The following is a 72,089-nucleotide window of genomic DNA, read 5'->3' on the forward strand; positions in this document are numbered from 1 at the left end:
TGTCTTTTCGGCGCAGACCGCAGCACCAGTTTTTCTGCATGAGTCCTCAGGACAAAACCAAGGTTTTACAGATTCAGGAGGCTATAGAGTCCTTGCTGAAAGCAGGGGTCATTGTTCCCGTTCCTCAATCACGAGGGACGGGGTACTATTCTACTGTTTCTGGTGCATTAACCCAATGGTTCTCATCGCCCTATCCTGAATTTGAAGTCTCTGAACAAATACCTCAGAGTTCCCAAGTTCAGGATGGAAACGTTACGTTCCATCATTCTGGCGATGGAACCTGGGGATTACATTGTGTCCCTGGATATCCAGGACGCCTACCTCCATGTTCCGATAGCACCTTCGCATCAGCGGTATCTGAGGTTCGCTATCCTTCAGCATCATTATCAGTTCCGAGCGCTACCCTTTGGCCTCTCCATGGCACCGAGGGTATTCACAAAGGTTATGGCAGTCGCATCTTCGGAACCAGAATGTACGGCTGCTGCCGTATCTGGACGACCTCCTGTTGCTGTCGAGCTCCCCGGAGGTACTGCTTCAACATCTCCACCTGACGATCGCTTGCCTGCAAGCGCACGGGTGGTTGATAAATTGGAGAAAGTCCTCCTTGATTCCATCACAGCGGATGGTTCATTTGGGAGCCCTGCTGGATTCTCGTCAGCAAAGGATCTTCCTGACTCCAGAGAAGGTCTCCCTACTGCTGCGGATACACAGTTGCCTGAGCAGTTTCTGCCTGTCGGTCCATTCGGCTATGAGAGTTCTGTGGTCCATGGTGTCGACATTCGACATGGTGGAATTTGCCCAGTTCCATTCCCGGCCCCTGCAGGGGCTGATTCTATCGGAATAGAACGGGTTACCTCACCAGATCCGCTCTCAGGTGCTGGTGTTGTCCCCGGAGGTTCAGCAGTCTTTGGCTTGGTGGCTTCAGACAGCTCATCTGGTCGAGGGGTGCCCCTTTTGGATCCCGGACTGGGTCCTGCTCACGACGGATGCCAGTCTCCGGGGTTGGGGGGCAGTGACCAGCTCATTGTCACTTCAGGGTCGTTGGTCGGCGGAAGAAGCACTTCTCCCCATCAACATCCTGGAACTGCAGGCAGTATACAGGGCCCTGCAGTAGTCCGGCCCCACTGTTCACGGAAGGGCGGTTCAGGTGCAGTCCGACAACGCCACCATGGTGGCATATATCAACCACCAAGGAGGAACTCGCAGTCGGGCAGTGTTGTCGGAGGTGTCTCGCATTCTTGCTTGGGTGGAGTGCCACATTCCAGCGATCTCGGCGGTCTTCATCCCCGGAGTCCTCAATTGGGAGGCGGACTTCCTCAGCCGTCACGACGTGCATCCCGGGGAATGGTCGCTTCACCCAGAGGTGTTTCAGCTACTCGTGGACAGATGGGGGCTGCCGGAGCTGGACTTGATGGCGCGGGGGTTAGCGGGGCTTTCCGGGGGACTTGCCTAGTCTTGCGGGGGACTTGCCTAGTCTTGCCGGGTGTCAGGAGCGGCACCCGATTTTCGGGAGGCTCCCGACAGTCCCAGGAGTGGAGGCAAGTATACCCCAAGGTCAACCCTGTGAACCCTATGGACTTTGTAGAAACAGAGATAACAAAGGTAAGTTCTTACCATCTCTCTTGTTTTTGTACTATATGGTGGCTGTATCATATCATTGTTCTGGGCAGCATATACACAGTATTGTAGGCATAATTATTGTGTCATACTGAATATTTATATATATATAATCTCCTATTACTATATACTGAGTGTATGAGACCTGCTCTCACAGTGCATTGAGGAGAGACCCTCACACATTACTGTGCATCATTTTGACTGCAACTCCACTCCTCTGGTTATTTCATACTGTACGGTTTGCCAATTATTTACATTTTGTTCCTGTGAATGGGTGGGTTGGGGCCCCCTACATTGCTTTGCCCAGAACCAACACTGCTGTTAAGACAGCCCTCGTCCTAAGTCACAAGTGGCTAGTTTAGGATTGCGTATGTAATGCATACACAATAAAAGGAAAATCTCTTTTCCAGTTTCGGTTTTCATTTGTGACACATCTAGGCAAGGGGTACTCTTGGAGGATTTTCTTGCAGTGACAGAAAGAAAAATTATTCATATTCTAGAAGTGTTGTTGTACCTCACAGAATCCCTAAGGGGCACCTTTGCTGTGCTTTCATTTTGTTAGAAGGAAACTAAACCAAGGTTTAAAAGCCAGATTGCAGAGCAACCTACAGTAAGAAGACAGAGGACGGAGCGTCTGGGACAGACAGTGTGCATAATACCACAGGGACATATTAACAGACAGCAGTTTGACATTAAGGAGACAACCGGGCAGGTGAGTTTTGCAATATATTTCCCATCTCCACAGAATCTAATTCATTGTCTTTTATATTGGTTTTAATTTTTTTCAGAGAACCTGTTTTGACTGTAGACCCTGATCTGCATTAACCTAGCTGGTCATGTTTAGTTGATTATCTCCTGTTAAAGTAGAAATTCTATTTTTTATTCCTTGTTTCTGAAATGTTTTCAGTTTTTTTAAACAGTTTTGCGCATTACCTACTATGGCCCGTATTAGACGCCGCATTCGCCTGTTTGAGATACGAATTCGAGGCATACGCGTTCCCATGATTCGCCGTATTCAATTGCAGAACAGGCGAAAACACAAATATGCGAATGCTTAACAGGCGGAAAGTACTGAATAGATTGGAGGAAGAGATTGGGGGGGGTATCCAAAGGGTTCTGAATGAATTCCCCACATTTGCACCCCAAAATAGAGATTTTGCACTTTTTTCTGCCTGCCACTTATTGGAGAAAGTTTTCCGTCTGTATCAGTGCATTGAGTTTCCGCTTAGGCAAATTGTCCCAGAATGGAATTTGGAGATAAGACGCAAAAAGGAGAAAAGCGGCAATATGCAAAACTTTTTCTCCGACTTTTTGCATCTAATGTAATACGGCCCTATGATTTAAATTTTGATATTTTCTTACCTTCATAAACCCTGCTATTGCTCTCGTACTTTACTTGCCTATTATCCTGAAATGGCCAGGAGACTCCAATATTTTGGGGAGTTATCCCAGATTCCTGAGAGTTTTGACCAGCCACATGGATCTTTTTACTTTCCCAGAGAAGTAAGTGGCACAGGGACTCAAAGAAGGATCATCATGGCCCCAATGTACTATGCCCCGAACTATGGCATTGTACAGCGGAGCAGCGATTAACCACGCCGCCGCCACATCCCCCACACCTCCCTGCTAGGCTATCCACTCTGGCATCTCCCAGGTGGGCCAAGTAAAAATTCGGCAAGTAAGTCTCTGAGCATGGTAATAACCAATGATTACAGAATTAATTCTACCATGATCATTTGTTTACAGATCTGGGATCTGGAGCAGGTTCTACATTTGTGACATTCACTTATGAATGTATTTAGTTAGTAAAGAAAAAAAACATGTAAATATGAGTGACACTGCAACTAATGAACATGTCTTTAATCTGACGTCTTCTGTTAAAATTAGATCAATATATAAATACGTGTTTGTGTGTGTGTGTGTATATGTGTATATATATATAATATATATATATATATATATATATATATATATATATATATATATATATTAGAAAAAAGTGAGGGAACGACGCCTTCAGTGTAACCAGTCTAATTTAAAGTCATCAACTGTACAGCACATGTTCCAAAAAAAAGTCTTTGAAGTAAATTCCTGCGGTGTCTTCATATAGCACCCCCGCGATGTGTGTGTCAGAAATAAATTAGAGAAAGAGCAAACATAGTGTAACCTGATATATATATATAATTTTTTTTTTTATGTGTTACTGTGTTCAAATGCAAAAGAAATATGTGATCACATAGAAACAGAATCGTGTTTAAAACACTCCACTCGTGTTAAAAACAAAAATCCAGCACCAAAGATATAAAAGCCTTGTACCAGCTATGAATATTCACAGGTCAAATACGAGTAGAATCTCTCCACAATAGGTTCCCTTTCATGCCATAGGAACTCCAAGTATATGCGGAAATATAAAAGGTAGAGCCTCCGATCGTGTACTACGTTTAAATACACATACACTTTAGTAGAGGATACAATAAAGACTTGTACAATGTAAAAGTAAAAAATACAGCTTATCTGTCCAATAGTATGGAGGTGATCACAGGAGGTCCAGCTCAACGCGTTTCGTCCCTCTGTAGTTTCTGGGGACTTCTTCAGGAGTACAATTAGGAGTGGGGGCGATCCAGCACAAGCACACATATTTATACCAATACCTATTGACTTGATAACGAGCTACAGGTACCGATCGGCGTCCTGTGCTGAAACATGCGTATGCGAGAGAATTCCAAGGTATCGCATGCTGACAGCCGCAGAGCGTGATTCCCCGAAAGATAACAATTTCACATCGAGAAATAGATACGCAGCCCTTGCTCGCCTGGGCTCGGAATCAGATAGTGATTTTTTTTATCTCCAAGTACACCGCACCTGCAGGACTTCAGGTGAACATCCGGAAACACGTGTCCCCGGCGCCGCCTCCGTTACCCTGGTAACCCTGCAGCGTCCTGCATCAAAGAGAACACCCACATAAGTGACATGCCCATACTCCCATAACAAGTGCAACAATATCCAGGAGACTTCAGATATAAAACATAGACATAGCACCCCATCCACAGTATTATACAAAGCAACGGAGGCGGAGCCGGGGACGCTTGTTTTCCGGATGTTCATCGGCAATCCTGCGGGTGCCGCTGACGGAGCCAGTGGAGGTCCGGGCGTCTGCTCACAATGGAGGTATTTAAGGTAAGGTTGTATGTTGTTTGTTATTCCTGATGACGAGTTGAAATAAACTCGGAAAGTTGAAGCAGTCTGAGTTGTTTGAAAGAAATAGTGTCCGACGAGTGGCGCTGCATATGGATGGATGTGTTTACTGACTTGGCAGGCACCACACATTATATGGATAAAAGTATTCGGACAGTAATGACATTGTATTCAAATACATATACTTAATATGGAGTTGGTCCCCCTTTTGCAGCTATAACAGCTTCCACTCTTCTTGGAAGGCTTTACACAAGATTTTGGAGTGTTTCTGTGGGAATTTGTGCCCATTTATTCTGTAGAGCAGTTATGAGGTCAGACACTGATGTTGGACGAGAAGATCTAGATTGCAATCTCTGTTCCAGTTCATCCCAAAGGTGATGAGGTTAAGGTCAGGGCTCTGCATGACAGTCAAGTTCTTCCACACCAAACTCATCAAACCATGTCTTTATAGTCCTTGCTTTGTGCACAGGGGCACAATCATGTTGGAATAGAAAAGGGCCTTCCCCAAACTGTTGCCACAAAGTTGGAAGCATAGCATTCTCCAAATTGTATTGGTATGCTGAAGCATTAAGATTACCCTTCATTTGAGATAAGAGGCCTAGCCCAAAGCCTGAAAAACAGCCCCATACCATTATCCCTCCTCCACCAAACTTCACAGTTAGCACAATGCAGTCAGGCAGGTAACGTTCTCCCGGCATCCGCTAAACCCAGACTCGCCCTTCTGACTGTCAAACAGAGCAGCGTGATTCATCACTCCACAGAACACGTTTCCACTACTCCACAGTCCAGTGTCAGTGTGCTTTACACCACTCCATTCGATGCTTGGCATTGGACTTGGTGCTTTGAGGCTTGCATGCAGCCGCTTCGCCATGGAAACCCATTCCATTAAGCTCACTCAGTTTTTGTGCTTCCATTAATGCCAGTGGAAATTGGAACTCCTCAGCTATGGAATCAGCAGAGTGTTGATTACTTTTTTTACACACCATGCATCCTAGCAGTCGTTGACCCCGCTCTGTGAATTTTACATAGTTTAGCCGCTGGCATTTCAATCCCATTCCAGGCAATTTAGGTGAGAGACAACCCCTCTCACCAATATATATATATATATATATATATATATATATATATAATAAAAAAAATAAAATGTACATATATAGCCCTGACTCACATAGGCATCGAGTTTCTATAACCTCTGAAGGTGTCTGTAGTATCTGGTGCCAGAAAATTACCTGCCAATCCTTTAATTAAATTCTGTAAATTGTGAGATAGAGCAGCCACGGACTAAATGAGTTGTTACCAACACATCACAAATGCTCAATTGGATAATTGAATTGAGATCTGGTGGATTTGGAGTCCAGTGTAGCACTATATAAATTGTTGTTTTGCACAACTTTAACTGGTTGCAACATCAACAGTTTCCTGATAATATCATTCATAAAATCATGTGACAGATGACATTATTAAGAAAGTCACTGCTGACATCACATAGTCATAAAATATTTCAAACATTACATTATATAATGGTATGCAGATAGGATATCGGCATTCACCATGTCAACATAAGAAGCTCGACTTTAATGATGTGGACAGGAAAAACAGTATGTTGACATAACATAAGTATCGACATGGACAATGTCAACATTATGAACATGTTGACAGTACGACCATAACTAAATAATGAATGTCTAAAAATTGAATAGTGCATGTCTAATGCTGGTTATAAACACTACAATTATCGGGGCGATCCTCCCAAATTCCGCAGATCGCCCCGATAACTGTAGCGTATGTGCGAGCGACCGATGGTTAAATATCGCTTGTTCGGTCATGCCGGATTGTCCAGCATGCCCTGCCGATGCGATATTTAAGAGTTAAAATGATGACCGCTTCGTGCAGTGTATGCCCAGCGGCGGCCAACAGACAAACATTTCTTGTGTTCCTTCCCTTGGAAGGAACAGGGAAATGTCTCCTCCCCCGGGGGCGGAGCGCGGATGTCGGGGCTATACACTGAGATTTATTACAGTGTATGCCGCGGATATTTGCAGTCTGACAGGCATTTTATCTGGACCTGTATGCCCAGCTTAACAAATATACTGAACCCCACATAACATCACATATGACATCACCTCTTTGATCTGGAATCACATTGATAGAAGTGACAACCTGAATTTTATTTTGTATGTTTAAGGATACTGTTCTTATAATGGCATATAAAGAGGGTTATGCACTAACATTGACAAGAAGCTAAGATCTGTCTAGTCAGACAGCTAAAACATGTTCTATCAATCTGATATACTGTATTTCAATTGCCTTATTTTGCATATAGGCCTTTGAGCATGTTCGTAAATAAACCACCACTTGCCAAAAGAAAATACTGATATGCATTTGAGTTGCACTACCAGCCATAGTCGGACTGGATCAACAGAGACACCCAGCTCTCTGCACCCAATCCTGCACATACAATCTGTTGTCACAATCATTAGGGTTACCACTAGGTTTAGGGGTGCCATTAGTGTTATGGTGAGGGACAGAATTACAGTATAGAGTAGGTCCACACAACATGCTGAATGTCGACAAGGTCAATGTCAACATGTTCATAAAGTCAACATTGACCGTGTTTATATTATGACCATTTCAACATTGTGAATGCCGAACACCCTCCCAGTGCGCACTGGGCTCTGATTGGTAGCTTCAACCTGCCAGATGCATCAGAAGTGGAGGAAAGGAAAGTATATAATATTGGAATTTTTCCCATGACTTTGGTTGAAGCTTTCACCCAATCATAGCTTAGCGGAGAATCTATATTAAAGGGTTGCTTATATCATTTTTGGTCAGCTTTGTTTTCTTTTACTCTCATAATACAATAGCTTACAGCAGAGGTACCCAAATGCGGTCCTCAAGGCTCCCCAACAGTTCAGGTGTTAGGGATATCCATGGTTGAGAACAGGTGACTTAATTAGTACCTCAGTCATTTTGTTTTAACCACCTGTGCTCAACCATGGATATCTTTAAAACCTGACCTGTTGGGGAGCCTTGAGGACCACGTTTGGGAACCTCTGGCTTACGGGCATGGCCTGGTGACAGGGGATGGATATAACATCCTAAATGCATATTTGTTGTTGTAGCTAGTGTGCAGAAGTTTCAGTGAATATGTAAAGAGGTGACATAAACAAAACCCAGTTTATCTATAATCTGTACATAGGAATAACAAAAATATAATATATAGTCCTCCTGTGCTAGACACAGTTGAGCAAATAATATGTTTTGAGGATAATATGCTGATTGCTCACTTTACAGATGGAGTTGCGGAAATACCAGTGGGAAGTCATTGGCCCAGCTTTGGAGGGCAAGAACATCATAATCTGGCTTCCAACAGGAACCGGTAAAACCAGGGCAGCTGTTTATGTGGCAATGAGGCATCTAGACATGGCGCGTAATGCCAAAGTTGCTGTGCTTGTAAACAAGGTTTGTATTATCCTACTGACTGGGACAGATGGTAGTCCTCTTTAGCATGTTATAGGTGACAATATACAGTAATTCTGCATTCTTTCAGAAGCTTAGGCTCTAGTTATGTGATTTGATACAAAGAAAGAGTTTTCCAATGTTAATACTGTCAACACTTAAATTTGTAAAGATTCATGTAATCGGCGTCACTGTTTAGAAGAATTGCAAAATTTTTGTATACATATTGTAAATTATATATGACAGTTGTTCTCAACTCTAGTCCTCAAGTACCCCCAATAGGTCATGTATTCTGGAGCTTTATCTTTGGAAGCAGGTGGGATAATTAATGACTCTGCAAAATAGACCAACTGACTACAGAAATCCACAAAACAAGGGCAGTTGGGATACCTGAGGACAGGAGTAGGGAATCACTGATATATGGGATAATATACTCCTTGCAATTTCTCAGTCTGAACATAGTGCCCTGTGTCATCACTACTGTGTCTTTAGAGGCAGTCGCTGTTAGTGACAACAATATCTGCCCAACCACCTCCCCTGTGATCTGGAGATGTCAGCCAGCAGGTATCAATTACATTTGAAAAGCTGTTATTGTGGATGAGTGTTGACCAGTGGCAGATCCAGAGGTGGGGCTGCAGTTCGGACGGTCCAGACTTCAAACAGGAGAGCCACCCCAACTGCCAGTGCATCGCGGCCAGTGATGTTTGGCAGCAGTTGCAGAGACAGTTGGTGTGGCTCCCCTATTTGAAGTTTGGACCGCACTGCATCCCCACCTCTGGAGCTGCCACTGGTGTCGACTTTTTATTTCTAATATAGAACTTGATAGTGTTGGGAGGGCTGCTTCTGATAAATAGCTGTCTCTTTCAGGGATAACACATGTTTATTACTTATTAATTAACCCTTGGTGCTATAAAAGAATGTTAAAAGTCTTAACTTTTTTAAGCGTAATACAAAAGAAGGTAATCAAATTATCTGGTAATATGAATACAAAAAAAGAAGTGGACCTCTCCTTTACACTTTGTAAAATAAAATATTTTGACATAAAATCCTGGGCAGTCCTATTCCTCTCACCAAATTATGGACAAAGCCATAGCCACATCAGACACTTGCTTCCATTGTGTAACTTGCACTAGACAGTGAAAAGTTGATTGTTCATTTTGTAGTTGCAATGTTACTGAGCCATACAGTCTGAAGAAATCACACCTCATTGAAGAGACTATGGGGTCTATTCAGCAAGAGTGAGACGATGATGCCAGGCCCGGTGATGGGGGGGGTCAAAGGGGACACCTGTACCGGGCCCGACGTTGTGAGGACACCAAAATTTTGAGGGGCAGTAAGCATGGGTGTGGCAGTGTGGCGTCTAATAATGGATTAGAAATTAAATGGATTGCGCTGCCCACCTGCCTGCCCGCTCGTACCCCTCTCCAGTAACCCCCCTGGTCACCTGTACCACTGTCCGGATCCACGGCCCTTACTGTGTATGAATAACGTCCTGAATGACGCTGCGCTCGCTCCCTTCCGTTCTTCCCTCCCTTTTCAAAGTGAAAAGCAGCTGATGGAGCAGGAGGAACAGTCACAGCAAGAACCATCCTGGATAGGACAGGTTAATGTTAGTGGTGCTACTACCAGGCCGCTGTTGGTAAAGTGACAGTGGGGAAGCCAGCCCAGCTTTCATTCTGTTAATATAAAATGATAAAAATGTATTTAAAAAAACTCAGATAATTAATATTCAGTATGCATTGTAATAAACTACTGCTGAGCACAGAGGGGCATAATAGCACTATCTTTATACAATAATATGGCTAGCATATCTTTCAATTAAAATTATCATGCATCACATATCAAACTGTCACATATCAAGTCATCAAAATGTTCAGAGACCACTCTAATTCTAGTTCTATCATGCCACTGACCCCCAAATTGTATGGCTCACTGTATCTGCACAATTGTGGTATTGCAGTGTCTCATATTTGGCAATACATTTATTGGCACATGTAGGGGTGGGATGTGTGTGTCTGGGGTCAAAGGGTGGGGGGGCCTAGACATGTCATTGTACCGGGCCCCAAGATTTCTGTTGCCGGCCCTGGATGTTGCCCTGAATATTAACGGGCAACATCTTCACAAATTTTTATCAATTATTACATTTTATTGCTGCTATTCATCATTACTTTAAACAAGGACAGAGTTTGTGTTAACGCACCCACAGGGACAGCATGTTAACACGTTGTCCCTGCTAATATAGATTTATATTATATTAGTCTGTATAATTTATATTTATGTGCTTTTATTTATTAAATTTATATATAAATGTATATAGACTAATATAAAGTCTATGTACACATTTTAAGCAATTTAGACAGTTTTGATATGCTGGAACTGGACTTAATGTACACTCGGCGGTCACCACACTGGAGGGAAGGCAAGGTTTCATGTTCCTGTAGGGACTTGCAGGAAAATTTCCCTCTGTCCCAGTTTTTGGGATATTTAAGGACTTGCTTCATATAATGCCATTCTGAGGTGGCGTTAAATTACTTGAAAAATCTTTACTTTATATAACGCTTTTTGCTTTGCTGAATAGCAAAAAGCCTTAAAGCACTGTAGAGAGCAATGGCTCCCTACAGTGCGATACTCTGCGATATGGGAATTAATGGAGAAGATTAATTGTGTTATCTTCTCCATTAACCCATTGCTGAATAGTGGACATACTTAAAAAATGCAGAAACAATAGTTTTCGCATTTTTGTAAGTAAAAAGATCATTGCTGAATAGACCCTTTAAGGCCCCTATTTACTAAAATCTGCATTTAAAATGCGGTTGCAGTGTGAGATTTTCGACTAAATTGGCATTGCAAATTTATGAAAGATCACATGTATGTACTATCATCCGCATGCAGGGACGGAGCTTGCGATAAACGTCCCTGCGAATCCCGTCCGCACGTGTCTCTCTGTATTATACAGGGAGAATGTGTCTGCAGATGCGCCGCCACCGGATACCGCAAACCCCCCAGCCTCCCGACCACACTTTTCCTCTACTTTTTAGGCCTGGCATTATACCATCAGGAAATGTTGTTTATTTTAATTACTGTGGGTTACATCACTACTCTGCATTAGATCTATTTGTGTCCAGAGAGCAACATTGTGCTGTAAGCCAGGGCAACAGAAATAAACAAATCTAGCAGATGACATAGTACTAAAGCCCTGAGAGAGAACAGAAAGGAGAAGCTTTGCATCAAGTAAAAGTTACAGGAGATCATATATGAGCAAGATTATTAAAATGATTAGAAGATCAGTGTCCTTGCCCTTAAGTTGTACTTGTCTACATGCTTCATTTTCAAATACATCTGTGACATGAAAGCCACGCCACACTTCCCTCTCTACACTCTCTGAGTCAAATACAGAGTAGCCCCATGAAACACCTTATGCAGCCAAAGGTATCCCAAAGAGAATCAGCATATCTTACTAAATACACCTAAGAATACAGCTTGCTGCATACATCCGTTGGGGATACCACTTTAGAATAACATTGGTTACGTCTGCATTCCAACTAATCACGTGGGAAATCATGTTTAAATAATAGGAAAATAGAAAAGACTCATGATTTCCAAATACGCAATAGGTTAAGTGAGAATAGCTATAACCATTCAGTAGGTTATGCTTTGATGGTTCACCAAGCTCACTTTCTCTCCAATGTTCCAGGTGCATCTGGTCCAGCAGCATTACAGCAAAGAGTTTCATCCTTTCCTTAAAGACAAATATAAAATCCTCACCATGGCTGGGGACACTGAGAAGCCGTTCTTTGCTAACTTAGTAAAGCAAAATGATGTTATAATCTGCACTGCTCAGATCCTGCATAATGCAATCAACAGTGAAAGTGAGGAGAAGCACGTGGAGCTGACAGGTGAGAGTTTATTGCTGTAGCACTAGGGCCCAGATTTATGTGACCTTCTTGTTATCACTTGTTACTACTCTTCAATGGTCCTACAAACTGTCATGTGTTTTAAAAATGACAGGAGCTGATTGATTGGAGCAACATTTAAGATTAGTAAGGAGTGATAACAAGAATATCAAATTTGATTAATCCGGGCCTAGGACCCTGCCGGGGACAGTGAATAGGCAGGTAATGCAGCCACAACACATTTGTACATCAATACACACAACAGTTTTCCATTTTAACTCTGTACATAAGAGAAACAAGTGTACATGGACACTTTTTGGCTCATCCCATATGTAATAATTATTCTCTCATACAGATTTCACCTTACTAATCATAGACGAGTGTCACCACACTCACAAAGATGGCGTTTATAATAAGCTGATGCAGATATACCTTGATAAAAAGCACAAACAAGATCGAAATCTTCCACAAATTCTCGGACTCACAGCTTCTCCCGGGACTGGAAGAGCTTCCACGTTTGAGAGTGCGGTAGACCACATTTTACAGGTGGGATGAAATATAAAATCAGCCAAAGACTCTGTGTCATTAAGCCACATTATTTCTAATTTGTATAGCACTTCTATATTTTCCAGATCTGTGCAAATCTTGATACTTGGAAAATAATGTCACCTCAGACCCAAATTGAAGACCTTCAAGCCAATGCTAAGCAGCCCAAAAAGAAATATGACCTTGTGCCAGAAAGACCTGAGGTAATTATGTTTTACCACACAAGATAACATTAGTATAAACTAAAGCTGCGCCAACACCTAGGGAAAAGATTTTACTAATAAGCCCCTCTCCCCATTGTTCTGGCAGGTTTACTCAGGGCTCTGACTGTTCTATAATACAGAACCTGCATATCTATTTTGTTTACCAATTTAAAATGGTGGTGGAATGGCTGTGTAAGCAGAAAGACCAATCGCAAGCTTTTGAATTAGAGATGGGCAGAGCGAATCACACAACTGAGTTGAGCCATTTGGCTCAACTCAGTGAGGTGTCTCGAGACACGGTTCTTTAGAGCTGTAGGAAGCAGAGGTTCCAGCGACTCTGAGTGAGTCGCTATCACCTCCGCCCCCTGCAGCCCAGCACTGCAGCTCAGGGTTCTGCACTGACTCTCCTCCTGAGTCAGTGCACTACCCCAAGCCCTGGCTGTAGCAGCGAGACTCAGAGTGAGTCGCTGACAGCTCCGCCCCCTACACTGCTGATCCATCCGACCTAATCACGCTTCTGCACACTGACTCAGTGCAGAAGTATGATCAGGTCGGATCAGCAGTGTAGGGGGCGGAGCTGCCACTGACTCAGGCTCCCACTGGCAGAGAGGCTAGGGAGGTGGGTGTCTCAGTGACTCGAATCATTCACTCATCTGAATGATTCGAGTCAGTGTGTTGAGCCACTCACCCACTAGCCATCTCAATTGTGAATGGGCCTCCCATTCACATCAACACTTTCTACTTGGCCCAGGGCTGTAGGAGGAAAAGAGCCCCAGTAATTATCTGTAATAATCTCTTCAGTAAGGGGTCCATTCATGTAGCAGTGAAAAGCCCTTTGGCTATGATAACAGGACTTTTCACTGATTTGTCCTATTCAGACAAGGGGTTACCATGGAGAAATCTCAGATTTCTCCAGCGCTCCCCTGATTAGTGTAGATATCGCAAATCTCCCCATACAGTAGTGAGGGGAGAGAGATTCATAGAAGCACAGCGAGCTCAGCTTTCTGTTTCACTTCTCAGGATGGGAGAAGAGCTGTTTCCCTGCCTTTTCCCTATTGTCCTTTTCTGGCAGCTAGCTAATCAGGGATGCCTGGGCTACTCTGCTGGAGAGAAGCAGTGACGTCTATCTTCCTGCCTCAGACTGCCGACTTCTTCTCCACCCTCCTATGCTGACCCACTCTGCGCCCACTACCGATACACACTGCTGACTCCCCCCCCCCCCCCCCTGCTAAGCTGGTCTGCCTCCACTATTGATGCACACTGCCAACTTCTGCACCCTTCCCCCCCACCTGCTGACCTGCCCTGCCTCCACTACTGACGCACACTGCCGACTCCTGCACCCTTCCCCCCCCTACCATGATCCGCCCTGCCTTCACTCCTGATGCAGTGTCAAGCAAGTTGAAAACTGCCAGAGATTTTAATAAAGAAACAAAAGCAGAATATTGTGCTCATGTATCTTAGCCCCCTTTTCGGGTTACGTGTTAATTTGACTCTGGAATAGGCACTCATTGGGATTGAGCACGACTCTGATAAGCCCTCCTGGATCTGGACCCTCAGCCTCCCATAATCCACTTTCTCTACACTATACGCCCACAACGTGTAGTGTGGAGCCATGGGGCCCAGAGCAACACCCACCCCTCCAGTACTGATGTGCAAAAGGGTAAGGGGAGTGGTCATCTATAGAGCCAAGACTAGTAAAATTAATCCAACTAGGGCAGTGTAGGACTGGGGCATACATGGCCAATTTGGGGAATGCTATAGTAGGGGTTTATAAAATTGTGTGTGTGTCTGCACCCCAATAAAGGGGCATAGCCATCTTATGAAAGACAAGAAAATGTACAAGGCAGGCAGCATTTAGGTAACTACAGTGCACAGTCTAGGATTCACTCTCAGGGACTGGCAATCAAACTTTATTGGTAGAAGTGAAAGAATGAGGGTGACTGGGAGTAATAGGGAAACTTGTTCTGCCAGAGGTACAGGGAAAAGTGGGTTTATTTATTTCTAAGAATGATGGGGGCTGGGAGTTAATAAAGAGCAAAAGGGAAACTTGTTTTGCCGGAGGTACAGGGAAAAGTGGGTTTGGTTATTTATTTATCATCAGTTATTAATATAGCGCACACATATTCTGCAGCACTTTACAGATATTTGTCCATTCACATCAGTCCCTGCCCCAGTGGAGCTTACACTCTATATTCCCTACCACATGAACACAAACAAACACACTAGGGTTAATTTTTGTTGGCAGCCAATTAACCTACCAGTATATATTGGAGGAAACCAGAGCACCCGGAGGACACCCACGTAAGCACAGGGAGAATATACAAACTCCACACAGTTAGAGCTGTAGTGGAAATTGAATCCATGACCTCAGTGCTGTGAGGCAGTAATGCTAACCACTACACCGTCTGTGTAATGTTTGAGGGCAAATGGTAGAAGAAGGTAGGGAATGGATAAGAGGGCTATAGGAAGGAGATATACACAAAGGAGGGAAAAAAAGGACAGATGTACACAATGCAGAGTCAGAGACACACAAGTACAAAGCAGGAGAAACGGGTACTAAGTGAGACAGATTGGCCCACAGGAACACATAAAATTAGAAATCGACACACAAAAAAACAGAGATAAGGATGTGATAGGGACATACAGTCTGTGATGGAGGGCAGGAGGGGAAGGAATGTAGACACTTTACTTATAAATGATGGAAGCAAGGGGAGGAGCAGAGGTGTTCATTGACCTAACACTCAGTGGAAGAGAAGCAGAGGTAAGCTCAGGAAAGTATACCATACTTAACAACTCTCCTGAAACATCCAAGAGCCTCCCAAATATTCAGGGAGTCTCTCAGGTCACAGAAGAGTAGGTGGTCCTCACACATCTCGCTCACTTCCTACTGGAAGCCAAAATGCCAAGAATCGAGAGTCCATTCGGGAGGGAGCAGGTAAGTATGGGGTGCACATGTACAATATGCACAGGAAGAGGCTGTGCCCCCTATGTAATCATCAATCTATATGGGATTAGGCAGCATGTAACCAGTTGTGCCTACAATTGGGGGCACACTATTACGAACAGTGGAAAAAAACCATATAGGTGGTCATACTGTTATTGATGTTTGACTATATTTCAGTATATGTTTGTGATATAGCAAATTATATCACAACTATGCAAGAGGAAGTATTTAAAAAAAAAAGTCTTAATAAAGGAAATTATTATGTAATGTCTGTAGATCACTACCTGTTATCTACGTATGTATATTCCTGTCACAAACACTGCAATGTTTTCTTTTGACTGAAATATTTTCAACATGTGTAATGCTACAAGTGTATTCACTTGTGTATGTAATTTAGGCATCCATATTGTTCACTGAACCGGTATTGAAGAGAATGTCACTTCTGGACTCGTTCTTTAGGGACAGTCCTTAGTTTCTAGGGAACAAACATTCTTTCTACCCATTACTAATACTCCACCTCACCAAATTGCTGCCTACATCATGTACAGACAATGGTTAGAGACCTCTACACCTCTCGTGTCAGCATACATTTTGTGTTAGGGGTGAAATACAATTACAATGCAATTTCACACATTTTGTAGAATGCTGCAGTCTATGGGCCTCAATTATGAGCAGCATGTAATATGCTCACAATTCTAGATGCCTACAGCGATTGGTAGTATTATGCATATACAGGTATACACCAGTTTTCTGAGTCGTACGTATCTATGTGATCGCACTGCCCCCAGCCCTCCAGCCATGAGAGCAGCAGTCATCAATCCCAACAGTACTTACACCTATCCCATCTAGATGTAGAATGTACGGCATTCTCAGAATAGTTTGCAAGTCTAGCCACACGCCCACGACACACATGAAGGACGTGTGTCTTAATGGCAAGCACCCTGTTGCTGCCTAGTTGCCTCCCATGAGCCAGCATCTCTCCTAAGGCCGGGTACACATCAGAACGATATGTATTTCGGCCAAACGGGCATGACTGACTGGATGAGATGTTAGCCGGCCGTACAAATTTAACAATATAGCGCACGATCATGGCCGCATTCGGCTGTATGCTGTCGGCCGCCAGGTTGTTCCATCTGCCTGCAGCACAGCAAATGGAACGACCCCGATGTCGGCAGGCGGGAGTGCACATCAGACAATGTGTATATGTTATATATTCGCGGGATCGGACGACATATCGTCTGATGTGTACCCAGCCTTAAGCTAGGTACACACTAGATGACTTGCAAAAGATGCAAAGTCATCAACGATTTCCCTTGAATTCCCAGGCAAACGATCTAGTGCATACACACTGTGCGATGCATCAAATGACCAAACAATTTAGGTGCATACACACGTAACAATTTTGTAACCAATGATTTTCTGTCAGATTTTCCCTTGAAAAAGTGAACAATTTTTTGAAGATTAATGAACGATTTTTACAACGATGAACGAAAAATGTTCCTTCCCTTAATGAAACTCTTTATGTTGGACAGTCTGAAATGGATGATGAACGATAACTACAAACTGGAGCGCGCTTGAACGATTATAGTTCATCGTTATAACTCAGAAATTGAATGATTTTTTGACCGATTGAACGATAATGACGTCGTTAACGATAAATCGTTCCAAAAATCGTTACGTGTGTATGCACCTTATATCTTGCATAGTTTGGTAGTTAGATCGTTAACTATATAATGTAACCATATCGCCTGGTCGTTCAGTAGTGCACACACACTGCACGATCTGTGGGGAATTGTTAACGAGATTGACAGATTTTCCTGCATTTACAAAAGATCTGAAGATGCGACTAACGACACCTTTGGATTGCGCATAGTGCGTACACACTTGACGATTTGAACGATTTGCCGTTCCGATGCTTCGAAATCGTCCAAAGCGTTCAAAATATCGTCTAGTGTGTAAGAGCCATTATATCGAAAGATGTTTATGCGCAGCTTGCTAAAAATCACTAGATGCGGCCATTGTCAGACTTGTTGGTGCTTTATATTTACTAATTAATAATAATTAGAAACTATATTCCCCTGATCTAGGATCCTTTTGGGAATAAGTTGATGGAGCTCATGAAAGTCATACACGAGTATCTTGGTGAAACTGGTCCAGCTTTTGGCACGCAAATGTATGAACAGAGAGTGGTAGAAATGGAGAAAGAAGGTGAATTTAATTTTATTTTTTTTGACTCTTTGCCAAAATGACACAAGTTTTTCTATCTACTGTTTTGTTATATTTTGTTTTGCTTTTAACAACATTTGGGGTCATACACTATCAGTATTGTGCTACAAATACAATAATGAGCCTTTTCTGCTGCCAAGTATAACAGACTGATCCCTGTTGCCAAGTGTAAAATTCAGAGCCATATCTATTCACAGAGTATACCAAGCTGTTTATGCTGGCAAAGATAAAGGACCTCATTCAGAGTCGGTCGAAGCGGCCGCACGGTCGTACGCCACCGATGTTCGCTATACTGCGCATGCGTAAAGTTCGCAACGCGCATGCGCAAACTAGCCGCTACGATCAGAAATTTCTCTCTCCTTGACCACAGCCAGGTCGGTAGTTTGAGTGACAGATTGAGGCGTTTGTGGGTGGTAACAGGGGAAGGTGCTTGAAAACGGGGGAGTGGAGATCCGAACGCAGGCGTGCCTAATTATGCGAACGGCGTTTTATGGGAGTGCATACGGTTTATGGGAGTGCATAATTAACAAAGTAGCGTCATGGCACATGGGAGGTTTTTACACTGACATGATCGTAGAGCTTATGAGAGGGTATGGTCAACCTTAAGCTCTACGACCAGTTCCGATGGTTCTCGATGGTCTCGATTAATCCTTATATGCCCGGAGATGATGTGTAATGCGTACGAGAAGGGGGCGGTTTTTTCTTGTCTTCCGGCCGCTTCCTCCCCTTGGTCGGCCATCTACCGATCCGAACTTAGGGACGCAACTTGCGAGGGAATCATTTGCATATCCGGCCCCTTTTCCCGTATGACTGTGCGGCCGCTTCGACCGCCTCTGAATGAGGTCCAATATGCTTTGCCACATAGCAGAGGTTCCCAAACTCCACCATTACGGTCCAGGTTTTAAGGATATCTATGCTTGAGCATATGTGACTTAATTAGCACCTCAGTCAATTTGATTTAAATGTCTGGGCTCAAGCATGGATATCCTTAAAATCTGGAATGCAATGGCAGAGTTTGGGAACCTCTGCTATATATAATTAACATCTGATACCAAGTCTACTATGCAGGGCCATAAGATTTAATATGAAGAGCCATATCTGCTACCATCAGGCCCGCCAAGAGCTGCGGCGGGCCCGAGTAACAGGGGGCATGGCCTAATCGCGGGAGGCGTGGCGACCCCCCCTTCCCGAAAACAAAAACATTTGCGGCGCTGCGGAGGGGGGTGCGCTCTGAGCCCCCTTAGCCCAGCTCAAAGCCAGGAGGGCGCGATCAGGGTGATCGCTCCCCCCCCCACTGGCATAGGAGACTGCTGTGGCTAACCCTCCAGCAAGTGCCTAACCCTAATCCTAAAAAAATAAATCTAAAATTGTGTCGACCATTTTGGTGTCGATCTTTTTCATGTCGAACTTTTGACCCTGTCGACCTTTTGTACCTGTCAAACTTTTTATATGTCTAACTTTAGTGTGTCTGACTTTTGTCTGTGTTGAACTTTTATCCTTGTCTAACTATTAACTGTCTAACATCTGGTGTCTATCTAGACATTATCTAACTAATTACTGTCTGCCTATAGTCCGGAACCTGTCAGAGGACATACAGCATCTAGCACATTAAGTATAGATTTATCAATAAACAACAGTAAGGAGAGTGCTTTAACTGCTGGGAATGTTCTCCTCTCCACCATAGGGGAGACAAAGGTTCATGCGGAAACTCTGAAGCACCTACAGGTTATGGAAAAACAACTTGATGTGTTTAATATAATCCTTAGTCCAGCTAGAATTGTCTGTGTGATCACAAACCCCACTAGATTTGTATTAACAGTCTCTATGCCAAGACCCAGGATTGAGGACACAAGGTTTGTCACTGTCAGATCCAGCAGGCAGGGGCAATAATAACAACTGATTCCAGTACTACATGTTCGGGAGCTCTTCTCGTAATAAAAATAACACAAGCGACTTGGTGTCAACAGAAAAGAAACTCCACATGTGCCAGAGATGATAGCTGTGTGGAAAGCAGTTCAACAGTTTACTGATGTTAGAGAAAGCAAAATGGATGCCTTAGGCAGAAAAGAACCTACAGTCACTTTCAGAATTCCATGTCGCTGGCAAAGAGAACATAGTGGCAGATTACCTAAGTCACAGGCAAGTTGCTCCAGGAAAGTGGTCTCTACGGCAAGAATTCTTCCAGATGCTGACAGAAAGAATTAGTCTTCCTCAGATGGACATTATGGCAACAAATCAGAATGAAAAGGAGTCAGATTCTTCTCTCAACACAAATTTCCAGTGACAGAAAGGGTAGATGCTTTGACAATACCATGTAACTTTCAACTAGCCTATATCTTCTCTCCATTTTCTCTCATTACATGATAAGAAGGATAAGGAAAGGAAGGGGGGGGGGATAGATATCATATAACTTCTTCCATCTTGGCCATGATTCCTGATGTTCCCAGTGGCTTGGGTGATGCTTCAGGGAGGAACCATGGCCTCTAGTCGGTCACCCAGATGTGTTACTTCAGTGTCCAGTCTTTCATCCAAATGAGTAGCAACTAAGGGGTCAATCCAGTTAGGAGTGAAGGGGGTGCATTGCTGTTTGAACAGCATAGAAATATCGGCAACGGCTCAACAATTCACTCCCACTCGCGGCCCAATCTCAGCCTGGACTTGCACATTGTCGATCACAGCCTCGATGGGGCTGCAAACAGATGTGTGCGAGTCCGGAGGTGATGTAAGTGCAGCATACAGCCACACTTACTAATTGGATTGACTCCTAAATCTGATGACCTGGAGATTAAGTGGAAATTGCCCAGGGATAAAGGAATATCAGAGTTAGCAATAAATACACTATTAATAGCGAGAAATAGAAACTATTCCATAGTATATCCCTGAGTTTGGAAAGCATTTATTGCATGGTGACAAGTTTGCAATCACATTTCCCATACTTGTAATGGGAAATGTGATCTGTTTCAAATTTACCAAAGTTCAATTGTAAAAAAAAAAAAAAATACTGGTGGAAGCCCTGTGATAATAATGCCACCTGGAGATGACGTTATCGTTACACCAACTCCTGCTCTGGTCTGACAGGCAGAGCCAGGAGCCAGTGCCTGTGATCATCTTTGTATGTCTATAATCTATTAAAAAAAAAACACTTACCTGCACAGAGGACCAGTGAACCATTGAGTTCCTCTGTGCCTCTGGTCAGCTGATCGCCGGGATACTGCTCTATGACCCCGGCACCTGACTTGTGCTGTATACCGGCATCTCAGTTTACAGCACAAATCAGATGCCAGTCTGTCGGTCAGCTGACCAGAGGCACAATGGAGCTTACCAGATCACTGTGCAGGTAAGTGACAATTTAGTGGAAGAAGGGGGGGGGCACACTGTGTGTTATTCCAAATTTTGTTTTATAACATTGAATAGGAATGTGGCTAGGCATGGCGGAGTGTCAGACCACATGAGAGAAGGAGGAGGGGGCAGATGGGGTAAAAGAGGGAGGAAGCGAGAAGAAGGAGAAGTGAAGATGGAAAATCCAGATGGGATGTCAGAGACTTAAATGAATAGGGGGTGGACATCGAAATATAAATACCAAGGGTCCCGTGTTTTAGAGAAAGCTAGGGATGTTATTTATTAATGATAGACATAAACTCCATTTTATAATAACACCAAAAATAATTGTGTGCACTGATGGAGCGAGAGTTTTCCTCCAATCAGCTCCGATTTATCTTTTTTTTTAATTAAAGAGAAGGCATGTCCTTGTGTATGCCATTAGCTCATCTAAGTGTACAATAGTAAACAAGTATTTCATTTGATGCTAATAAACCTACTTATTTTAAATATGAAATTCAATAAATATGATACATTAAATAACGGCTCCCTCAATATTGCATCACTTTCTTGAGAAACGTTATAACTGAGCACAATGAGGGTCAGCCTATAGGCCATATCATTATTCTTTGGGTTGTGCATAACTTGATGTGCAGTGGCACTGAGACATGCTGTGCAGTGCTGCTTTTTATTTTGGAAATCATCCATTGCTTATAGACTCTCTGTTGATCTTGTATTTTAGGGGCAGTGGAGTCTAACAGAAAGAAGCGGACGTGTGCATTGCACCTACGCAAGTACAATGATGCCCTCTTTATCCATGATACAGTAAGAATGAAGGATGCCTATGATTTCCTGGATGACTTCTATATAGAGGAAAAATTTATCAGAAATTCGAATGACCCCACAGATATCTTCCTCTGCCGGTTATTCAATGGTATGGAACATTAGTAGAGTATACAATGTTATAACTTACAAGTAACATGAACATATATTAATATATCATTTAAATATATCCTTATATTTTTTGCAGGTACAGTTTATTACATTTTAAATTGACAGACACATAGAAAATACAATACACCCTGACATGGCAAAAAGTATCCAATAGAAATAAATATAAGCAAAATATAGCAATAGTCATATAGATACCTATAAAATATATCCTTATGTTTTACAGTGTAGGGTAAATTATTCCCATTATGTTATACATCTCTGCTATCACCACAGACTATATACTACATAAATCTTAGTGACATTAAATGCATGCATGTATAACTAGGGCAGAACAGTGTACTCACTTTAAATAAGAATACAAACCTTAGAAGTGTGTGTGCGGTAACAGCATGTATGTGTGAATGATGCATTCAGGGGCGCCTAGATTGGGGGGGAGCGGGTACTAATTACCTTGCTGGAGGGGCCCGGGTCCAACGACCCCCATCTTACCTGTCAGCAGCCCAGCACACGCTGCTGTGTGCTGGGCTGCAGTGGGAGACTGCTGGTTGCTGCTGAGCCGTAGCAGAAGTCTCCTCTGCCTGTGGGGGAGAGTGATTACACTGATCGTGCCCCTCCCACGGATTTGTGCCGGGCAGAGGGGCACACAGCAACCCTTCCCAAGTGCGCAGGGGTTTCCCTAAGGGGGCATGGCCATGCATCCAGCAATTAGGCCATGCCCCTTCCCATGGGCCGACTCTCTAAGGCTCTGGAAGCCAGTGACGTGCGGTGAGGTAAATGGCTGGGGAGGCACTGGCTAGTATCAGAGTGAGATTTACAGATACATATATGAACCCGAGGTCCATGTGGGCATTATACAAAGGTGCAGCAGTATATAGTGCTGGAAATGGGTTGGGTATGAAATCCCGGCGGCTGAATAACCGCCGGGTGAAATGCCAGCGCCGGAAGCCCGAAATACCAGAATCCCAACGGGGCAGGTAAGTGTATTAACCCTACCCTTCTCCCCCCCTTCCTTAACCCTAACTCTTCCTTAGGGGTACAGTGCCTCACCTGCCATATACTTTTTACTTCAGAGTTTTGACTATAAATAATATAAGAATAATACAAAGAAGATATTTCTAATTTTTTCTTTCCTTTTTTTTAAAATCATTTTTATAGTCCAAACTTTGGAGTATACCTAAGTACCGGAAAGGCTCTAACCTGCCTCACCTGACCGCACATCACTGCTGGATGCACTATGTATGGCTAGGTGTGTGTGTGAGAAAGACAATCCTTTGTATGGGAAACTCAAAGGACAGGTCTACTTTGTAGAATGTTAATTTAGAAAATATGTACCACAGCCATAATACAGTACAGTACTTGAATAGTGGAAATGCCTCTGTGCTGTGTGGACCCCTAGCAAAATGTGCAGAGCTCGCCCCAGCAGAAAGTAATGTGTTACTCCTCCCCCATACCACCCTTTCAGACCATTGATGTTTTAACATATTGGGGGAGATGTATCATCTGGCGATATGGGGGTTTAGTGGTATCAGCTCACGCTATGTGCACTGATACTGCGTCTCCCACAAGTATTAATGTGGGGTTGGGTGGTAAATGATAGGGGCGCTATGCTCCCCTGTCATTATCGGTATGTTGATATTAAAAAGAACCTCTATATACCCCTGCCTGTACCTTCTAAAATCCTTCCTATAAACCTCTAAGGAAGACGCTAATTTGCGTACGCAGTCATAACATAAATAAAGACTTAGACGTGGAATCTGTGGTTCCAAAGCACAAGTGATATTCAGGTAAAAGTTCAGACAGTTACACGCAATTGATCAAGACACAATTTAGGCGCAAAAGGAAATTATACAGACCCCAAGTACAGTATACATACGCAGGCGCTTCCGGACCCGTAGATAGGCATCAGCAAGAGACCCCTAGTCATACAGCATTCAGCATGAAGACTGAGAACCAGCGTTCGTGCACTCATATTTATACCCCCCCCCAGAATAAACAGGACAACAGGGAAGTCTGTTGCTGATATCATTGGTTCCCAGGGGAGAAGCATCTGTTACAGCACATTTAACAGGGTGGTTCAAACAGACTCTCCCTGCCTCTAACAGCTGGGGATCTTCCTCTTCACGCCCCCTGCAACATCCTAAACAGCTGTTCCTAAAATATACATTTTGTTGCTTGTAGGCTCTGCGATCCATAACTCGAGAATGCATGATGTGATCTCCTCACCGATAACACCGGAATACTGTAAAAAGAATACGCATCAGTACAACTCCAAACACGACTTGTTTAGCATGTATAATACCTTAGTTATCAAATATCTTTATTTCTCAGCATTTAACTAACTGAACCAACTTAAATCATACACTTTAGAGCTTATTGAACCTTATGTGTGAATATGTAATGTGTGGGTATTCGGGGTTTGATATAAGGACGCTAGTTATTAATGGGTGAGATTTAAGTGCATAATTTCTCATACACGAAGTGAACATCCAGCAGTGTGGATTGCTGAGGGTTGTAGTTCCACATGCCCTCTGTCAGCAGGCCCCCACCTGTCCTGTTTTCAAAGGAAAAAACCTCTTTTGTTCTCCCAGACTCTTGTGTGAACTGTGAATCAAGCTGTGAAGTTGGGGCCATCCTGTCTGTGTGTGTGGGGCTAAGACCTGTTTAGGATTCAGACAAATCCAATTGTGTAGATCAATGCCTGGATTATATTACAATTGCCACAACTATACTTTATCTGCATCCAGGGATTCCCAATTTGTATGTAAAAATACCCATTGTCTATTCTATTTACTTTTACTCAGAAAGCTTGTTTTTCCAGTTGCCCTTGGTAGATTAACAAAAACATTGCCATCTGTTCTTAGCTCCTGAGTTGTAACTTGAATTGACGCTGGTCACAAAATGGCGTCTTGCAGATTCTTGTTTCTAAAATGGAGTCTAGCTGCCATTTGCAAGATGGCGTCGCGCACGCTTCAATTTGTCTCAGCCAATTATTCACCTTCGACAGGTGCTGCTACCTACAAGTTAGCACACCGATGAGCTGTGATCATTTGTTACAGGTTCACCCATTCAAGGTTCTTTTAAAGGTTTTTAGTACATTAGATACAATCAGAGACATGCACTATTATACTGTACATCTGGTTTAATGTCAAAATGTTTTTAACAAAGGAAGAAATAAATTAGATTAATTTTGTTTATTTTATTATAATTGTTAATTCTGATAATTATTTTTTTTATTTTATATAATTTAATTAATAATTATTAAAATTGTGGGTAACAGTGATTCTTAACTTTTCAATAAAGTTATGATTCACATTCTTCAGCCTCTGTTCCCAGATGAAGCCTATTTGGGCATGTACAGCTGAGACCTGGCGAAGCAGCTGTAGTGAGAGTACTGACACAGCAATCCAATATGCCAATGGTGTAGTCTAAAAGGCGTTGGCCACTAAATCTTTAATAACATTTCCTCTCATGACATGCATAAGTTAGTGGCAAGTATTACATATTTTATTAGTATTTGCCATCCATGGACAGTGTGTTAATAATTAATAATATATACCAACTCTGTGATTTATGCAGCGGTTCAAAATATGTAATAAACAGTACACTGATTTTCACTGTATTCTAGGAAATTATTTTCTATAAAAGCAAACATATTTATCTTGTGTATGCATTGCGGGAATCCTGTTAATAACTTCCATGGTACACAGCAATTAGTCTAGAACTTTGGTTACAAAGCATTACTGCTTAGTGTCAGATTGGTCCACTAGTATAGTTGGGAAATCATCAGTGTGCCTGATGCTGTTGGGCCCCCAGCAGCCTATGGCAACAGTGGGGAGCCATAATTCCAGATGGATGCAACACCATTATGGCCTCTCTTCCCCTTGTGAAACACTGACCAACTCCCTCCAGCGCTTGTTGCTAGCTTCAGCCAATCAACATAATCTATCTTGGTTCCACCTCCAGGAAAGCTGCAGATGTATGCAGTAAATATGTCACTACCTCCAAACCAATCCCTGACCCATGCAATGACACACTATGTACAGCTGTATTGTGAATCTACCTGCAGCTTCCCTACAGCTGCCGAATACTCACCAAGGCACTGACCAGCTAACCTGCCTGCCCCAACTAGACACAAGCAGCCTGCAGATGACCAGCTGTCCCATGAATGTGGAGACTTGCAGTTCCACCACAGCTGCCGAGCCACATGTTCTACACTACCTGGTCAGCCTTACTTATGAGACTTCTAGTGACACACACTGTTCCTGATCAGCTGGTGTAATATTATCAATAGAATTCTCTGTTGGTTTACTGGATTTTAGAGTAATTTTTTTTTATTTATATTTCCTCTTGGATACATTCTATATTTTGCTATACACAAACTCTGGGGTACATATAAACAGTGGGGAATTCCTGCATGGTCACTGTCCTGTTACTAACCCACTCTGGCGACTGGCCACAGCCACTGCACCCCCCCCCCCTCTTCATGTTCCTGTCCAACAATGTTACTGCTTCATTTTTAAAATCTTTTTATATTCTTGTTTCTACAGATAACAGTGAAATACTATTAGAAATTTGTGGAAAAAAGAGGTATGAAAACCCCAAGTTGCAGAGGCTGGAGGAAATTTTGAAGGATAATTTCCAGTGCTCCTCCATATTTCGTGGGATCATCTTCACTCGTACGAGACAAAGCACCCATTCCCTGCACAAGTGGATAACTGACAATGCTGCTCTCAAAGATTTGAATATAAAGACTGCAGCACTGACTGGAGCTGGATACAGCAATCAGAGCAAACACATGACACAGGTATTAGAAGAACTAGGAGAAAACATCCACACCAGTCGATGTAACACAATGGTTCATTGTGTTACATCCACACCAGTCGATGTAACACAATGGTTCTCAAACTCGGTCCTCGGACCCCACACAGGTCACATTTCCCAGGTCAGGTGCACAGGTGTATTCATTACTCATTGACACATTTTAAAAGATCCATAGGTGGAGCTAATGATTTCACTGGAAACCTGGAAAACGTGCACTGTTTGGGGTCCTGAGGACCGAGTTTGAGAACCTGTGATGTAGCATATAAAAATGACTTGGAAATAATCTGCTCTCATTGATGTAATGGGAAGTGCTGCCTAGGTACACAGGGCCTGATTCAGAGCCGGACGCTATTTGCGCTCGCTTGTTCAGAAAAAGGGGCCGGATATTTAAATAGAGCGCTCGCTCTTTGCAGTCTGTTGACGCCTCTATGTCTGAGCGAGCGAACGAAATATGCGCTCGCTATTTTGTAAAGACGCCCCCCTGGCCGTTTGCATCATACATCATCTCCGCTATTTATTAGATTAATCGAGTACATCAAAAGGCATCTGAACTGCTCGCAGTGCTTGTGGTTGGATTTTCCTACCGCAATCATGCGAACAGTTCAGGCTAAGGGACAACCAAGTGACGTGGTCGATGACGCTGCTTTGTTAATTATGCACTCCCATTAAACGCCCATTTTTACCGTTTGGCACGCCTGCGTTCGGATCTCCACTCCCCGTTTTCAAGCACCTTCCCCTGTTACCACCCACAAATGCCTCATCCTGTCACTCAAATTAGCAGGCACTCGCTATTTTGCGAACACACGATTTCCGACCGCACTGACTGGTTGGCGCATGAGCATTCCGACTCATACGCATGCGCAGATGTGCGAACATTGCTCGGAGCGAATGAGCGGCCGCTTACGAGCGGCTCTGAATCAGGCCCACAGTTTGATCAATAGGAAACAGATAAGAGAAAAGCAGGTAACTTATTTAGAGTGCAATAGATTGTGAAATATAATGTATAATGCCAATGCACAATAGTTCTAAACGATTATCATTCTGGGTATGTACATGAATGATAACCGTCCAACGCTGGAAAAATATTTTCCGACATGTTTGATCTTTCAGATCATCATTGTCCAATTTCCTTCACTGTACTGAAGATCATGACAAAACATTGTTCAGTGGAGGCCCCCTGTACCCAGTGGTCAGATTGTTACCTACATCGCACAGTCAATGGCCAACATTAGTCTCTAATCAATTTTGGAATTAATCATAGACACAATAATGAGGGTCAGTGACTATAGTCCATGGATCCTGACAGGACTATAAGGAACTGGTTGTCTGATATGTGCCATTACCAGAGTGTCTCTGCCAAAACACTATACTAAGTAAGTACTGTCTTTACAGGACATCAATCACCCCTTATAAGGGCAGAGTAGAACTATTTACCTACAAAGCATTCTTGAATATAGAGCTTGATTCATACTTGCAAGCGCCCCAATGTTTTCATTCTGCGCATGGGTCCATGGTCTATAGGTGACATAGTATATTTTCCATGTAAAGTGAACCTATTCATAAGTAATATAAATTTGACTTGCCATTTTGTATGCATTTTCAGAAAAATTTATCAACATTGACCATGGCAGACGATGAAATGTTTTGCATTTATTAAACTAAAAGAGCTTCTATACTGCTTCCCAACAAACAAAAACCTTTTGAGCAGCTCATTTCTAAGACCTGGTATCAGCGCTTCTGTAATGCACATAACACTCTTATGTAAAATAACTTTTTACTTTTCAGTTTATTGAACTTTACAGTTTTTCTTCTAAATCACCTTTCTTTGGGGTCCCCAGAATGAGCAACAGGAAGTTATTGAAAAGTTTCGCCAAGGCTCCCTGAATCTGCTCATCTCAACCAGTGTCGCTGAGGAGGGCCTGGATATCCCAGAGTGCAATGTTGTTGTACGGTATAGCCTGATGACCAATGAGATATCTATGGTACAGGTGTGTTATTGTTATAGGGATTAACTTCTTTATTGGATTTAATTTCCAACCAATGATTCTAAAGTTGTTTTGACATGAACACAGATAATTGTAAATGTAATGATATGCAATGTTATTATATGGCAATAATTGGAACTGGAATCATGAGTTACCTTGTATAGTTGAATACCAAAGTCATTTACAGCTATTTATTTAGTTTCATCTACATTATTATATGATTCACATGTAACTCCCATTATGCATCTGCAACATATTCTTATGACATAGCTGATAATCAAATGGGACAAAGGCGCAGCTGAGACAAGTAGACAAGTAGCATATTTACAAAAAAAAGTACATCGCCGCTATTTACCATTACATTATTAGTGCCATTTTCCACAAAAAAAAGTTATTTATATATATATATATATATATATATATATAAGCATAGTACAATCAATTCATAGAAATAAAAAACGACGGCCCCTGCTGTCACCATTCTGAGATGGCATTAACAATAAGGGAGTTCCGTCAGTACATGTACCACCATGATACTTCTTAAACAGACGAGAAAGCTATCACTGGAGGAAGCTGGCAAAGGCTATTGCCAGAGATACCCATTCATTTATTAACAGTTATGTATATAGCGTGCACATATTACGCAGTACTTTACTGAGATTATTTAGTCATTCACATCAGTCTCTGCCCCAATGCAGCTTAAATCTATATTCCCTACAGCATAGACACACATAAACCTTAGGTCAGAAGCCAATTAAACTACCAGTATGTTTTTGGATTGTGGGAGGAACTCAGAGTACCTGGAGGAAAACCATGCAAAGATGGGGAGAACATACAAACTCCCCACAAGTAGGGCGCTGAATGAAGCAGCAATGGTAAACACTCTGTCCTCGTGCTATCCTCTGGTGTTTTAGTTAGAGATAAAAACTCCATTTATTTCATTTTGTTTATTCAGCTCAGTCAGTGCTAATGTTCTAGGGCAAGTTAGGAAAAGAAAGCAGACATCATTGTTTGCTATTAGCTTATAGCACATTTGTGCATATAGCACCACATATCGTCAAGCACAAAGGGGTCTATTTACTAAGCTGTGTTAGGAGATAAAGTGAACGGAGATGAGGTACCAGCCAATCGGCTCCTAACTGCCATTTTTGAAACACAACCCATGTGACATGGCAGTTAGGAGCTGATTGGCAGGGACCTTATCACCGTTCACTTTATCTCCTAACACAGCTTAGTAAATAGAGCCCTTCCCCGTCTAAGTTAATACTGGTGTGGCTTTATTTGCAGGCCAGAGGCAGAGCTCGGAAGGAGGATAGCTGTTATTCTTTCCTTGCCAAATCTGGAGGGAGAGAGAGCAGAAGAGAGATGACCAATGAGTCTTTAGAAGACCTGATGAAACGAGCCATAGACTCTGTGCAAAATATGTCAGAAAGGGAATATGAAGCAAAGGTGGGTACAGCTCATTTAGACTTCTACCTCCTGTTCCATGATATAGATTTACAGCAAGGGCTTCTTTGATACCCAAGAACATAAGAATACAATATGTAGTTATTCTGGCTTTCTGACACAGATTAAAGACCTGCAGATGGAGTCTCTCATTCAGCAAGCAATAAAGCAGAAACAGCAGGAAGACAAGAAGAAATTCCTACCCACAGATGTCCGCTTTGACTGTCGGAACTGTTCTGCTGCAGTTGCCTATGGGAGTGATTTTTGTGTGGCGGCAGAAGTTCATCATGTAAATATTAACGCTAACTTTAAGTAAGTATATACTTTGCTTCATTTCTAGTAGCAACTTAGAAGAATAATAAGGAACTCTTAATAAAATTCTTAGTCCTCTGATAGATTTGAGGGTTCCAGTAGATGTCCTGTATTATATACTTTATTGTGGGGTACAATCCATGATACCCTTAGATTAAAGGGGTTATAGCTATAGCTATAATTTATATGGTTGATTTTCATTTTGGTTTATATTATAACATGATTTCCCTATTTTATTTTATAATATTTGTTGCTCAGGAATACTGAATGTGGAATGTTTTTTTTTTTTGTTGTTTATTTTGTATGTTTTATTTTGTATATGTTTAAAATTGAAAAATGTTTTAATAAAGAATACTTTATCCAAAAAAAAAAAAGATTAAAGCGGTTATGCCTAACTGGATAAGTGGAGAGGGGTGCTACATAGATAGTCACTCAATGTATAAATTCAAATAACAGAGGAAGAAAAGGATGAATTCTTGTGTATTGTGCACTATGGCCCAGACAGTACCACTGAAAGTATATATTTGTTGTTTGGAGTAGTTCAACAATGATACATGTAGTGATACTTCAGTTTGATACTTAACTTTTATTTATTCATTTAAAAATGTGTTATATATCCATAGTTGTTTTTTATTAGGAATTAGTGAAATAAAAGTTTAAAGTCAAATGAAACAGTGAGCAAAGATTTATATAGAGAAAATGTGATTAAAGACCATGTCATTTTACAAGTACCTATACTTATCTATTCTGTTTACTTAAACTGGTGATTTGATCCTGACTTCAGTTGTCTTTCCCATGTAATAACGGAGTTGTATTCCCTGTGTGGGTTTATAGGAAGAAGTATACAGATTTAAACAAGTGCAACCTGAGTTATATACAGTATTGTTTATACAGTCATCTCAGTCTAGTGAAATATTGGTTTAAGACATCCAAAACTTATAGTAGATATAGAAAAGACAATTAGCCAAAGTGTTAATATAGGTGTGTTGTCCTGCTTTGTCTGTATTGCTGTCACTGTGTGGCTGGTCGACTGTGATTGGTGTCATATGTTCCTAAACAGGTAATGTATTCCTGTCGATACACATAAAAAATATAGTATTGTACTTAAAGTAAATGCATATGGGATTTAATTAATGGCCTACATCAAGTCCTTGGGAGAAACACTAACTTTGCTAATATCAATAATGGTTAGTGCCTTGAAGTAAATCAATAGTAGTAATAAAATGATGAAGTCCGCAGATTGATCTAGCAATGGTGTCAGTAACTTATGTGGTACCCTGGGTGCTTGAGTGGGTACCGATAAGTTAGGTGTAGATGGTACCTTACAGCTGAGACAATGGCTCCAGCGGATCTTCTTTCTTTTCTGGCAACAACTCCACAAGCTAGTTATTCCAAGGCTGTAGCAGAGAGGCTAGCCCCATATACACAGGAACATGACTTAACGTGACAATCTTAATAAATAATATGATTTAGCAAATTTATTAAAGGGGAGTAGAAGGACACGGATACGAGAAATGGTGTGCAGAAAATAATGATCATCAGACAATTGACATGCAATTTGACACAAATGAAACAATATGGGTATATGACAACGGAATCGGTATGATTTACCGCCGAACCCATGCCCAGCGGTTGGAATCCCGACAGCGGCATCCCGGCAGAGGAGGAAATCCTTATCGTCCAAGGTAAGTATTCTCTAACCTAATTCTACCCCTTAACCCTAACCCTCCCTTAGGGGTGCCTAACCTTCCCCCCAGTGCCTAACCCTAATCCCCCCTTCCCCGCCGCCTAAACCTAAGTCCCCCGGGGCGGTGCCTAACCCCAAGTCCCCCCCCGGGGGTGCCTAATGCTAAGCCCCCTTCTCTAGCCTAAACCTAACTTCCCAGGGGGGTTCCTAACCCTAAGTCCCCCCCCCCCCCCGGGAACCCTAGACCTAACCCCCACCGCGCGGCTATCCACGCTCGGCGTCCCTTCAATCTGGATGCCGGGCGCCAGTCTCCCAGCGTTGGTAAAATGACAGGCGTCTAGATGATGCCTGTCATTTAACCCTCGCTGGGATTAAGCAGTCGGGAAGCCGGCTGTCGTGATTAGATCCGACGGCTTCCCGACTGCATACCATGACATTGGTTAGCAATACTGCAATGGTAATCAATAGGTGGTAGTTCTATTGGCAATTAAATAGATTATTTATTCTAACTGCTGCAGCACCTCTTTAGATATGATTATAGAAAATACAATTTCTCAATTACTTCGACACATTCTATTCTAAACACACAATAACTTTCTCAACAGCACATATTATGAAATAGCAGTATTAATAGTACATATAATATATATAAGGTATCTTCACTCAGAAAACTAACAAAGCACTAGACTGATCTTTTATTTACTTAAGGTGAACATAAAGGACCTCAGTAAGTATCCGTGGCTGTTTGCACTCTGTCTATGGCCAGAACACATTAATTTGAATACCTAGATGGTATTACATTTGGTTTTACTGCCACCATCTGTGTTAATTAATTGAGCCAGGTCCCCTATCACTTCTATAGCAATTGCGCAGGCTCGACGACTAAACTACTACTCAGCTGGTTTGCCACCTGCTTCTAGCAATTAATACAGTTATAGCATACACTCTATCCCTAATTGCGCAAGCTCGGCAACCAGACTACAACGTAGTCAGCTGATCAACCCCCTGCATTCTAGCAATTAATAATACTTTATAGTGTTTCCCTAGTGGTTTAATAGACTCCTCAAAGACTGGGTTCTGGAGCAATGAATTAGCCCAATAAATAATTTATTTACAAAGAGGCATACAATGCTTAGTTATAAAAAAAAAATTACTACGAAAATGGTTACAAAGTTACATACATGTAATGCAATTTGAAATAAAAAGGAAGTAATTTTACAGATTAAACATAGCACTAATCTGCCTGGGAAGAATGAAAGGAGAATGCAGTACCTGCAGGTTACAAACATCAAAGACATTTATCTTCCAGTTCATATCCAAATAATTGTGCCTAAGTTTTCCCTTTTCCTTATTTTAAATTACAATGAGTGTAAATATGATGTGTTGTGATGTGGGATTGGAGAGATACTTCATATCTCTGAAACTACCTATCTGAGGGATCTCTAAATCACAACTGAAAGATACATTTTATGTTATAAATCCGATAACATATATTTTGATCTACCTATATCTAATCTCCCCTGAAGGGCCAGATGGCCTACACTGGTGGTGGGATTACCTCCCTCTGGGTTAAAGTGACAGTCTGACAAGCACACTTCATTTATCTGCAAACACAGACACAGGTTGTGTTTGATGAAGCTTCTGTCAGGTAATTTGGTGCTTCCTGCTGTCAGGGACACCAATTGTGCATGTACATATAGATTGGCTCTACCCCAGACAACCCGCTCAGGATTTCCTGAATTTGTCAAAAAGCTAAGAGCCTGGCTCTTATACTTACAAACAAGGCTGGACTAAGGATGGGAGACTACACCTGAGGACCCCCGCCATATATCAGATCTTTATTATAGATCTGATCCGCAGTGCTTCAGCCTGCACTACAGGGGTAACCAATTACAGCGTCATGGTCACCTGCGCAGCAGTGCTGGGCTCCAGACGGCTGTCCAATGATATGCTACATTGCAGCCTGAGGCTCTCAGTGACGAGCTGCGTGCAGGCTTCAGGGAAGAAGAGGGCATGAGGAAGGGAAGGGAGGGCACAGACACATATGGAAGTTGGAGGATGAAGATGTGAGCAAGGAATGTGCAGCCAGTGCAGTGCTTTTCTGTGTCAGTGTCTGTTTGGTTTGTGGGCCTGATTCAGCAAGGATCACTGATGCAATCATGCACGCAGGTCTGCTGTGAAAGTATGCTAATAATTGCAATCGCAGAGCACTCGCACGGACAACATGCAGACGCCTACTTTCCCTCTCGCACATCCGTAATACCTTGCAATCCATCCAAAACATCAGTAATATCGTAGTACATCGGAGCCTCTCGCACAATTATGGCAGGTCAGACATTACTTATAAATTGATAATTTTCCTGTACCCAGTGAGATATACAGTCAGGTGCATAAATATTGGGACATTGACAGAATTTTCATATTTTGGCCTCTATTCACCATCACAATGGCTTTGAAATGAAACAAACAAGATGTGCTTTAACTGCAGACTTTCAGATTAAATTTGAGGGTAATTACATCCAAATCAGGTGAACGGTGTAGGAATTACAACGGTTTCTATATGTGCCTCACACTTTTTTATGGACAGATGAGACAAAGATCAACTTGTACAAGAGTGATGGGACGAGAAGAGTATGGAGAAGGAAAGGAACTGCTCATGATCCAAAACATACCACCTCATCAGTGAAGCATGGTGGTGGTAGTGTCATGGCGTGGGCATGTATGGTTGCCAATGGAACTGGTTCCCTTGTATTTATTGATGATGTGACTGCTGACAAAAGCAGCAGAATGAATTCTGAAGTGTTTCGGGCAATATTATATGCTCATATTGAGTCAAATGCTTCAGAACTCATTGGACTGCGTATCACAGTGCAGATGGACAATGACCTGAAGCATACTGCAAAAGCAACCAAAGAGTTTTTTAAGGCTAAAAAGTGGAATGTTATGCAATGGCCAAGTCAATCCCCTGACCTGAATCCGATTGAGCATGCATTTCACTTGATGAAGACAAAACTGAAGGGAAAATGCCCCAAGAACAAGCAGGAACTGAAGACATTTGCAGTAGAGGCCTGGCAGAGCATCACCAGGGATGAAACCCAGCATCTGGTGATGTCTATGCATTCCAGACTTCAGGCTGTAATTGCCTGCAAAGGATTTGCAACAGAGTATTAAAAAGTGAAAGTTAGATTTAGGATTGTTTAGTTTGTCCCAATACTTTTGGCCCCTTAAAAAGTGGGAGGCACATATAGAAACCATTGTAATTCCTACACCGTTTTAGGCAGGTGTTGAGAAAGTGCTGTAAAGTAAAACTGCTTTAAAAAATTAGAGGTGTTAATAGTTTATTTTTTTCAATTAACAAAATGCAAAGTGAATGAACAGAAGATGAACCTAAATCAAATCAATATTTGATGTGACCACCCTTTGCCTTCAAAACAGCATCAATTCTTCTAGGTATTTGCACACAGTTTTTGAACGAACTTGGCAGGGAGGTTGTTCCAAACATCTTGGAGAACTAACCACAGATCTTCTGTGGATGTAGGCTTGCTCAAATCCTTCTGTCTCTTCATGTAATCCCAGACAGACTTGATGATGTTGAGATCAGGGCTCTGTGGAGACCATATCATAACTTCCAGGACTCCTTGTTCTTCTTTATGCTGAAGATAGTTCTTAATGATATTGGCTGTATGTTTGGGGCCGTTATCCTGCTGCAGAATTTGGAGCCAATCAGACTCCTCCCTGATGGTATTGCATGATGGATAAGTACCTTCCTGTATTTCTCAGCATTGAGGACATCATTAATCCTGACCAAATCCCCAACTCCACTTCCTGAAATGCAGCCCTAAACTTGCAAGGAACCTCCACCATGTTTAATCAGGCTGGTTGCCTCCTGTCCGCTTGGGAGACCAGGAAATCTTTGTCCTACGATGCAGACCCTGGCCTCGGCACTCCTAGGAAACGGAGGTGACATGCCACCGTTTTTGGAAATGCAGGCAGGTGCTACCCCCTCTCTGCCCCCCACATGGGAACTGGTCCTGCACATGCACAGGTGCTCAACCATTGAAAATGTACGTAAACTATCAGCTTTACGTACATTTCTGAATCAGGCCCTTTGTTTTGTATTATCATCCAGCTATGCTATTTCCTAACGTTGATCATCCTATGCCTCTAGAGTATAGCCTGTAATTCAGTTCATACTACTATTGTTCATTCTTTTTCACACAATTATTACTTTTGTTTGTTTGTTCTTTAACAGAGTCTATTACGAAGTCTATACAGGGCCTATTGCACTTCCTAAGAAGATGGAGGACTGGGTCCCTGGAGGATCCATCCAATGCCGTTTCTGCAAGGTGAGAAATCAGCCAGTAGCAAACCTCACACTGAAATGATCTATCCCAAACTTCTAAAATCAATATAATTGTGTGCAACATTTACTATTGAGCAACCCTCTAATTTCAGGTAGCACAAAGCAAGTCAGTAGATATGTGTAGCGTATGGTTGCAGGGGATTGGAGTGTAGTCAGTGTAGATGTGCTATAATTGTGTGTAAATGTGTGTATATATATATATATATATATATATATATATATATATATATACATACACACACATTATGTAGGAAGAGGCATCATAGCATGTGCTATGGGCCTCAGAGCTTGTTGGACCTTTGCATCCGATGAGCCAGAGGCCGAATGCAGATTAGGGGAGACCTGTCTGTTTTGTAATTACTGGGCCCCACAGCATCTGATGGCAGCTTTGACCACCTGAAGGCTTATGGACTGGGAAATGTGCTGCCTGTCAGCTGGGACAATTCTTGTGATACACTTATGCAGTGACGGGAATGCCTCCACCTCTTCTCCCCACTGTTTCCCATTAGCCGGCCAATCACTGTGCAGTTTGTATCGCACAGCCCCAGCCGATGCTGGATGTCATTTACTTCTGGTTCCGTTCTTAAGTGTCATGGGAATATTGCACGGTGCACAGATATAGATGCTATTATTGTGCTGTCTGACATCCTGTGACTTCAATTCTGTGCAAATCCAGACCTTATTGCACCAATAAAATTATGTTCTCCATAGTCTGTATAAGTGGCGGCTCCAAAGGTGGGGCTGCAGCGCAGTCCAAAATTCAAATAGGGGAGCCACAGCAACTGCCAGTGAGTTCTGGCCGGGCATGTTTTTGCATCGTTTGGAAGGACAGTGGTTGTGGCTCCCCTATTTGAATTTTGGACTGTGCTGCAGCCCCACCTCTGGAGCCGCCACTGGTCTGTATGGAGAACATCACAATAACAGATGGCGATGGTTCCCTGGTTAATATCAGTGTTTGGCTCAAGTCATGGTGAAAGTAGGGACTCTGGCCCTGATTCAGAGCCGGACGCCGTGACAGAGCGCTCACTCTGAAGCCGGCTCCGTCGTGCGCAGCGCACTGGGCTAACTTCGACCCGCTTGCGAGCGCTCCGTGCTCGTGAGCGGGTCTGAATCAGGCCCTCTGACTTAACAGATCTTTTCTGAGTGTTAGACACCACAGTGGTGCTGGAGAAATAATTTGAAAATCTGTATACTATGCCCTTCTGGGGCAATCTGGGGCTATTAGAATGGTTGGAACTCGCTCCCTCTTAACCTTATTTAGAACCCGAGGGAGCATGCAATTGGTGGAAACAAATAGGCTAGATTGTATTGCCAAGAAACTGTTGTGGCATCTACCAGAAGCGCCTTCGGGTCCAGAGTTCTTGAGCAATAGTGATCCACCTTGTGGTTCAGTTGAAGGGCAATCATGTCGACCTCTGGCTGACTCCACCTGTGTACTATTTGCCGAAAAACCTCTGGTTAGAGGGACCATGATGAATGTCTTGATAACTTGGGAAGTCAACCTCCCTTTTTTCCACATCTGGGATGTACTGCATTCCGACCAGCACATTATCCTGACTGAAACCTTCAGAGCAAGAGGACTCCTTGTTTCCGCCTGGTGAATGATGTACACAACAGCCACTGCATTTTCTGATTGGATATGTATAGCTCTGACCTTTAAAAAGGTTTGAGCTTTCCTGGGTGCAACAAGAGCTGCCCAAAGCACGAGCACATTCATCAGAAGGGTTAATCAGAGTCCAAAGGCCACTGCGATGGTTGTGATGGCAATCCAAGGCTGCAATCTCTGTTTCAGCATGGGGATCGCAGATGCGGCAAGGAGGTTTCGATTTCCTACAGACACGACACCTTCTGCATTTGCATTTGAGATGGATGGAATTGCACAGCCACTTGTGTATGGCTCTACAATTCAGTCCATCTCTGAATCAGGCCCCCTAGGTCCACTGATCTTGGAAACGTAGAAGATAGGCCCCACTACAGAATCTGTGTGAAATGTGGTACAGTCATGTGGTTTTTTGTGTATTTTGGAGGACTTTGGTCCTGGCCATTTGCTCGACCAAGGCTGTCATCCCCTCTAGGTAATGCCTCGAGCTGTGGTCACTATTAGAAAACCTCTTCCCTGCCTTACAGATGAAAGAACTGCAACCATTGACTTGGGGGCCATGACTGGAAGAAAGGAACTTTTTGCTTGTGTAGTTTGAGAATATCCTGTCTAGCTCTAGTCCAAAAGGAACTGACCCTAGAAAGGGTAATGCCTGAAAATGCTCTTTTGCATTCCATTTCAAGTCTTTCATCTAGATCAGGGGTTCCCAACCACGGTCCTCAAGGCACACTAACAGTCCAGGTTTTTAGGATAGCCATACTGGAGCACAGGTGACTTAATTAGTGCCTCAGTTATTTTGATTTAACCATTTGTGCTCAAGCCTGGATATCACCAAAACCAGGACTGTTAGTGTGCCTTGAGGACCGAGGTTGGGAATCACTGATCTAGATAATGCACCCTGTAAACATTATTCAGGAATGGTTTGAGGAACATTACAAAAGTTAGAGTTATTGACTTGAGCTTCAAATTCCCCAGATGTCAATCCGTTCAGGCATCTATGGGATGTTGTTAAAAAACAAGTTCGAGCCATGGAGACACCACCTCACAACTTACAGGACTTAAAAGATCTGCTGCTAACGTCTTGGATACTACAATAAACCTTCAAATGTCTTGTGGAGTCCATGCCTTGATAAGTCAAATTAGGCCGGTGGTTTAAACCACTTAACTGGCGTGGTAACACATCACTGCAGCCAGCTGTGCTTCCGCTGACAAGGTCACACAACATGCGACAGCGCCGCCGCACTGTGTCCCCCAGTTTTTAAAGAAGAGATCTGTTCTGTACACATGGACCCTCTGTAGAGATCCGGCAGTCTGTGCGAGTGGCATTCTGAAGCACATACAAGGAGGGGAACTTGGTTCTCTTCAAAGCACTATTTGGCTGATCTCTGCACTAGCTGCAGCAGTGCAGCACAGGGAGATCAGCCTGCTCTGACACATGCTCTGCATGCGTGGAGGGGGGGGGGGGGGAGTAGTAATATTCCAGTGGTGGGTGGTAATACTGCCGGGGAAGTGGTCTACATGCACTGGAGGTGTGGGTAGGCGGTAATGTCCCAATGAACTCATTTGGGGGAGAGGAGGTAAAACGGGTGGGTAAAATAGTGAAAAAATATACACTGGTCACAGGGGAGGAGGGGGAGTGTTAAAAAAATAAACCAGGGACGTATTACACCAAGAAGAGGGAAGTTAAACAACAGGGTCTCTTTTACCACTAAGGGTGTGGGGGTAATGTTAATGGGATCTATTGCTACTAGTAGGGTCTATTGTCAATGGGAGGTGGTAGGAAATATTTCAATGGGGGCCTTTGGACATGGGATGGTGTGAAACAACTCTTAGGGCAGGCATATATTTTTAAATAAAATATTTGAATTATTTTTAAAAATAAATTAAACTTTTTATTAACTAAAAATAAAACTGACATTTTCTGACCGATTTTCTGGAAAGAAAAATCATCAGGTAAGTGGTTGTTATTATGGCTTGTGTATGATACAAGATGATCACTGTTGATTTTTTGACACCATACAGAAACCTAGAAGTCTCATCACCATATTTGCCTTTTAGACCATCTGCCCTTTACAATAACTTGATGTCTCTCTTCTAGCTGCATTGGGGCTTCATAATGATATACAAAGGAGTGACTCTTCCCATCATCAGCATCAAGAACTTTGTGTTACAAACTCCTGAGTTCCGAAAACCCTACAAACAATGGAAAAGCGTTCCGTTCTTCTTGAGCCAATTTAATTATGTTGAATATTGTGATCAGCTTTCAGATGTGGAGGATGACTGATTTGTAGCTGGTTTTCAGTTTACCAACTATAGACTGTAATTTCAAAAACAATTAATCAACTTTTATGTTAACTATAAAATATGGCTCCTTTTTCAGACAAAAGACCAGATGAAGTCTTGATTAGTGGACCAACTTAGTGTAAAATGTATGGATTTTGGATGTCGCAAAAAGGTCTGACCGTTACTGGTTACTGCTTTTATCGCCTTCAGAAAATGCAACAGATCATGACTTCAAAGTTTCATTTTAAAACTGCTGGAGAGAAAAAAACGTCCCAAAGTAGAAGTTGGTTTGTTTTTTTTGTACTGTCAATAATGGGTGCATGTCTAATAGATCCTGATGGACCGACCAATGTGCGACAATATACATTTGCACTTCTCAGGGACAGTCTGGTTACTCAGATGCTTCTGTTTTTTGTTCTACTTTACAGTGTGACAGAGACCTCCAGAATCATCTCCAGCTTGGGACAGATGTTGTCATAAAAATCAATTTTCTACCAAGCGATACTTGAGTTTGTATGGTGCATTGCAACTATATCAATGTTACAAATTAAATGTTTTAGATGTGTGTATGACTCCGTCAGGGTATTTTATGCTATAGCCAAGTATGAAATATTAATAGTAGCAAACTGTGAAGAGGATCAGAAGTTAAAGGGAGGAAGACTCTAAGAATAAATATGACAGCCTTATACAGATAATTGATACTTTATACTATTGTTAAAGAATGTGTATATTTATACCACCATTTGTAGACTAATTATTAATCAATATATAAATATATATGAATATTAAATTATTATACAGCTATAGTCACATAATATGAATTACTTATTCCAAAGCCCAGAAACTAACTTGGTTGATCCATTAGCATTTGAAGTCATGTTATCTCTCATACTACAAGCTAATTAACATCTCAATACATGTGGCCAAGAGCTCTCTGGGATGAGCTTCATAATAAGGTTTAGAACTAACTCCCACAAGAGTCTACTTCTTCTTCAAGTCACACCTCACAGGTAAGAAAGGGTTGGATTCTCCCACAGAGAGACACCACAGGCGAGAGAGACACACAGACACTCACTCTGTTACACACAGACCAGCGCAAGGATGGTCTGGAGAGATGACATATTAGTAAATATGTGTAATTGGCTTACATGGACCTCGATAATGGCATGGTTAATGATTTGTTATATAATGTAGTGTTCTGTACAGTAGATAGTCTATATGTGTATCTGTAGTGATTTGTGTTAACATGCAGTAGATGCTATAGTAGTTCTGTGGTGTTTTCTGGGCAGCATGCAGGAAAGGAATTCATAGTGGAATCTTTGTTCACATACACAGCAAGGTTATCATTGGTTAAGAGTGATGGTTATTCTGTGAAACAGCACTATGGTGGTTTGTGAATAAACAGCAAGATATGATGTTTATTGTGAAGTTCTGTAGTGGTCAATTATATTCAAATAGGCTTGTTGTAATTAATAACCGTGTGCATAGGCAAACGCAGGGGAGTTGCCGTCTGCCTGGAAACCCCCCTCACCAAACCATACCATGACCACAGTAGAAATAGTAATATAATAGAATTTTACTAGTGCTGCATGTTCTTCTCAGTATCACAAATGAAATAATTAGCAACACCTGTGGATCTTTTAACATGTATCAGCCAGTAATAAATAACCTGTGCACCAACTAGGACATCTGGAAAACATGCACTTTTAGGGATGCACTTTTAGGGATGCACTGCTATAGAGCCCAATATGTACATATATGTCCAGGGAAGTGCTAGGTTCTTCTGCTGCTCCTCCAGGCTCCCAAACTTGCTCCAATGCTCTGGAATGGTGCCCACATCTAAAAATAAATACATTCAGCTCAGGCAGGATGGCATACTGGCGCATCTAATGGCTTACTGTGATTCTGTATATGCTGGAATTATGACACACAAAACACATTGTATGATGCATATTAAAGCTGGCTAATTACTAATTATACCCTCTTCATGGACTGGCCACACTCTAAAATCAAGCATTTGGAAACCCCCCTCTAGAAATCCTGCATTTGCCACTGGTGTGGAATGGAGGCTGCAGTTTGTTAATATGGCCGATTTCATGTGCTTCTTCACCCTTCCCCCATTGAACCATGTGCTTGGAATAATAGTATGGCGGGGAAAGTTAGGTTTGTGAATGGCTGTATTCTGAAAGGATTGTGTGGTTAGAAGTAAGATGGAACTGTTTGATAGTTTATACCTTCTGAAATATATATATATATATCAGTGGCGTAACTAGGGCAGGGCGTGCGGGGTGCTTACCCTGGGCGCCATGGAACGCCGCCGGCCGCGGTCCGGCCCGCCCTAGTTAGCCAGTGTAGCGCCAACCGCAATGAGTGCGGTCAGCGCTACACATTTACACAGGACCGGCACTAGGCTTCCAGCGCCGGTCCTGTGCTGCACACCTGAGCCCGTTCCCTCCCCCTGAGTGCTTGCCCAATAGCGCCAGGAGGCGGGCTCAGGCTGTGCATAACACACGCATCGCCGCCAGCGCTGGCGGCGATGCATGTGTTAAACAGCAGCCAATGAGAGTCCGATAGACTCTCATTGACTGCTGCAGCACCCACTGCAAGAGCCGGACTTCCGTCCGGCTCTTGCAGTAGGTAGTGGGACAGACGTCATGACGTCTGTCCCATTATGCTGAGCGCGCCAGCCCGGGAGGACTGGCGGGCGGCGGGAGCGGCGTCGCAGACTGGAGGAGCAGCAGCAGCAGTGTGGATTCAGGTAAATAAGTTTTTATATTTTTAAAAACCTGTCAGCACTACTGGGGGCACAATGGGGGTGACTACCACTGGGGGGACCTCTACTGGGGTGGGGGCACAACGGGGGGGGGTGGCTACTACTGGGGGCACCATTATTAGGAGGACCTCTACTGGGGGGGCTATTACTGGGGGCACCATTATTGGGAGGACCTCTACTGGGGGGGGGCTATTACTCGGGGCACCATTATTGGGAGGACCTCTACTGGGGGGCTATTACAGGGGGCACTTAATCGGGAGGGGGAACCTCAACTGGGGACCACTACTTGGGGGGGGAACTACTACTGGGGGCATTATAAAAGGGGCCTACTACTAGGGGCACTGCACTGGGGGGACCACAACTGGGGGCAATAACAGGAAGGACCACTACAGGGACCACTGGATAGGGGGGGGTCACTACTGGGAGCCTGCATCAGGGGGATCACTACTGGGAAACCTGCATGGGGGGAACTACTGCTGGGGGCACTGCATGGGGGGGGACTACTACTGGGGGCACTATATAAAGGGCACTGCATAAGGGGATACCACTACTGGGTGCACTGCATTGTGGGGACTGCTACTGGGGGCACTGCATAAGGGGGAACACTACATAGGGCACTGCATTTGGGGGGACCACTACTGGGGGCACTGAGTAAGGGGAACTAATTGGCTGTATAAGGGGTACCACTACTGGGGATATTGTATAAGGGGCACTACAATGGGCCTGCATAAGAGGGACCACAACTGCATACTGGGGGTACTGTATAAGGGCTACTACTGGGGTTAAGGTGCATATGGATAGGAATGTTCAGCGTGAAAATAAAGGGGTGTGTCATGTTGACACGTCCCATTTTTAAGTGACCATGCCGATTTTTTTTCCATATCGGAATGTTGGGGGGGGCTCCCTTTTCAAATTTGCCCTGGGCTCCAAATACCCTAGTTACGCCACTGATATATATATATATAAAATGGAATCTGTAGAATGTGTATATTTCAGTTTGATGTCAGCTGGTGATCGTTTGTTGTTGAAGGAGAATGGCAACTGCCATGTGCTTTTCCCTTTGGTGACAGGGCTTTGAACCATGTGCTTGATTCAATAAGGGTTGTGAATTACTAATATTGTGATCATAGTTATAATCCTAGACTTTAATTGGTGTAATCGATTTGTATAGTTCAAATAGGTTTGTTATAGTTCTTTTAGTTATGATCATTGATGGATATCCGTGTTGTAGGATGATTTACAGAGCTATAGCCTCATGGGAGTTTCCTCCCAATCAAAATGGAGTTTATCTTTGAACCATGAGGCTTGGAACAAAGGAATTCCATGCGGTCTCCCATCCCCCTTACATTTCTCTGCATATCTGCACACACACACAACCTCTTAAGTGTTATTTTAGGTGAATGTGCCCCAACAGTCATTTTATAGATATAGCATCTGCGGTATTGTGAAAATAACTATTATCCCCTATAAACATACATAATCAAAGCACAACATACACACACACCTCCCACAATGCTTCCTAGCAAACCTCTCTCTCTCTCTTACTATTTTATTATTATATACTTTATGTATGTGGACTTTTGAGCATCAATTTGGTTATATAAATACACTTTTACTTTAGTACATCTGGTGTGCAATGTCTTATTGAAATGAAATTATCCTAATGACATAAAGATTCCTGGGTAAAACTTTGCGAGTTAAGATATTATAATATGTTATTAAATGATAAAAATAGAATATTTGCTTCAGACATATGAGACTAAAACAGGCAACTGTAGGTACAAACAGACAGAATAAAACAAGGAAAAAGAAACACCCCCTAATAACTATGTATCCTGAAAACAAATAATGTATTATATTGAATTAAATAAAACAAATCTAAGGGCCTATATATGTGTACATAGATGTGTGTGTGCTTATGTGTACCTGACAACAGTTGGAAAATACATTAGGCAACACCCATAACCCACCCACACTAGAGCTGTTTAAAAAAAAAAAAAATTTTTTTTTATATATATATACTCCAAAAGTTCGGCACTCAGGTAAAAAATGCACAAAGCGGGGTGCCTTCCTAAATGGTTAATATACAACCAATCGCTCTACCTGTGTGAGGTATGGAGACCCCCCCAGGAGCAGAACAAAACAGAGGAGGCACTCCCTTTTAAAGTAGAAAAAAACGTGTACTTATATCATGTTGAAGTTCAGTACAGAGGCATGCCCTCGACCTCAGTATTTCCATGTTTAACGACTCTCTCTGATCGCAATATTGTTCGATGTGGCCACTCTGGTTGCATCCTCGACAGATGGGTCGTCTTTGGGCATCGAATCTATCCGTGGCCCTTCTTCCACTGCCTCGAGGGGGTTCCCACCAAACATTGTTGGCACTTCTCTGATCCGGACCCCACCACTTTCCTGATGAAGTGGCAGGCTTTTGCTGTGTTATTTGGCGCATTTCCATCAGCTCTGCTGTTAAGTCGGCTATTTGTCCCTTCAGGGCTTGAATGGGGTCTCTCATAGGTACTTGGACCCACTGTCTGACTGACTCTCCCCTTGATACTTTCGTTTCCTAATGGGTGGGATGTTTCTTGATACCCTGGCATTTCTGGGATTTTGACTTCTTGGCTTGCATTACGGCCAATCACCTTAATGGCTGCCTCCTTGAAGTCAAGGAATATGTGCTCTTCTAGTTGCATCCTTAGCATTCTCAGTTGACTTCGAACATTTTCCTTATTTGCACCCTCAATAAACTGAGCGATAATAGTCTCATCTGTACTTTGAAATTCCTGGTTGTCCACAGCCTGTATAGCTTTTAGTGCCTCCTGCAGGCTTAGGGCATAGTCTCTTAGTGTCTCTCCCGCCCGTTGTAGTTGGCCGTAAAATTTCATTTTTAACTCTGAAATGGTGCGGGTTTAGAATGTCGTAGACAATCGTTGCAGAATCTGGTCTACCTTTCGTCTTTCCTCCCGTGGCCATGATGAGACTTCTCTAAGGGCAGCTCCCTTAAGTTGGCCAATTAGCACCTCAACCTGTTGCTGCTCACCCAGAGGATACAGGTGGAACAGTGATTTGATCTTCTTAAATTCGGTGGGCGTATTTCCCTCTTCACCCTGACCATCACCACTGTAGGTTGGGAGCCATGGGGTCCTGAAGTAGTACGGCATCGTGATGGGCGACACCAGTGTGGATGGCATTGCTCCACTGGGTGATGCATTGGATGGCGATGAATATTTCTGACTTGGTGAGGCGGGTAATAGTCTCCTGCCTGGAGTAGATGCAGAATTCTGGGGTTCCGACATTTTTCTTTTGTTCGTCCTGTTCGTATGATGCCAAATGTAACACCCCGCCTGACGGTGTAGTGTTCTTGGAGTGTTGAGTTGGGGGGGTTTTCCTTACCAAGTACTCTGTCTGTGGATGACCTTGGTGTTATGGAAAAGGCAGGAAAACTTGGTTTGTAGAGTAGCCTGCGAGGAGGGCAGGATAACTTGGTTAGATGAGTTGCCTGCCAGGAGGGCAGGATTTCTTGGCTAGATGAGTTGCCTGCCAGGAGGGCAGGATATCTTGGTTAGATGAGTTGCCTGCCAGGAGGGCAGGATTTCTTGGCTAGATGAGTTGCCTGCCAGGAGGGCAGGATTTCTTGGCTAGATGAGTTGCCTGCCAGGAGGGCAGGATAACACAGGCTGAAAATAGTTCAGGTGTAAATGTACAGTTTGATTACACACAGTAGGGCTGAGAAAACTGTAGCAGCTGATTATACAGAGGAAGCACGGACCCAAAGGCTTGGGCCTGCATACACTGAGCACAGCATGTGGATGGTGAAAACAGACAGCAAGCTAACAGCATTCAGAGCAGAGTGGAACAACAGTCTTGAATAATTGAGCTACCTGCTGAAGCCTGGAAGGCAGCATGGAGGGAGACGGAGAGTGGTAAATAGAAGCAGTGGCTGAAGTGTAGACAATTACGGAGTATAGCTGGAACAACCAGACCGAGCTGTAGGATGAAACTCTATAACCGGTGAGGGGGAATGAATCTGGAAGCTACAAATAGGAGGAGCAGCCAATCAGCAGCTTATGGAGTATGAGTCACTCTCTGCAGCATCCCCGGTGCTTTGTAATCAGCGGAACCGGATTCTGAGTCAGTGTAGGTCCTGAGCCGGTGGGAAACAAGCCGCTGCCATGGCTTTTGACAGTACCCCCCCCTTGACGCGGGGTTGAAGAACCCCCAGAGCCTGGTTTAAAGGGAAATTCCTGAAAAAACATTCTCTTAAACCTGGGAGCATGTAAGGCATCTTCTGTAATCCAGGAACATTCTTCCGGACCATAGCCCTTCCAATGGACCAGAAACTGCAACCAACCTCTAGATACTCTAGAATCCAGCACTTTCTCAACCACAAACTCCTGTTGACCGTAGACCACCACCGGAGCAGGCCTGAAAGAACTCCAGTTCCCAAATCTATCTGACTTATGGACTGGCTTTAATAAAGAGGCATGAAAAGTGTTGTTAATCTTTAAAGAATTTGGTAGTTGGAGTTTGAAAGCAACTGGGTTAATTTGAGAAATGATCCGCAAAAGGACCAATAAACCGAGGACCCAATTCGTGAGAGGGTTGCCGGAGTTTGATATTTCTAGTGGACAGCCACACTAAGTCCCCCCTTTTGAACGTGCAAGGCCTCCGATGTCTATCTGCCAATTTCTTAGAATGGACAGATACCTTGAGGAGATTATGATGCACCTTGGCCCAAATACCACGGAGTCTGGAAACAGTCCCTGCATCAGAGGATCTGGAGAATGATAAATCAAGTGAATTGGCCCGAGGATGTTGGCCCATCACACAATAGAAGGGTGAAACTGAAGATGCAGAGTGACAGGAATTGTTAAAAGCAAATTCAGCCATGGGAAGATGAGACACCCAATCATTCTGGAATTTTGAGACGTAACAGCGTAAATATTGCTCCAGGGTTTGATTAGCACGTTCTGTCTGCCCATTAGACTGTGGGTGATATCCTGAAGACAAGCTGAGACTGATACCCAGTGCAGTGCAGAAACATCTCCAAAACCGTGCAACAAATTGTGTCCCACGGTCGGAAACAATGTCACAGGGAAGACCATGCAAACGAAAAATATGTTCCAAGAAGAGGACAGAAAGTTCTTTGGCAGATGGCAATTTGGGCAGAGGAATAAAGTGCGTCATTTTGCTAAAGCGGTCCACGATAGTCCAAATAACTGAACAGCCAGCAGAGTGAGGAAGGTCCACAATAAAGTCCATCGCAATGTGTGTCCAGGGTCTTTTTGGTGTGGAAAGAGGAAGCAGTAATCCTGATGGTGGGGTACGAGGAGTCTTGTTACGAGCACAAACCTCACATGCCAAAACAAACTCCCGAACGTCCAAAGCCAAAGACAGCCACCAAACCGCACGAGACATTAAAAAATATGAGAAGATATCACAACAGCGGGCACTGCCTCATATAGCAGCAGAAAAGGTCAATATATAAGTCACTAACTTACAAATACAGACATAAAACATAAAAAATGACCTTACAAATCCGCGCTAATGAGATGTTCTGCATAATGAACCTTTTCCACAGATTCCAAACGTATCTCAATGAGTCCATATGTAAATATATAGAAAAAGAAAGGAAAAATGTTCTTTTGTCAAACAGTAAATGTTCAGAGATGTTGTACACCTCAGGTGTCAGAAATGGATGAGGAGGTGATATTAGTCCCAACCCAGGACAGCAGTAGATCTTGAGAAAGTATCCAAAACGTCCATATAGATGCACCAACACCATGATGAGACCAAATAGTGCTTACATGTAAGCTTACATAGGAAATGCAGGATACAGGTACGTAGCCGTTTCTTTAAACGGTCCTCTTTCACAAAATACAGATCCACTGGTTTCTCACATGGATCAAATCCACAAGGCCCAAAAAAAGAATATAATAAAGGGACCGTGAAGTCACAAAGAGTAACTAAAATTCCAAAGGTTTATTGAAAGAAATGTATTATAACACATAATGAATGTATCCTATGTGTAACACACAGACCTAACAGCGAAAGATGGATCCCGGGAATAACGCTGAATAAGTATGGTGGGACACACAAGGTGGCAAACAGACACTTGGACGCGTTTTGACGCTCTGCGGCGTCTTTAGCAACTTTAGTGTCTGTATAAACAGAAGCTCCGATTCTTAATATAATATCTATGAATCTTCATATGTTTGTTCTAAAAAATTCTCAAGCCGATCAGCACCACAAATATAAGAATATAAACAGATGACTAATTATGATGGATGATCCTCGGATTGAACCCCCAACCATCTGTTCCTTAGGCAAACGCCCTAACCACTACTCTATGGCGATTCATCTTAAAAAAACAAAATATAATGGTAATCATTACACATAAATCTACACATGCATGTTCTAATATAGCTAAACCACATGGAAATTATAAAAAGAGAGATAGAAGCCTGAATTATCATAAAGTTATAAAAATATAAAAAATAATATTATGGAAAAAAAAACAAAAAACAATTAATAATGAAAATTTTAATCGAAAACTCTATTACTAAATATCTTCACTTAAACATATTGCCACAAATATATTTGGTTTATGAATACACAGATTATATACACGTGTATGATATAATATAATCCTATATTGGTCATAAGAAGGACCTGTCCCTAATAATACCCTCCACAAGTAGACTAGATTCTTAACCCCCTTCACTCTAAAAAGACTGAACATTAATGGTCGACTTGGCTGCATGAACCCGAAGGGACTGAAATACAGTGGGCCATTTACAATATGATGTTAAGCAAAGGACTCAAAATCAATAGTTTCATTGAGTCCATTCGGAAATAGGGTCCGTAACCTAAAGATCCAAAAGGCCTCTTGGGAACATAGCCTTTTGAACCTATCCCCTCCTCTATAGGTTCGCTTGATGTGTTGAATCCCCAAAAAGGACATACCCTCAGGGTTTCCATTATGATGGTGCTAAAATGCCTAGAATCACTGTGTAATTGATAGTTTTTGATAATATTCAGACGATGTTCTCTACATCTCTACAAGTCCTAATTGTGCGGCCCACATATTGGAGTCCACATGGACATTGGATGACATATATACAATATGTGGACTCACAATTGATAAATTTAGTTATAGGAAACTTTTCTAGACTTATATTACTCACAACTGATTTTGTTCTATTCATTATATAACTACATGTAAGACATCTATTTCGGCCACATTTGAAGCACCCTTGTACTGGACTTGGCAACCAACCCTCTGATTTAACCATTTGTTTTTAAGGAAGTTTCTTCAAACTACTTGGAGCCAAGTGTGTTTTAAGATTTTTATTCTTTCTAAAAACTACTCTGGGTTTGATGACTAATACCTCATTGAGGACCTGATCTTGTTTGAGAATGTTGAAGTTGGCATTCAATATTTTCTTTATTTGTTTGGATCTATTGTTGAATTTGGATACAAAACAAATCTCAGTTTCCATAGAGCATTCATCCTGCTTTCTACCTCCCTCCTGTTGTTTTTTGGGGGTAAGCATTAAAGATTGATCCATATTTAGAGCCTTATTATAGGCTGCATCTAAAAGTGACGCTGGATATCCTCTGTTGGTAAAGTCTTGTAACATGATTTGTGCTTGGCTTTCATAACCCTCCCGCGTTGAACAATTGCGTCTAATTCTATTAAATTGATTCTGGGGGATGTTGTTGAGCCAGGGTCTATAGTGTCCACTGGAATAGTGCAAAAAGTTGTTGGTATCAACCTTCTTTTTATAGTTGATAGTAATTATTCTTTGAGCTTCAGCCAATATAGTAAGGTCTAAAAAATTAACAGACTGGTGATCTATACAGTGTGAAAACTTAAGATTCCAACCATTGGAATTGAAATGTGCAACAAAATTCAGTGCTGATAATTCATCCCCATCCCAAATAAAATAAAAAGTCATCTATATAACAGCCATAGTACACCAGGTTTGCTCCAAAAGGGCCCTGCCATATAAACAGTTGTTTGAATAGTCCCATATATAAATTGGCAAAGCTCGGAGCAAACCTGGTGTCCATGGCCCTTCTCACCACCTGTAAATAAAAAATCTCCTCAAATGTGAAATAATTATGTGTCAAAATAAACTTAATTGAATCCAAAAGAAATTGTCTCATGCCCTGTGAAATCTCTTGGTCTTTGGCTAGAAAACTGGCCGTGGCTTGTATCCCCAACTCATGAGGAATATGGGTGTAAAGCGCTGAGACATCTAGTGTCAGGAATCTGTAACTAGACTTCCACTCAATGTCTTTGATGACACTGAGTATATGCATTGTATCTCTAATATAGGATTTCAGGGCAGAGACATGTTTCTGTAAGTAAAAAAATCAATAAACTTTGACAAATTAGAAGTGAGGGACCCAATACCAGAAATAATAGGTCTCCCAGGAGGTGCTACTAGTGATTTGTGAATTTTAGGGATGTGATAAAAAATAGGAATAATAGGAAAATCGACTGACAAAAAATGAAATTCATCCTTAGCTATTATAGCATTATGATATGCTTGACTTAATAACTCTTTATATTGGGTCTGGAATAGGGAGGTTGGATTGGTTGATAATTGACAATAAAAAGATGCATCATTAAGCTGTCTCAGTGTCTCTTCTATATAATAATCTCTCGTCATCAATAACACTTCTCCCCCTTGTCGGCACTACGGATGACGATCGATAGATCCTGTTCTAGCTCTTTTAAAGCCTTTTTATCCCATTTAGATAAATTAGACCTACTTGATTTTGTGTTACATAATTTTTCAAAGTCATTAAGAGTTTTTCTATAAAAAAAATGACACAGTGCTGGACTTATGGCTCAGGGGAAAGAATGTAGAGCTTCTTTTAAATTTAGTTCTACTTACATAATTGGAATCTTTGATGTTAATATCATAAACAGGTATTAGTTGAGGATCCATCCCACTAGATGAAGCATTCTCTTCATTTAACTCCTCTAGAATCCTCAATATTTCTTCATCTTTTTGATCAAAAATGATAGGTAATGCATTGCCACCAGTATTTTGTTTTACTTGTTTACATGCAAAATATCTCTTGCGACAAAGTGTTCTCACAAAATGGTTTAAATCCACAAACAATTCAAATAAATTGGGATTTCTACTTGGAGCATAATTCAAGCCTTTCTGCAAAAGTTTAATTTGGGTACTAGTGAGGATTTTACCAGATAGATTTAAGATTCCCTTGGATCCTAACGAAGTCTCGGTTTTCTTGTGAAATTTCCTCCCCGCTCTAGTCCCTCTTGTTCTCTGACTCTTTTTGGGGTGTTGTGTAAAAGTGGGGCATACCGGTTTGGATGTATATAATCTTCTTGTTGGGGGCTTTCCTCTAAAAAACTCCTAGTGGTGTTACTTCTAGATGTATAAATCCTCTTTTATTGAAATAGGAAGGTCTGGGATTGAAGGATATATCTCCCTCATTACCATTCATCATGTCCTGCCTTCTCTCAACCCATCATGCATATATGAGGATAATCAATCACCTGTTTGAACAGCAGGATAAATCCTCATTGGCATTTCTACTATATGCTAGAATACGGACGGTATTAGGACATTTCAATTAAGGGATAGTGGCATTTAACATATTGAGATATCTTCAATATAATTATTGTATGAGGTGCTGTGTATTATAGTAATTTAAACAACTGCAATTAATCTTTAGGTTATCTCAACATGTATTTTACTATATGTATTATGTGATATATATGTAATTTTTACTTTCTATTCATTATGTGTATGATTAAATATACTATGTTTTATTGATCGAGTTCTGAACAATCTTTACACAATTAATGGTTGCTGTGTTTTATCTGCCATTTCACATCTTGTGGTTGATTTCTATTAGCGCAGAGGTTTTATATATAGAGATTTCTCTCTCTCTCTCTCTCTCTCTCTCTCTATATATAAATATATATATATATATATATATCTCAATCTCTTTTGCTGAGGAACCCGGCCAAGTTCTCCAGGACTGGCCGGGCTTTGGGACGCAGGTCAGCCCGCACGGGGAACCAGGAGCGAGGGATGCCGACCGGGGATGTCAGGCCAGCTGTCTGGAAGGGGAAAATGGCTGCAAGTGTGGGAGGGGGAGGGAGGGGTGAAAAATCCACCTATTAAGCCACCCAGGGAGTCACCCCCCAGCCTACCTACTGACTGAACCACCACCTCTCCCCACTGCCAGACTCACCTGGGCGCGGATCTGCATGCCAGCTGCTGGGGACCTGGCCAAGTTCTCTGAGACCGGCCGGGCTTTGGGACGCAGGTCTGCCTGCACGGGGAACCGGGACTAAAGAATTCCCACTGGGGATTTCAGGCCTAACTCACCTTGGCTCTGCCCCCTGTCCAGGGACCTGGGGATACGGCCAAGTTCTCAATTTCTGTTGCCCTGCACCTCGCCTCCTATCATTCCGGCAGAGGAATTTCCCCAGACTGCATGGCTACGTCGCTGTGCGCCCACCTTTCACGGTGTGCGTGCTGATTTTACCTGGGATCCTGGAGGCATGCCCTTGCCAATGGGGTCCAAATCCATCCTCATCGAAACTTCCAGAGCTGCAGTTCCCAGTTTGGCCACCAGGGGTGCTTTTCCTGTGTGGAGAAGGTAAGGCAGCACATGACACGCTGAAGCACTCGAGTCCCCCTTCAAAATGACAAATCAACTGAGTCTCTAGGCCTCACCGTTGCTGAAAAATAGCCATTTAAAGTCCAGGGGCCCAGCCACATTTTCATACCGATCTGGGCTCCATCAGTGCTGTGGAAATATGCACACAAACTGGCGCGCTTCTCTGGAACTCAATGCGGGCATAATTCTATTGACTGTCTCCCTTGTCTCTTGACTGTCTCCCTTCTCTCTATAAATCTCCAGAAGGAATTCCTGCCAGGGTCACACAATTGCTGCTGCGCGACCCACTTTAGGGACACCTGTGCAAACTTTACACAGGGTCCTGGAACTGATTTCAGCCCGGAGGGGGGAAGTTCGGCCTGATCGCCACCTCCATTGGTGCAGTTCCAAGGAGAATCAGCTGCGTCTTGGGGCCAGGATCAGACTCCATAGAGGTGGGTATAGAGCTGTGGTCATAGAGTATCAGGGGCCACACACCAATGCTCAGTCGCCCCCTACAGGCTGGAATTGGTACTGCAGCTATGAATTATTTTTATACAATTTTTTAAGTTCCCCTGGCCCCTCTGCGGGCTCCATCGCCGCTGCCACATGCGGAATGTAGCGAGCCACTCTTCCTTCACCCACCCGCTGTGGTGCCCCCCGGGGGCCAACTGGTGACACTGCAGAAATGTAAAAAAAAAATCCCCTGGCCCCTCTGCGGGCTCCATCACCACTGCCACATGCGGGATGCAGCGGGCCACTCTTTCTCCACCCACCCGCTGTGGCGCCCCCTGGTGGCACTGCAGCAAATGAGGAAAATGAAAAAAAAATTCCCCTGGCCCCTCTGCGGGCTCCATCGCCGCTGCCACATACAGGATGCAGCGGGCCACTCTTCCTTCACCCACCCACTGTGGTGCCTCCAGTGGCCAACTCATGGCACTGCAGCAACTGAGGAAATTAAGAAAAAAATTCCCCTGGCCCCTCTGTGGGCTCCATCACCGCTGCCACATGGGGCATGCAGCGGGCCACTCTTCCTCCACCCACCCACTTTGGTGCCCCCTGGTGGCACTGCAGCAAATGAGGAAATTTTCAAAAGAATTCCCCTGGCATCTCTGGAGGCTCCATCGCTGGTGATACATGCAGGATGCAGCAGGCCACTTCATCCACCCACCAGCTGCGGCGCCCCCCAGTAGCCAACTGGTGACACTGCAGCAACTGAGGAAATTTTGAAAAAAATTACCCTGGTCCCTCTGCGGGCTCCATCACCACTGCCACTTGCGGGATGTAGCGTGCTGCAGCTCTGCCCACATGGGGAACCGGGAAGGCTGGGGATGAAAGGGAGGGATGCCCACCGGAGATGCTAGCCCACCTGCCTGGAAAGGGATCCCAGATGAGGTGGTCCTCCTTGCCACGGGGGGCTGGGAAAATCCAACTATTAAACCTGGAAAGGGACCACAGCTGCAGGTTGACCTCCTTGCCCCGGGGTTGGGAAAATCTGAATATTAAGCCCCCCTGGGGAGTCCACCCAGCCTCCCCGCTGACTGAACCTCCACTTCTCCCCGCTGCCAGAGTCGCCTGGGCGCCGCTCTGTGTGCCAGTTGCAGGGGAGCCGGCCAAGTTCTCTGGGACCGCCCAGGCATCGTGTCGCAGCCCTGCCTGCATGGGGAACCAGGAAGACTGGGGGTAAAAGGAAGGGATGCCCACTGAGGATGCCAGCCCACCTGCCTGAAAAAGGACCCCGGCTGCAGGTGGTCCTCCTTGCCTTGGGGGGGCTATGAAAATGCTACTATTAAGCCTGGAAAGGGACCCCAGCTGCATGTGGTCCTCCTTGCCCTGGGGGGCTGGGAAAATCTGACTATTAAGCCCCCCTGGGGTATCCGCCCAGCCTCCCCGCTGACTGAACTACCACTTCTCCACGCTGCTAGACTCACCTGGACGCCGCTCTGTGTGCCAGCTGCAGGGAACCTGGCCAAGTTCTCTGGGACTGGCCTGGCATCGTGTCACAGCCCTGCCCACATGGGGAACCAGGAAGGCTGGGGGTGAAAGGGAGGGATACCTACCGGGATGCCAGCCCACCTGCCTGGAAAGGGACCCCGGCTGCAGTTGGTCCTCCTTGCCCCGGTGGGTGGTGAGAAAATTTGACTATTAAACCTGGAAAGGGACCCCAGCTGCAGATGGTCCTCCTTTCCCCGAGGGGCTGGGAAAATCTGACTATTAAACCTGGAAAGGGACCCCAGCTGCAGGTGAACCTCCTTGCCCTGGGGGCTGGTAAAATCCGACTATTAAGCCCCCCTAGGGAGTCCGCCCAGCCTCCTCACCGATTGAACCATCACTTCTCCACACGGCCAGGCTCACCTGGGTGCGCTTCACGTGCCAGCTGCAGGGGACCCGGCCAAGTTTTTCACGACTGGTCGGGCAGCATGTCGCAGCCCTGCATGGTTTTGGGTTCCATGACTGGGGGGGGTAATAGAGTCTGAGGATCGCCCACCTGGATGCCACCTACCATGGAAGTGTAGGTCGGAGCTCACACTAACACACACACCCAACATGTCATGCACACGGACACCCAAATCTGTCTTGGAATTGTGTTTCCCGGGGACATGCCCAATATATGTCCCGCCAGTGTTGGTGTGTTGTCTGACCCAAGTCCCCATAAAGATAGATATATGAGTACACATACACACACACACACATCCAATGACCTGCACTCCCATTCAGTTCATTAGCTGCCTGGGTGCCAAGCCCCAAAGGATAAATGCACAAGTACAAAAAAGAGCAGCACTCCCAGGACTTGTCAGCAATAATAAATGCAGCACATATAGCCAAAAATATTTTCAACATTTTGGTTCTCTTATTATATATGTAATTCACATTGAGTGCTAAGCCTGATTTATTAAGCCCCGGGAGTGCCGCATATCCAGCACTAGTCTGTGCCCAGAGTCTACAGGGCATGCGCAGATCACCGGAAAAATGGCAGCTACGGCCATTTTCCCTGTGTCTTACATACCGCGCATGCGCAAAACACCGGGAAAATGGCCGTGCTGGCCAATTTCCAGGTGTTTTTACATCGCTGACACCGGCACTGATGTAGGATTCCGGAGCGGTAAGTATAATATGGGTGCAGGGTGTGCGGTGTGGGCCCCCACAGGACTCAGGGGCCCATGTGCATCGCACACCCTGCACCCATTATAAATACGCCCTGCCTACAAGGTGCTAGGCCCCATCGCTATGTATGACTGTCCTGTAAGAAATGACCAGTTGGGTTATATAAATATAGTCTGATACTGACTGAAATTATATATCCATCGAGTACATCCCAACTATGACAATTTAAGTGTGACAGTTTAAATTTGCAGCTCAGACTTTTGAATGTTGGGGGTATAGACTGCTTCACGGCAGACAGTGGGTAGTGGGGACAGCTACTGGTGTGTGTGGCGGTGCAATTGTGTTTTTTAGAGTAGGATGGGGTGTCCTAGAGCTTTCATACCACCTCATGACATGACTACAAAAGCAACTGCTACCAAAACTTACCCCGCTAGGTTTTCCTTAGACACATACTACAAGGACAGACTACCAAATAACTCAAAAATGTTCTGACTTTCAATAGGTTCCCTCTAATGGTTCTGGTTGACCAAAGATGCACATCATGTGCCATGGTATTCCCTAGTGATACAGAAAAAAAAATATTGGAAACCCCCAACCAAACTATACCACCATCCTCCTACTTTCATATTCACCACTATGTCTGCTTCATCACAAGTCAGTACCCAATATTGTATCTAGCACATTGGTTTGAGTGATATTTACAGTCAGTGTGCCTAATTTTCCAAATTCTATAACTGCTGGGGAGAACATTTAAACACAAACTCATGACATTATTAAATGTGTTGATAAATGTGAAAGATGTCCTCTACTGGAATGTCTATGGGGTCACCTTGCAACCCCAATACCAGGCCCTTGTGGAACTGGAAGAGATAAGGCTGATAGAACAACATGCATCAAACAGTTCTCGCCCAAAATAGCCAATTACTACTAAGACCAAACTGGACACTGATTCAGTAATGTGGGGCAATTAATATGATTGTCCCCTGTGTGGCTGACAAAACCTACATCATTCAGTAATAGCAAACTGATGATGAACAAATAAATAAAGAATTAGCAAAAAGGAGTGTGACGAGGAGTTTAGGTATGTATCAAAATCTTGTATGACCCCTTTTCTGGAAAAGTAGTTTCAGTTGTGCAAATTAGCAAAAGTAATACAAAGCTTAAACATGCACAGTGTTTAATTTATCTTAAGGGGCCTATCCATTACGCAACCTGAAAACTGAACGTCTAGCGTTCAGTCCTTCAGGTCGCCGGGTGCCGTGCCCGCACTGCGGCGTTCACTAAACGTCATTCAGTGCAGGAGACTGACCTCCCTATCTGCGAACATGTGGAACCTGACGAGCGTCGTCAGGTTGACCAGCATGTTCGGCAGATAGTCAGGGTCAGCAAAGACCCAGCGTGCACGAGCATCGCTGGTCCTTGCCTGCTATCCATTAGACGACTTTCTGAACAATGCGTCCAAAACCTCCTGCTTTTGGTCGGATCATTTAAAAAGTCGTCTAATGGATAGGTCCCTTTACGTTCACAAAATAGATATTGCAAAGTCTGTCACTAGAGGGCAGCAACAGATGGGTAAAGTTGTTTTCTTATCATACCGTAAGCATGGATGGCTCAGAGAAGTACATAGAAGGAAAAGTTATACAAAGGGACTTTTTATTATACTTAATTGTATTATTTGCGGTATGTGATGATGACCAATATTTTAAATATAGTTTCCAAGGATACTTTGCTAAGAGAGTGCAGAAAAGTACAATACTGTTTCTAGGGACCTGAAGCATTACAATCCCCATTATGCCAAGTTTACTGAATTTGAATATAACAAATCTTTATGCATTTTAAAAACTTCTGAAAAATAATATTTGCTTCTAAGGAGTCTATTTACTAAGCAGTGTTATGAGACAGAGTGAGAGTGATAAGTCTGTGATAAGGTGCCAGCCAATCAGCTCCCAACTGTCATCTCACAGGCTGTGTTTGAAAAATGACAGTTGGGAGCTGATTGGCTGGCACCTTATCACAGACTTATCACTTTTCACTCTGTCTCATAACACTGCTTAGTAACTAGACCCCTAAATCAGAAAGGACAAGAATGTATGGTAATAATCCCATGAAGCATCTATTATGCCGTTTGTTCATATTAAAAAAATGGACACTTCCACTGTTTTTTTTCTCCATCTTCCCCCATCTTTCCATCTCTGTCCTCCTTCCTTTCTCTCTCATTTTTGTCCCCCCAAATTGTCCCTCATCTCTGTCCCCTCCTCTCACCTATCTGTTTATCTCTCATGTCTGGCCCATCTTCATCTCTCTCTCTCTCTCTCTCTCTCTCTCTCTCTCTCTCTCTCTCTCTCTCTCTCTCTTTCTCCCTCTCTTTCTCACTCTCCCCTGCCCACTCTCTCTCACCCCTGCCTCCCTCTCTCTCTCTCTCTCATCTCTGTTCACCTCCCCCTTCTCTCTCACCCCTACCCCCCCCCTCTCTCTCTCTCTCTCTCCCATTTTTGTCCATCCTTCATCTGTCTCTCTATCCTCTCTGTCCCCTTCGACATCTGTCTGTCTGTCTCTCATTCCTGCTTCCCTAACCCTCTCTCTCACCTCTTTCCCTCATCTCATCTCTCTCCCCCCCTCTCTCTCTCTCTCTTTCTCTCCTCTCTGCCCCGCATCTGTTACATCTGTGACTCCCCCCAAATGTCTGTTTTATTTTTGTTTTTGTCCCCCCTTCTCTGTTTGTCTTTCTCTCATCTCTATCTCCCTCCTCTTACTCTTTTTCATCTCTGGCTGGAATATACAACCGAACCAGAAGTGGCAGAGGCTGGCACCAGAAGTGATGGATGCCGTTTCAATTCCGAAACACAGGTGGAATCCAGCAGGTTATTATTGCCTACTTTATTTACACCTGCTATTTCTACTGCTGTGTTATCCTCTTGATGAAGTCACATTAAAACAAAGAGGTCTATTTACTAAGCCTTGGATGGAGATAAAGTACCAGCCAACCAGCTCCTAACTGTCATTTTTCAAACACAGCCTGTGACATGGCAGTTAGGAGCTCATTGGCTGATACTTTATCTTCGTTCACTTTATCTCCATCCAAGGCTTAGTAAATATACCGCAATATGCATTGATTCCATCATTTACCTCCTTATTCACCATTAGGTGGGGGTTTGTGTATCTGCTCACTTGGGTGCATGCCAGTATTTCTAAGAATAATTTGTAAAAAATATCTAATAACTTATGTTTTCTAATTTTTTTCTCCCTCTTTCATCCATGCGTATTATGAGCGCCAACCTCTGAGAACCTACATTGTATATTCAGACTTTGTATTCTTGGGTGTTAGGTGACACCGTTGGTTCTTGTGGAAGTAGGCAGCTTTGAGATTGCACAGTAGTGTGTTTTCACTTTTGTAAATTGTTGATATTTTCAATGCAGGTTTGCTGATCAATGGATATCATACACACTTGCCGATGAGGGCAACGGCAGGGGGCATGCTGCATTCGTCAGCATGGCCCTCGCTAACGACATCCCCCGTCGTCCCTGCATGGGGATGCCACTGATGACCCATGGGAGCATGCATCGTCAGTGATATAGCGGGTACACACTAGACTATGTGCCCGATATGTCTCTCCAATCCGCCGGATTGAACGACATGTCGTCTAGTGTGTACCCAGCATAAATCATGGGTAATTCTCAGACCTAGCAAGTAGTGTGCAGGAACTAGATCCTTTATCATGAACTTTTGTCCTAACAGCTGCTTGACAACTGTGATGATTGGCCTGCTAGTAACAAATCTGCCACATGCACAAAATTAACAAAAAGTTTCTCTTTTATGTATTTGTGGTTGAGACAATCAGTGTTGGACGCACAAAGTCTATTTCCTGTAGTACAGTATCTAGTTTGATTTATCAACAATGCTTTCTTTAAGAGACACAATTCTCCCTTTTGGAACATGTTCTTGCAGTAATGCTCTGGAGAAGTATCAGTCAAGAAGGATAAACACAGGTACACAGTCAGGGTTGGGGGGGGGGGGGGAAGCACAGCTAGTAATATCAGGGAAAAGGACAACACAGCCGGTGAGTGACAGGGGCAACAGAGCCAATTCTGTTAATTCTCCACTCAAGAAAGCTGAGTCAAAGTCTAATTGGTATAACAGCATATTGTGCAGGGCTAATATAGCAATGACCAAATGTAGAGTTCTGTGCCATGCTACAGGAGAGTGAGTTTCAACATAGTCAACTCCAGATTTTTATATAGTGTTTTGCGAGAAGACGAGCTTTGTAATGGGCGATAGTGCTATCTCGTTTCATCTTTTTGCAGAAAATCCACTTGCTCTTGACTGTATTACGGTGACTTGGTCTCTCAACTACAGTCCATCTATTGTTGACATTGAGTGATGTCATCTCCTTGTCCATTGCTGACTTCCACTCACACCAGACTTTGCCTCTTGGATATTTTGGAGTTCACAGAATGTGATATTTGCAAATTCCTCATAATATATTATAGGTGGTTTTCCACTATTTGATCTTGCAGAAGTTATTTTCTGTGAATGGTTGTTCACACTGGTAGTTTCTGGTTCAGACATATCTCCAGCTGCTGGCATATCCAATGTCACATATTTGTTCTGCAACTCAAATTCCAGCTTTGTTATAAGTGGTTTTGCTTCTTGGAATGTAACATCTCTTAATTTTATAAGCTTTCTGTTATTAGGGTTCCAGGGTCTTTATCTTTTACTCTCTTGGCAGTATCCAAGCATGATACATTTCACGAATTTGGGATCTAGCTTCTGACTTTTCTCCTTGGGGATATGTTCATATGAAATGTACAAAATACTTTGAGATGATTGGTGCTTGGATTTCTTACAGGACACACTTGCATCAGTGTGATCTTTCATAGCAACTGTGGGAGCACGATTCTTTAGAAACACTGTTGTAGATACTGCTTCTGCCCAAAAACACTTTTTGAGACCAGCATCTTTTAAAATAGATTGAGCTTTTTACACTATAGTGCAATTTGCACACTCACTTTTCTGTTCTGCCATGTATGCAATGGTCAGTTGATGATCAATGCCATGCTTATTTAGGAAGGTTTCAATATCTCTGTTTAGATATTCTCCACCATTGTCAGATCTCATTCTTTTCATTGATTAAATAAATGTGCATCATTCTAGTAAACTCGTCAATGAACAGTGATCGCGCTGAGCAAAACAAAATTGTGGATGCCAGGGACCCCTCACTTTAAAAACTTGGGGTCCTACTCCACTGTTTTTGGGTTCCATCACATATTATGGGGGGTGCAGGCAGCAGCTGGGACAGTGCTGGGGGCAGGTAGAAGTTGGAGTAGAGGGGGTTAGGGCAAGCAGCAGTTGGGGTAGAGCTGGGGGTAAAGGCAGGGAGAAGTTGGGGTAGAGCTGGGGCTAGATGGGAGTTAGGGCAGGCAGAGCTGGGAGTAGGGAGGGTTAAGTGCAGACAGCAGTTGCAACTAGGCATAGACAAACTAAGCAAATGCCTAGGTCATTTAGAATGCCTAGGGGCACCCAAGCCCGCCTAGGGCCAGCAGAGCCGGTTTGTGGCAGGCACGGCCGGGGCACCTGCTGCTGGCTGGGCAGTGGCTATGGTAGCTGCTACTGTCACTGTGCAGCATCCATGATCGGAGCTCAGCTGACAGCTCCGATCGGGCCTGCAGCAGCAAACAGTGAGCGGGCAGCAGCAGTTTGCAGGGATGGGGCACCTGGACGACAGCTTATGGTCAGCGCGGGTGCTGTGCTGGGAGAGGGGTGCTGTGCTGGGTGAGGGGTACTGTGCTGGGTGAGGGATACTGTGCTAGTAGAAGGGTGCTGTGCTGAGTGATGTGTGCTGTGCTGTGATCTGTGCTGGGTGAGGGGTGCTGGGAGCACAGCACAATGGGGAAGGGGCCACAGCACAGCTCCTTCTGTGAGGCCACACGCTTTTTCAGGATCCTATGCGGGGCACCTCCCAAAATTTTGCCTAGGGCTCTAATTTGGCTAGGGCCAGCTCTGTTTGCAACAGTGCTGGGGCAAGGAGGAGACTAGGGGCGGGTAGTACTAAGGGTAGGGAGGGGGTAAGAGTAGATAGGAGCTGGGGCAGTACTGGGGCAAGGAAGAGGTTAGGGACAGACAGTCCTGGGGGTAAGGTGGGTGGTGTACACAGTTAACAGTCAGGGTAAATGAGAAATACACACCGCTACACAGTCGGGACTAGTGAAGGAACGCACACAGTTACACCGGCAAGAAGGATAAACACAAGTACACAGTCAGGGTTGGGGGTGGGCACACAGCCAGTAATATCAGGGAAAGGGACAACACAGCCGGCGAGTGACAGGGGCAACAGAGCCAGTCAGTAACAACAGGGACAGGGGCCACACAGCCAGGAAGTGACAGGGCCACATAGATGGCCAATAACAACAGGGACAGTAGCCACAAAGCCTGCCAAGAACAGGAGCCCTCACCTTTCATGGCGCTCCTCTCCACCAGCGCCACAGTGAGTCAGGCAAGAACTTTCTCATCTGCTCCAGGGTGCTCTTCTCCTCCAGAGCTGCCTCCAGGAAGGCCGAGGCAGCATTGCCATCTTCCAGCAGCAGCGGCACCAGCTTCCAGATGTGTTTCTGCAGCACCGATGGGTCCACAACTTTCTGCACCACGGCTGTCACCTCAAAGCCGTTGCTGCCTTCATCTTCCCTGCCTGGGTCCAACATCACGAAAGAGCAGAGGCTGAGGCACTGTGACTGGAGAGTGGCTGCAGCTGAGTCAGGAGCAGAGTGTAAGGGAGAGGAACCAGAGCGTGGCTGAGTCTGAGGGAGACTTGGAGTCTCAGTGAACGGGGAGCAGCAGTTGCAGAAGGTAGACCGGGGGATTCTGGGAGCTGTAGTTCTCACATCCATCTCTGGCCGGTCTGTGCCCAGCGGGGGAGGAGACGCTACTGACAGCTATAGGTTGAGGAGAATCCGCCGGTGGCGATTGTTTGAGAAGATGCCGCTGGAGGTGATTGGATGCTACTGCACTGCACACATCGCACACAGGGACTGATTCACAAGGCCGCAAGGCTGTGTTCGCACGCAGCCTATCGGCGTGAAAATATGCTAATAACTGCATATGCAACGTAACCGCAGCACAATAAGTAGACACCCAACACTACATAATGCCGCCTACTTCCCTTCACTTACGTTCTCGCAAGACAGCGAAAACATTGGTAACATCGGGAACCATCGGACCCACATGCACAAGTTGTGGTTGACCTGACCCTACCTCAGACATTGCTAATGTTTGTGTGTGTAACTAGACGTTAGGATGCGTATGCCATCGCTGGGGCCTAATTATGCACGGCCCTGAAACGGCGTCTAGACGCCCAGGCATGCCTGCGTTTCTCTGACCACCCCCCGTCACCACCCTCAAACGGTCGCTTCCTGTCAATCACTGTATGAAGCCTCTAAGTGCTTGTGGGGGTTGATTCCCGATTGCAGCAGCCGGTTCGCGCACTGCGTTGCATGCGCAGAATGCAACATCAACAGGCTGCGTGCAAATGCAGTTTAGCGACTGGGTCTAAATCAGGATGCAAGACGCGCTCAGTTTTAAAAAACAGGCTCTGCAGCGCGCATATTTTGCGATCACTGATGAATGTTATGAAGTATATGTATCCACTTACTGATTTCACTTCTAGTGTACCTCACACATCTGTATGCACAAATTCCAGGGGTACATCAGCTCTGCTTTGCCTATTATACTGATATTCCTGTAACCTTCCAATCAAAAGTATCTGGCTGCTGTCACATGCAAGATGACCTAGCCTTTTGTGCCAGAGAGCCTGATTCAGAGCCGCACGCTCTTTAAGAGCGCTCGCTCTGAATCAGGGCGGCCTTTTTTTTTTTCTTGCTCTGCCTCCTGGCCGCTCGCTAAGCTGTGGGTGACCTCCCACAGCTTTTGCGAGCGGCAAGATGATGGTCGCTAGCATCGGGCTTGCGACGAGACCCTTGTGGTAGGGTCTCATCTGCCGCAAGCCCCAGTGAGCTTCCGGCTCTAATAGAGCCGGAAGCTCACTACTGACATCACTGGTGATGTCAGTAGGGCCGCCCCCAAATGGCAGGCGTTCCTTCAGGAACGCCTCCATTTGGCCAGCCACCCACCCTGCCCGCCTCCAAAACGGGGCGAGCTGTCAATCACAATCTACAGCTGCCTCGTTTTGGTGCGAGACCCGTAGCGACGGAGCGCACATCGCTGGCTGGGTCTTGCACATGAGCACGCTGGAGGCGGCGCATGCGCAGGGGGCAAACATCGACCCGCTTGCGAGCGCACAGCACTAGTGAGTGGGTCTGAATCAGCCCCAGAGTTCCATAGTCTGTGAGTCAGAAGTCATCACATTACACTCCTCTGTGTCAAGGACATATAGTTGTCTGCTTCGAGTACCTGTTGCTATTGCAATCCCCCTTTTGTTTTGCACAACACATTTTCCTTCTGCGAACTGGACTTTAAATCCTTTCTGCTCCAGGGCACAAAAGGCTATGATGATTGTCCCCATATCTGGTACATATAACACATCTGGGATTTCTGTGACTTTAGATTCACCTCCTATTCTCAGGTGGGCTGTGACTGTCCTTTGTACTTAGTACTTTGGCCCTGATTCAGAGCCGGTCACTCTGACAGAGCGCTCGTTCTGAATCAGGGACGGTCTCTTTTTCTTTAAAACGCCCCCATGAACGCTCGCATAGCAGTGGGTGACCAGTTCCGTGCACTCGCATTGTTGCCACCCAATTGCCATCTCGAGACGCCATAAAAAGACAGATCCAGCCAAGATCCGTATGACTCACAATAGTATTGATATACGCACATTTACATCGGCATATGCACTATATGCAAAAACTTGCTGTTTGCGTCCATGAACCGAGATCCGTATGACTCAGTGGGCCTGATTCAGAGCCGGATGCTCTGACCAGAGCGCTCGCTCTGAATCAGGGCCCTCCTACCTAAAAATGGAGCGGCCTCTTGGACGCTCGCATAGCTGTGGGTTACCACCCACAGCTTATGCGAGCGTCCATGATGATGGGCTTGATGGTCAAGACCATCGCGACCATTGGGCTTGCGACGAGACCCTTGTGGTAGGGTCTTGTTGCCGCAAGCCCCAGAGAGATTTCGGCTCTAACAGAGCCGAAATCTCTCCCACTGACATCACTTGTGATGTCAGTGGGGTCGCCCCCAGATGGTAGGCGTTCTCATGGGAACGCCTCCGTCTGGGCAGCCACCCCCCGGCCCGCCCACCAAAGGGGGCGTGCTGTCACTCAACATCGACAGCACGCCCCCTTTGGTGCGAGACCCGGAGTGACGGCCTTCCCTGGGCCACCATCGACCCGGTTGCGAGCGCTCAGCGCTTTATGACCGGATCTGAATCAGGCCCTTTATTTCCTATTCTTCTGATTGTTATAGAATCATACATGCTCAATGTAGTGAACTACTTTTGTGGCAGCTAAGTCAATATACCAGCAATCTCTTCTATGACTGTGGCACTTAAAGCTGACTCATTTTTCTGTTACACTTCTTTTTCTGTATGGCATTCACATTTTTTAGTTTGCATTTAGATGCTTTGTGTTCTGTCTTATGACATACATAACACTTGTACTTGAATTTTCTGGGCTTTACATCTTTAGTAATGCAGTTTTCTCAGAACTTAATGTTGTGCTTTGAGATACTCTGCAGCCTAACTGTTTAACTTTTGGGACATGCAGCATTCTATGGCATCTTAGACCACGTGGAGACCAGAGCAAATATTTCCTTTGGTGCCTCCCTAACAGGGTTATGCTAGACGTTCTGGTGTACCAGTTATGTACTCACTGTATGGCAGTGGCAGGATGCTTAATATAGTAAGCATAGTGGCACAGTGTAACCACAGGTCTCATGGGACCTCCCGTTATACTGGGACACTCAGGGGCACATCCACTGTACAGTACGCCTAGGAGGAAAGACACGGTGGTGAGCCAAGCATGTAAGTAGGCCACGGCTCCATGGAGCAGAACCATAACTAGACATTTTAGCAGAGACACAGACTTAGTAGTAATTATTTCTGAGTGTACTAAATTACCTTACCTACCACACTGACCCCCCTCCAAATACAGCACCCACCGATATACAGTACTGTAATAAAAAGTTTTAGGCAAGTGTGAAAAAAATGCTGCAAAGTAAGAATACTTTAAAAAATAGAAGTGTTAACAGTTTATTTTTATCAATTGACAAAATGCTAAGTAAATGAACAGAAGAGAAATTTAAATCAAATCAATATTTGGTGTGACCACCCTTTGCCTTCAAAACGGCATCAATTCTTCTAGGTACACGGGCACACAGTTTTTTACGGAACTTGGCAGGGAGATTGTTCCAAACATCTTGGAGAACCAACCACAGATCTACTGTGGATGTAGGCTTCTGTAATCCCAGAAAGACTCGATGATGTTGAGATCAGATTATCACTTCCAGGACTCTTTGTTCTTCTTTACACTGAAGATAGTTCTTAATGATATTAATGACATTGGCTGTATGTTTGGGGTTGTTGTCCTGCTGCAGAATAAATTTGGGGCCTATAAGACACCTCCCTGATGGTATTGCATAATGGATAAGTACCTGTCTGTATTTCTCAGCATTGAAGACACCATTAATCCTGACAGGGCCGGATTAAGGCCCACATAGGCCTGGAGCTGAAAATGTTCAAGGGCGTATACTGAGAAGGGGAAGAGCTGTGATCGGTGCTGTGTGGGTGTGGTCAAAGTCACCTTGGTGTGTACACCCCCTACACTATGAGACACATAGTCTCCCAAACTACATAGAAATAGAAAAATTGCATAATTTTTTTTAGGGGGAAAACTGGAAAAACTATTTATGGCCAGTTAGGCAACTGGTAATCATGCTGTCATGTTGATGGGCCTATTTTTGTCTGGAGGCCTGGAGCTGTAGCTCCACCCACCCGATTGTTAATCTGGCCCTGCATCCTGACCAAATCCCCAACTCCATTTGCTGAAAAGCAGCCCCAAACTTGCAAGGAACCTCCACCATGCTTCACTGTTGTCTGCAGATACTCATTATTGTACCGCTCTCCAGTCCTTCGGCAAACAAACTGCTTTCTGTTACAGCCAAATATTGAAAATTTTGACTCATCAGTCCAGAGCACCTGCTGCCATTTTTCTGCACAGGCACAGCTGCCAGCAGCACCTCAACACTGTGGGCACCTCAGGACTCCCTGGTGTTTCACCTCTCACAGCTGTCAAATCACCATTCATGCTGCCCGCACTGCCACCCTGACGGAGAGCACTCCAGCAGCGCAGCTCCTGCTGCTCAGTAGGTTACCTCAGCTCTCCCCTCAGGGTCTGAGAGCTGCTATATATATATATAGCCTCTGGCTAGGTGCCAGGATGTTTCCCGCCCACAGCACAAGCAGGTTCAAATTCTCTCTCAGCCCAACTGTAAACGGCTCCTTCAGCTGCAGGGTGTCAGTGGATAGAGTATCAAACAGAGCCATGTACACAATGCAACCCACACACAACAGTTTATTCAAAACAGAGGAGTACATATACAGTATGTAGAGAAACCATATGAGTTCCTTTTTAGTACAAGAGTGAAACCACATTGTAAAATAATAGATAGTCCTTGGGTGAGGTATCATATATGTTCTGTATTGTACTACCCCATTTTGTGTGTGTTCTGTTCTGTGTTGTGTTCCTACTCCCCCCCCCCCCAATTATGAGCAGTATTAATCCTTTCTGTATATTTCTGCCAACTTTTATAATCTTATATTGAACATAAGAGGGTTATTGATTCAGAAACATGAAATATATGATGCAATATACAGATAATTAGCAGCATACTGTATAATTATTTAATGCTATAAAAACGCCCCCCACCTATAAGTTCAGCTTTTTGCTCAAACACCCTATTTATGTATTATGGGCCTGATTCAGAGCCGGACGCAATTAGCGCTCGCTCGTCCAGAAAATAGGGGTGGCTATTCAAATGAACCGTTCGCTGTTTGCGGTCTGTTCACGCCTCTAGGTCTGAACGAGCGAACAAAACTTGCGGTCGTTTTTTGGGAAACTACGCCCCCTGGCCGCTCGCATCCTACGTCATGTCCGCTATTTATTAGATTAATCGAGTACATCGACCAGGGTATGAGCTGCTCGCTATTCTTGTGGTTGGTTTTTGCTACCACAATTTTGCGAGCAGTTCTGCCTATAAAATAACCCAGTGACATGGTCAATGACGCTGCTGTTTTAATTATGCACACCCATAAAACGCCCGTTTTGACCTTTAAGCATGCCTGCGATTGGATCTCCACTCCCCGTTTTCAAGCACCTTCCCCTGTTACCACCCACAAATGCCTCTTTCTGTCACTCAAATTATCAGGCATTCGCTATTTTGCGAGCACATGAATTTCGGCCGCACTGAATGGTTCGCGCATGCGTATAACGATCCGTACGCATGCGCAGTTGGGCAAACATCGCTCGGAGCGAACGAGTGGCCGCTTACGAGTGGCTCTGAATCAGGCCCTATGTGTTCTGCACCTTAAAATCCCCCCCCCTTCCCCCCCCCGTCCGAATAGGTTTTGTACAGCCGTACTCAGTACATCAGACAAGTAGCAAACATTGGGCCTGATTCAGCAAGGATTGCAATTCTGCTTATACACATGCACCTCAGTTGATAATATCAGTGGTGATATGTAAATGTTTGCATTCACATTGCGAACGCAGCCTGACATAAAGACGCCCACTTCCCCTTATTCACATCCTTATACTAGGGTAACATAGCGAAACAATCGGTAACATCGAGTAATATCAGACCCATGTGCACAGTAAAGGCAGGTCAGACCTCACTCAGGAATTGCTAACTTCTGCGCACGCATCTGGTATCGCAGTGGCTAAGTTATGCATGCCCATGCAATGGCGTTGAAATGTCCAGGCATGCCTGTGTTCGCCCGACAACCCCCCATCACAACCCAACAAACGGCACTTCCTGTCAACCACTCACATGGTTCCCACGGAGTTGAGTACGGCCCTCAAACACAGAGTCAAGATGGTGCATACATGTGCAGCCTAGCAGTGGCCATCTTGGTAAAGGACTGATCCTTCATGTACTGGCGAGAGCGCTGTAGCGCACTCAATACATCAACAGAAATATGGCAATTTTTCGTTCCGTCGTTCATTAAATCCTACTAATGTGTACCGACAAACTTGCATGGTCCGAGGCGATGGTAAATCTCCCGGACCATCAGAAAAATTGCCGGTCGTACAAGTGTATACTCGGCCTTAGCCTGAGCTAGGAAACTACATTCTGTGTGTCAGTTTAATAAAAGCCACCTAGCTTTCAGCTCCTATCATAAAGTACCTGTGAGTAAATCCATCCGGTCACACACTAAATAATATGCACCGTTAACTCTGGGTCTGATTCAAAGATGTGCGCTAATTTCATCATCGCTGTGTCTTTGTATGCAGCAGCTGTGCAAAATTATACAAAAGCAACAGGAGGCATGTTAAGTTAAAAGATGCCTACTGCCGGCTTCTCTGATTCACTCGGAACAGCAGCGTGACCATCGGACAACTGAGTAACCCTCAAGTAACTTAGGATGTCCGGCAAAATCATGCTGTCGGGGCCAGCGAAGCTGCATCCAAGGATGCATTGATTGGCTTCAGTACGCCCAGAAAACGTGACATGATGAGATTTGTAGTTTTCCAAGTGACAGACATGCTGTAAGCTATTGTTTCAGCCACAATGTTTCCCTGGAAGTCATTTTAAATGTACTAAGCTGTGTATTTTTCATATGACTTCGTAGATTGAGAATCTTGCTGGTATTAAGTAAATTACTTAAATTTCACAACTACAGTGGGAGCAACAAAATCGTAACATAAATATTTAAATGATATATTTTCTTTATATTCTTTAATTGAATACAATGTAAATAGCTAAATAAATCAGAGTGTTAGAAATTACACATGGAATTGCAGCCAAGGGGGCTGACACAGGGCCTATTTCAGACCCGCTCACGAGCGCAGGATGCTCGCAAGCGGGTCGATGGTGCCCCAATGCGCATGCGCATGACAGAGGGAGCTCCATCGTGCGCATGCACGAGACCCACATAGCGACAGCCAAGCTGTCGCTATGGGTCTTGCACCAAAGGGGGCATGCTGTCGATGGTGATTGACAGCACGCCCCCTTTGGTGGGCGTGCCGGGGGCGTTGCTGCCCAGACGGAGGCGTTCCCATGGGAACGCCTTCCGTCTGGAGCCGGCCCCACTGACATCACTAGTGATGTCAGTGGGAGTGCTTTTGGCTCTGATAGAGCCAAAAGCACTCCTGGGCTTGCAGCAACAAGACCCTACCGCAGGGTCTCGTCGCAAGCCCGATGGTCGTGATGGTCTTGACCATCAAGCCCATCATCATGGACGCTCGCATAAGCTGTGGGTGGTAACCCACAGCTATGCGAGCGTCCAAGAGGCCGCTCCATTTTTAGGTAGGAGGGCCCTGATTCAGAGCGAGCGCTCTGGTCAGAGCATCCGGCTCTGAATCAGGCCCACTGAGTCATACGGATCTCGGTTCATGGACGCAAACAGCAAGTTTTTGCATATAGTGCATATGCCGATGTAAATGTGCGTATATCAATACTATTGTGAGTCATACGGATCTTGGCTGGATCTGTCTTTTTATGGCGTCTTGAGATGGCAATTGGGTGGCAACAATGCG

At 44.0% G+C, this 72,089-nt stretch overlaps 1 protein-coding gene across 1 annotated transcript; it reads left to right on the top strand.

The window, feature by feature from the left end:
• Positions 1–2,247: 2,247 nt before the first annotated feature.
• DHX58 (DExH-box helicase 58) lies at positions 2,248–41,592 on the top strand. Its single transcript, XM_088482587.1, has 13 exons — positions 2,248–2,329; positions 8,107–8,274; positions 11,966–12,167; positions 12,520–12,710; positions 12,797–12,913; positions 17,945–18,065; positions 22,144–22,335; positions 26,903–27,159; positions 29,015–29,164; positions 30,449–30,610; positions 30,732–30,919; positions 36,859–36,952; positions 40,668–41,592. The coding sequence occupies exons 2-13, from the start codon at positions 8,107–8,109 to the stop codon at positions 40,851–40,853; spliced, it is 2,028 nt and encodes a 675-aa protein (XP_088338713.1). The 5' UTR covers positions 2,248–2,329; the 3' UTR covers positions 40,854–41,592.
• Positions 41,593–72,089: the final 30,497 nt, after the last annotated feature.

The sequence above is a fragment of the Taudactylus pleione genome, unplaced genomic scaffold (genome assembly GCF_031769625.1).
Source record: "Taudactylus pleione unplaced genomic scaffold, aTauple2 ptg000018l, whole genome shotgun sequence".
NCBI lineage: Eukaryota > Metazoa > Chordata > Amphibia > Anura > Myobatrachidae > Taudactylus > Taudactylus pleione.

Bases quoted from the DNA above. Each gene is read 5' to 3' on its own strand.
- DHX58 (XM_088482587.1), top strand. From the start codon at position 8,107: ATGGAGTTGCGGAAATACCAGTGGGAAGTCATTGGCCCAGCTTTGGAG. The intron at 12,914-17,944 runs GTAATTATGTTT...CCCCTGATCTAG, and splicing joins TTGTGCCAGAAAGACCTGAG to GATCCTTTTGGGAATAAGTT. The intron at 18,066-22,143 runs GTGAATTTAATT...CTTGTATTTTAG, and splicing joins GGTAGAAATGGAGAAAGAAG to GGGCAGTGGAGTCTAACAGA.